At 39.2% G+C, this 72,089-nt stretch overlaps 6 protein-coding genes and 1 non-coding gene across 7 annotated transcripts; 3 read left to right on the forward strand and 4 right to left on the reverse strand.

The window, feature by feature from the left end:
* Positions 1-3,357: 3,357 nt before the first annotated feature.
* LOC124282009 (caveolin-1-like) lies at positions 3,358-5,073 on the forward strand. The gene is made up of 2 exons (XM_046718013.1): positions 3,358-3,634; positions 4,356-5,073. The coding sequence occupies exons 1-2, from the start codon at positions 3,584-3,586 to the stop codon at positions 4,680-4,682; spliced, it is 378 nt and encodes a 125-aa protein (XP_046573969.1). The 5' UTR covers positions 3,358-3,583; the 3' UTR covers positions 4,683-5,073.
* A 5,686-nt stretch (positions 5,074-10,759) lies between these two features.
* Trnad-guc lies at positions 10,760-10,831 on the forward strand. Its single transcript has one exon. It is a non-coding gene; the product is annotated as a tRNA-Asp (tRNA).
* Positions 10,832-13,971: 3,140 nt separating this feature from the next.
* On the forward strand, positions 13,972-16,016 carry LOC124282010 (caveolin-1-like). The gene is made up of 2 exons (XM_046718014.1): positions 13,972-14,150; positions 15,368-16,016. Exons 1-2 carry the CDS (start codon positions 14,103-14,105, stop codon positions 15,692-15,694), a joined length of 375 nt encoding a protein of 124 aa, XP_046573970.1. The 5' UTR covers positions 13,972-14,102; the 3' UTR covers positions 15,695-16,016.
* A 7,737-nt stretch (positions 16,017-23,753) lies between these two features.
* On the reverse strand, positions 23,754-24,938 carry LOC124281952. The gene has a single exon (XM_046717957.1). The coding sequence runs from the start codon at positions 24,924-24,926 to the stop codon at positions 23,829-23,831; it is 1,098 nt and encodes a 365-aa protein (XP_046573913.1). The 5' UTR covers positions 24,927-24,938; the 3' UTR covers positions 23,754-23,828.
* Positions 24,939-33,172: 8,234 nt separating this feature from the next.
* LOC124281958 (caveolin-1-like) lies at positions 33,173-36,045 on the reverse strand. Its single transcript, XM_046717964.1, has 2 exons — positions 35,746-36,045; positions 33,173-33,938 (listed from the first exon to the last, which is right to left on the reverse strand). The coding sequence occupies exons 1-2, from the start codon at positions 35,800-35,802 to the stop codon at positions 33,612-33,614; spliced, it is 384 nt and encodes a 127-aa protein (XP_046573920.1). The 5' UTR covers positions 35,803-36,045; the 3' UTR covers positions 33,173-33,611.
* A 4,858-nt stretch (positions 36,046-40,903) lies between these two features.
* LOC124281957 (caveolin-3-like) lies at positions 40,904-44,654 on the reverse strand. Its single transcript, XM_046717963.1, has 2 exons — positions 44,470-44,654; positions 40,904-41,548 (listed from the first exon to the last, which is right to left on the reverse strand). The coding sequence occupies exons 1-2, from the start codon at positions 44,524-44,526 to the stop codon at positions 41,222-41,224; spliced, it is 384 nt and encodes a 127-aa protein (XP_046573919.1). The 5' UTR covers positions 44,527-44,654; the 3' UTR covers positions 40,904-41,221.
* Positions 44,655-49,371: 4,717 nt separating this feature from the next.
* LOC124281961 (caveolin-3-like) lies at positions 49,372-51,695 on the reverse strand. Its single transcript, XM_046717967.1, has 2 exons — positions 51,600-51,695; positions 49,372-50,054 (listed from the first exon to the last, which is right to left on the reverse strand). The coding sequence occupies exons 1-2, from the start codon at positions 51,654-51,656 to the stop codon at positions 49,728-49,730; spliced, it is 384 nt and encodes a 127-aa protein (XP_046573923.1). The 5' UTR covers positions 51,657-51,695; the 3' UTR covers positions 49,372-49,727.
* Positions 51,696-72,089: the final 20,394 nt, after the last annotated feature.

Raw genomic sequence — 72,089 nt, forward strand, 5'->3', positions numbered from 1 at the left:
TTAATGAACCTTTGAGCAAATTATCTATCTGTTTCTATTGTTCTACCGGTGTTAGACAAGTTTGTATACTTATTCCCTTCCTTTTCTCAACATTTCTCATAGATCTTGCTCAAGCTGCGGATGCCATCTTTGACTTATATCCTTTATACTGTATATGGCATAATAGCTGAAACAATACGACTTTCCCCAAGGTCTTTAGACGGACGTTGAAATGCTAGTCACTTGCAATTATTTCGTGATTATATATAGATTTCTCTCACAAATAGCTTCTATAGCGTTTCCTGAACAAACACATTTTGCAACCGAATCCCGTTTAAGAAAATATGGCATACCTCCAACTGATTCATTTGAAAGATTGAAATGAAACGTGTATCAATGCTGATTTGTGGTGAAGTGGAGAAAGTTGAAAGAAATAGAAATTAGAACTATAGAAAAAGTCAATTTGTAAGTTTCTTCTGAACGTTCTCAAAAAGATTACTTATGTTGCAGTCTTTCTTCAATGTGGTAGTCATCCGTTACGCGTTAGATATCATTCAATTTGTGTTAAATACTGGTTGAAATCAATAGTGGTGCCAGGCTGATCCCATTGCCATGGATTACTGATTTCGTAGATCGGATTCTGCGCGTTATTTGTCAGTTTTGATGACATTATTCAATTTTGATTAAGTAAAGTAAACAACGATATATTCATTCACTGAAATAACCTAAACCTCATAACTAATCATTTTGATAGATTCTGAAGATAATGACTACGTGTATTTGCTGCCGTGGGTATCCATACTGCATTTAATTAAAGAATGCCACTCTATCAGACTGAATAAATTATGAAGAAACTGTAAAATACCTGTGTCTGCGTTGTGTGTATGAAGCGCACGTAAACAACTAAGCGGCTGTCCAGGCGCATGCGACTGGTGCACACGTTTCCAGGTGCGGCATTAAACAACAAGCAAAACGAAGACAATTTCTAAGCATCCTCGAATAACATTAACATTTGATGTACAGATTGTATTCTTTCCCCCGAGTCAGATAGGTAAGTCGCTTTCTAGAACAACATATACACCATTTGAATTGATCCAATGTGAATAGGGAAGTAAATTCTTCACTTGCAATTAAAATATATGTTCTTAATAAGCATGATTTCTTATTGTCAGTTTTTGAAAAGACATCCGTAACCTAAGAAATTAACACATGGGCCTTAATGGATTACCTGCTGATTACAGACATATCCAAAGAAGCTCTACCAATGATGTTTCACAACACGCAACAATTCCAAAAGTTTATTTCCAGAAAGTTGTGTTGAATCAAATTTACAAAATCACATTGTTACTAATGATATCCTCAATTTGACTACTGATGAAATAACCCTGTCATACACATCACAAATATTACCGTCAAGTCCAACTATTTACTACCCACTTAAGTGTTATATTTACGACTCCTCATTGAGATGGAAAGGACATAAATGTTGTTGACAAGGCTTGGAGGAGGTAATGACATTCGCCTGTAGATAGCAAGACCCTCCTGTGCTGGTTCGAGATGTTTTCATTTCTAAATGAGAATAACATCTTCGAGGTTGCCGTCCAACACCCCGACTACATATCTCAGCATGTTATCCGCTTCAGATATAGGCCTTGGTTATACAAGCGTCGGCTCCTTCATAGAATCATTTACAGTTCCTTAAAAACAGATCTTCCTTTTACACCTTCAGAATGGACGCTAGTTTAGACCGGGACAACAACATCATGTCAAGGTAAGAGTCAGAATACAGTGATAGCAAATTGGAAGAATGGCAAAGTGCAGGTAAATTCACGTTATGCATAAAAATCTAGGGCATCTATTTTACGTTGAACTTCAAATGATTGCCTGTAACAATTTCAGTTTAACTTTAAGGCACCTGACGGTTAACGTTAATGGATGGATGGGTGAATGGAAGGATGGATTGGATGGATGGATGGATGGATGGATAGATGGATGTGTGGGTGGGTGGCTGGCTGGCTGGCTAAATGGATATAGATGGATGGGTGAGTGAATGGGTGGAATGGATTTGTTCTATATTTTCCCCTGACGCCAAACAACTTCAACTTGTCAAACGGGATAAGTGTTTTACGACGCACACAATCCACTGACGAGGAGACATTCAGCGACTATGCTAAATCACGGTCGCGTGTGTTCTATAGTAAACTGAAAGAGTGGGTATTGTTTTAATTATGAAATCTGGACATAAAGATGCGTACTGGCGCCTCAACAATGTTACAGCCAAGAAATCCAATGTCTGTCAATGTCCCCCTGAGCTCAGTGTTAAATGTAAAGCTTTAGTGAAGATTTTGACAGTGAAGATGCATTGCATTTTGCTTGCTGTTTTGATTAATTCCTTTGCATTCAGGTAACGTTACGGACTTCTGCGCTGAGCCTGGTTCTTACAGCTCCTTGTGTGTATGGAGCTTCTCCTACCTGTGTTTTCCTGTGTAACAGGCACCTACACAAGCTCCGGACACTGTTTTGTGGTTTATGCATTGCCATGGACTGGGGCTGTGAGTTCGCTTGGGTTAGATTTACCCACATTTGGTTTATATCCCTTTATTGCAACATATTGGAGCTTAACTGTAGCTGCCTACAGAAGATATACGGAGTGGGTGTGCATTGTGCAGTAGATCCTTGCTGTGATGCATTTGGCATTATATTATATGCATTTAGAAAGTGATGAAGACAGACATGTCTCACGACTTATTTCTGAAGACAATTTCTTAGAAATGGATGCAATTTGCTCATTCTTCTTTTGTGTGTGTGTCAGTGTGTGTGTGTGTGTGTGTGTGTGTGTGTGTGTGTGTGTGTGTGTGTGTGTGTGTGTCAGTGTGTGTCTCTGTGTGTATGTGCCTTCGTAGGTATGTGAGCAGGTATGTGTGATGCACCATTTTCTGTGTAAGTGTGTGATTGTGTGTGTTCCCTGTGAGTCTGTGTTACCTGAACAACATACAAGTTATGGTCATGGAGAGAGTGTGATTTTACGCCGCGTTTAGCCTCTTCCAGGTATATCAATGCCGGAGACACCTGAAATTGTATCCATGAAGGAAATCTAATCCGAGCCTTTGGCGCAAGTGACCGGTTCGGTCTTCAGGCGAGCTCGCCGCCCGCTGCCAATCAAGGTAAAGACAAAAAGTATTTATTTGGTGTTGAACTGGGTGGCAATGCCTTACACACAGAATGATGGGTTTATCGTGGTAAATGCGTTTCCTATTTGTCGTCCAGGTCACCTACGTGTTTCAATTTATTTCAACACAATGACATTTGACATGCGCACAAGGTATGTGCTGTCAATAAACCAGTAATATCTACCTTATCTCTTACTACACGAATGTGATTTAAGTGGCCGGTTGAGATACGGGCTTGTACTCAAAGGAACCACTTGATACGAATCTGAAACTAAGCCAAATAGATTTAGCATCTACGTAAGTTCAAGTTCCGACATGGTACAAGCACTGTTGTTCTATTGCTAAGCTACAGTAGGTACTCAATGTTACAACCCTGCATGGTGTGCAACTGACTCCTGCAGTAAAGGGCCACTAGCTCCCACCGGAACGACACGATGGTTGATCTACTGAATCGTGATCCTAACAACATCAACGACCATATTAAGGTAATTTCTTGAATCATTACTGGAACTGACACGGAAACATCATACACCTGAAACTCGAGAATCATGTCTGTGTAAATCTTTGATACATAAAAATACTTAAGAGCGCTATGTCTTTCATGTTAATGTCATTATGCCTGGATATTTATCCAAGTGTCTGAATTGACATTAATGTTTGTAAAGGGTTAATGTTTTCTTGAGACCTAATGGTACCATACTGTTAGAATATATGGATTATATACAAAGGCCAATTTCACAAGCCATTGAGAAATGTTAAGTTCATACACTTCTTGCGTTAGCTGTCCAATAAGTAATCTCAGCTACAACTGCTTATGCAGTACATTGAAATGTAGTTTTCACCTATACTGAAACGTGCATGCTTTAAATATGTGGTAGTACTTGTACTAGTCCGGGTTAATTATGTTGCCCTCAGAGATAACACACTGGAGTTACATGGATATCCTACTCAGACACATTACACTGACTCCAATCCTTGTATATTGTTAATGCCGATCGGGATGAGAAAAACAATTGACATCTTTACAATGATACAGCTTGGCAATCAAACCACCGACCCTCCGTTTTGAGAATCTCAGTACAACGGGGAAAGTTCTTTGGATATACAACTTCTATATTTTAAGTTTTATATCCATAGAACTCTCCAAGTTGTTCATCACACCAACCTCTAAATGCCAGTACATGTATTGTTTTCCGTTTTAATCAGGTTTCCTTCGAGGATGTCCTTGCTGAGCCAGAGGGAGCTCGAAGCATCGACTGTGTGTGGAGCGCATCCTACACATGCTTCAGTTGCTGTAAAGGATGTCTCTACAAAATCATGACACTGTTGTGTGGCATCTGTATCGCTCTGTACTGGGGCTGTGAGTTTGCGTTGATCGCCTTCACTCACATTTGGTACATCACACCCTGCTTCAAGGTAATGGAGCTCAACTGTGGCTGTCTGAAGAAGCTGTACGGCATGTGTGTGCACTGCGTTCTGGATCCCTGGTGCGAGTCCTGTGGGATGCTGTTCATGGCTTTCGGGAAGAAATGAAACGGTTTCCATGGTAACTGTGGATATGGCACAGAGAGTTTTGAGCCCAAATTGTTCAAATTTAATTCCACATTAGGTGCCGCCACATTGCTCTGCCCCCTTCGTACGAGTCATGCGGACTTTTCTTTCCGGAAATAGAACCAGAAACATCTAGCCCGGCCGTGTTGCTGTACATATTGCTGATAAAGCTGATACATATTTGATTGGACATAATTGAGAACAATTGTGACAGATCTCAAGGATTTTCGTATTTTGAGATCTTTTCACATTATAGACTAACCGTAGGTGTCATATACATATATTTATACTTTTAAATCTTAGTTATTAATCTTTTACTTACGTACATTTACATTATTTGTAATTTGTTGAATAAAGATTACGTTACAATGCATACAGTCATTTAAGTGTTTGTTAAAGCCTTCGGCCATAAAGCTGAAGCCCTGGGCTCGATTACCCGCAATAAACTAAGTACAAAAGAAAGTACATACCTTATGCTGTGGGACTACTTTCTCAGGAACGACGTGTTTTGGTTGTGTCTTTCAAGTCACAAACATTGTGCACGTGTTCCCCAAACCCCAGTTGTGTACTTTCTTCGGTACATGAGTTGATATGTGAAACCAGTTCATGTGTCCCACGCCATATTGCTGAAATATTGAATGTTAATATTTACATGGGAAAAAGTTTTGCAACACCCATGATTCATTGATGGTGTGGAATGTACTCACGTGAATGTAAACTTGACCTTGTGACGATCAGGCACGGGTCACATTCCGATGACCATCCTCGGAACACAACGCCAGTCAGTTATCATGGACCAGAATGCAAGGCCACGTGCCTTTGGTGATCTCTTACGTCAAGGGGAGGTAGTAATTCTACCTTGGCCCACCAGGAGTCCAGATTTCAACACCATGGAACATGTTTTACACATTATTGGTTGCATTAAATAAAAAATCTTGATGTGTTAGAACAAGCCTTCCATCAAGAATAGAACGCCATACCTTAACTTCAAATCCAATGCCTGATATAGTCAATGAGGAGAGTCAGGACTGTTATTGCAGTTGGCGGAGGCTACATCAGATGTTGACTATGTGTTAGGTTATTGATTCTTGTGTGATTTCTTTAGGAATGTATGCCAGAATCTTGAGAATATCTGCTCTTTTAACGTTATACTACCACAGTTATCAGCACTACAAAATGAGTCAATTTTGTGCCTTGCTTCTCTGAATAAGCTGCAGTTTTCGTTCTTTTTGCGTTTAGATTTGCCATTTAATTGTCCCTTGAGGGTCAACTAAGCCTAATAGTGAGTAAAATTTAGGTTTTTGTTTAAGTGTGAAACAATCATTCAAATGTAAAACGTGCAGTTACACTTGTTACAATTGCAAGTGAGATTTCCGTGTAGTCGGATACACTATCAGATATGCTACGACTGGAAATCCAGATTCGTTTGAAGTGTGACTCTTTAAGCCCACCCTAACAATATCTACTGTAGGTGGGATTAGTTTAAATGCACCCATGACTACCGACATCAGATAACAGTACATTCCAGTGCGGGTACCGACGCAGTTGGGGAGGTATATATCACACACAGTTACAGTTATATATGCATTGTGTGGTGCATTAAGGTGTACACTTGTCAAATCACGCTAATAACGGGTCTTTATCCCAGTGACCGTATTTAAAAGTAACCATAGGATTTTATTAGGTGCTTACCTCAAAACAGCTAGTTCAGTTAACGGCGGTTTGAATAGCACATCACATATATAACGGGCTGACTTTATGTGAGATGAACAGCCCTAAGTGAAGAAGGTCTTTTTTGTACTTTGGTGTAACTCCCCAACATAGGATGGTTTGACAAACGCAGGATCATTTAAATCCTGTAAGAGAAAATCCTTAATTATAGACACAATATCGGAGATAAACTCTTCTTCGTTTTGTTTAATTTGTTAAAGGTTTTACTGTTTGAATATCTTATTCTTTTATGTTGAAAAGGGGGTGGGGGTGGGGGTGGGGTTAGAGTAGGGTAATTATTGCTTTTCTATATTTCTTTTACTTTCTATTTTATTTATATACAACATTAATAATAGACGTTGAAAAGGGGGTGGGGGTGGGGGTGGGGTTAGAGTAGGGTAATTATTGCTTTTCTATATTTCTTTTACTTTCTATTTATTTATATACAACATTAATAATAGACGTTTTAATTTCTTTCTTTTTTTAATTTTTTCTTTTTGTCTTTGGGGTGAATTTACATTCTTGTTCTTTTTATTTAGGGAAAAAAATCTTTGGAGTTTCTTGTTTGTAGGTGAATGATGATCCACATATGTGTTTAGACACACTATTAACACAAGTTATAAATCATGTACATCCTGACATATCCCACAATTAAGGCTAGGGACAACTATCAACATCACAACAAGTGGGTCTCAGTTACACCCAATATGTACACATACTTCCGTGGAGGTACTTCTCACGGCTTGTCAGTTCATAATCTGTTCGGCAATTTCAAAGTTGTGTTTTTATGACACTGGGCCTTAGCGTCTTGTAGCGAGTGTTTGTTGTGGCGATTACATGAGACACAGTTGGACATTAGAGGTCGGTTATCAGTTCAAGCGTCAATAAATAGCAGTAATGAATATAAGGGACCCACTTGAATGTTTCGCGGCCGGTTTCAATGCGGTGTTAAAATACAGATATACGGGAGACTGAGTAAACTAGTAAACTTTACGTAATACTAGTGATGGACACTACACACTGGACTCGAACAACATAACATTACTGTCGTAGTTTTACTACAAGTAATTTTACTTCGTTTTGGGCAAGTTTGGGAATTTCCAATTGTAAATGTTGATAAATTTTGTAAAGTTAAGCAACGCCTCATCGATATATATATTCAGAAATGGAGATCTGACTTAGAGTCAAATGGTAAATTATTTATTTACAACCATTTTGAGAAAAATTTGGTTTTGAATTGTATTTGGATCTAGTTTAAACTCCCAGTGACAGGAAATTAATCACGCAAATTAATCACATCTACTCATCGCCTTATGATAGAAATTGGTAGATACAGTAATATTTCAAGGGAAGACCGTATTTGTGATTATTGCGATAGACAGGGTAAAATCTTTGTTGAAGATGAATATCATTTTGTCTTTTTTTTGTCCTAAATATTTACAGTTTAGAAAGTTATCTATTAAATGCTTCTATTGGGTTAGACCAAGTGTGTATTAGTTTTTGTCACTGATTAGATATTCCAATAAATCTGCCTTGCGAAACATAGCTAAATACATTAAACTCTCTAATGATGTAAGAACTCACGATCAAATACAATACATTGTCCAGCCTCGATAAATTCACTGTAAATATATCCTATGTCCTTTACAGGCCTGTACACCATGTGTTTTGGGGACCAGGAACACATTTGTTCAAGTCCAAAATTGAATTCTTTTCCTCTTCTTTCTTCTTTATATCTGTAGACGAAATGTGAATGTGTAAACGTGTGTAGACAGAGTATAGAGTACCAGGGTTTGGCATGTTTTGAAAAAAAAAATTAAATGTTATTTTTTTCTTAGGACTTCTCAGGACAATTTTGGTAGTCTGTCGAAAAAGACCATTTACACACAAATAAATATCCATCATAATGTTCTTTCGTCGTATTATCAACCAATAACAATAAACCTTGCGCAGTCAACCCACTACCCCTCCTGTGATGGACTGTTCCAAGAGCTGTTTATGACAAACCTTTCTGAAGGTGCAACTTTAACATACACACCTTATGCAGTCTGTTGCATTGTATGAAAGGGGTAACTGTTTGTTATAATCTATATATATAAGTTACCGACTACAGGAGATGTCATTTACATTTCAAATCATTCGCGATAGAAATTCTATCTAGATTTTGGCAGTTGTAATTTGTTTTCCTGTGTTTTTTTATACCCGACAAGATACAGTTTCCTTTTTCTTGCCGCCACTAACAATATATTAAGTTCATTTAGAATTAAATAGCTGACAGGACATAAACTAAATTTCACTATTGGAATTTTATATTGATATTATACAGTACGTTGTAGCATATGATAGTTAGACATAGATTTTAAAATGTTTTTATACAAATTTTCTGATGAATAAAAATACAGCACGAATATTCGAATGATGATGTACAGGAAGTTGAAGTGCATTACACAATTACGTAATTTTCATTCTAAATTGTCGTTGATGCCTACATGTAAATTACCTGGTTCACATGTTTACGCATAATAATTACAGGCGGTGTAAGTTTGATAAAATTCAATAAAAGATATTCTCTGATAAGGATATAAGGAATCGGTTGGTGTCATGTCATTAACTTAATTGTCCTGTGAAATGATCTTGACATATTCATCATAAATTCGAAGATAGGATAACTAAATTAAAAAGACGCTAGAATAAATCATTCTTTATAACTGAATCCGTTTGTGTTTGGATATCAAGTGATTGGTCGAATATAAAGTTAACCGTTTGGAATAGTGCATGTTATTGAACTCAACCCAAATCTATGTTTATCTCAGAGCAGTTTTCAGGCAGTACATATATACAAGCATCGTGACTGTTACTCATCTGTGGGACCGCCTCCGTGGTGTAGTGGTTAGAGCGTCCGCCCGGAGAGCGGAAGGTTGCTGGTTCCATCCCCGACAGCGTCATACCAAAAGACGTTAAAATATGGTACTTGTTGGTCCCTGCCTGGCGCTCGGCATTAATGGGTACAACAAGGACTGGTCGGCTCGGAGTCAGTATAATGTGTCTGAGAGGGGTATTCATGCTTCACTGCGGCATGGTATCTCAGTGGGCTAGCACTATAAAACCAGCTTCAGTCTGGGCTAGTACAAGCAGCCGCACATATACACACGCATGCACGTCGTCATATGAGCGAAATATTCTCAAGCACGACGTTAAACCCAATTTCACCCAGTCTAAGTAAACTTAGGCTCAGTATTATTCGTTACACTGCTATACTGAGTTTAACAAAACCTTGTGAAAGGTCGCGTCAGGTAATCTTTCAAATTGACCAATCAGAACACAGATTACCAAATCGCGAAAGTGGACATTCGCACATACTCTTTGAACTTTTACCTCGAAAAAGTTTGTACCCGAACGATTCCGATTGCTATTTTCCATACGATCGGTTCCTAGTGATGCACGCCACAGTAGTGAGTAAACATTCGCTAAAATAGCGCTTTGTCAGTATTAAAGCATGTCAACTTGCGGAAATATTAGCTAATTATAACCATGTCAACAGGAACCCCAAAGCGTATATACTGCAGGTCAACTATCAGTGTTTTATGCGGATTTTCATTTATTGGGAGATCAGTGTTGGTGAACGGGGACGAGAAAATCCATTTTGTAAGTCCCGGGAACCCTAAATAGTAGCCGTTGTCTGATTGGTTAAATCCGTTCGGCCGTCTCGCCTTTGACTGGACGGTCATAGGTCGCTCAAAGGTTACCTGACGCGACCTTCCACAAGGTTTTGTTAGACTCAGTATTGTAGTGTAACGAATAATACTGAGTCTAAGTTTACTTAGACTGAATTTCACCTCACCTCACCAACTCATCTGTGATGTATCGTGTAGCATATTGGTCCATGTATAGTACAGTGAAAGCAACGCTGTGCAGGAGTACAAACCTACGACTTCGCAGGTAATAAATATACTCGATCGGTGACTTCAATTTCGTAGTAACTTGTATGGGACAGGTGATAAACATCACCCCTCGTGATCTAAACTAAGGCTTAGTCCCTGATTATAATTTGGATAGTAATAAATAAACCATTTTAAATTGAAAAGGAGTCTTAGTGAGTTGGGAGATTCAGGATCAGAACCTGGGGAAATCTGGACTTGCTTCATTTAGGGCTTCAGCAATTGCAGGGAGGGCTAGGCTGTAGGGAAAATAATGTGCTTCAGGGACTGTGAGACAGACTACTCGTGATCGTTCATGCTCCAGATAAACAGCTTAGCAGGTGCTGACTACCACGGCAGTTGATTGGCTGCGCAGACGGCCGCGCACACTGTTTACAGCAGGTGTACTCATTGTTAGCATAATCTCAGCGATCCTCGGTAGTATAGTGGTCAGTATCCCCGCCTGTCACGCGGGAGACCCGGGTTCAATTCCCGGCCGGGGAGATCACTTTTGCAAGATTTTTTATTTTAAAGAACTACTTTTTCTGTTCTCCTCTTTACATTGTTATTCGTCTGTATTTATAATGGTGTTCTTGATACTGATTACTCTAGATTTATGCTAGGAAGTTTAATACTCGGAAAAGTGTGCAAAGGCGGATCCACGAAATGCAAAACATTAACTTCAATGTGGTCTTAAGTCAATTTCAAACGGGGGCTCGAATCCCCTGCTGCAGTGTCTCACCTGTGACGTCATTCAATTATGTGTCAGGAATGTACAGTTGTTTGTCAGTAATACATTATCAAGACCAACATTTCATCTAGTTCACACTTGCAATAGACAGAACTATTCCCATGAAGTTATATATGTGTAGTAAGTATTTCGATCATATGAAATATTGTTTATAATTCTATTGTACCGCCCCAGGGGACCCCGTTACCTGTAGGGGTCTGTAATTGCAAGTAATACATTATTTTCAGTAAAATCAAACACTATCATTTGAATAATCACAAGAGTACATTTGTGGTTAGAATTTTTAAAATTTAATGCGTTTCATTATTATCATTCTGTATTATTTATTCATTTTTAACGTATTTTTATGAGTAACATTCGAGAACAAAAGGAAAAAATCGGAAAGAATAGCCAGATCAACAGCTCTCAGATGACAGAAGGGAAAAGTATAAATAGCTGGGGGACACAGATTCACATTCTCCTTGTAATCATATACATGTATGTAGAATCATTCGAGTAATGAAATAAAATGGAGTTTGAAGAAAGTTATCTGTTATTAAACTATGTCTTTTATCGGAAATTCATTCTTTAGCTGGTATTACACCGCGAATGCCTTATATCGAAATTCAATGAACATGATCTAAATGGCGAGGTGTACGTATTTTACACAAGTTGCACATGTAATTGTACACCGGTAGCTGTTCCATAATTCTTGCACGGGAATCCCACGCTGAACTTTTCTGCTGTCTGTTCCTAGACATTAGACATCCTGGGATACAATGGGATACAAACTGGGATTTCAGTCATATGCTTCTATTGTATGCAATGCAAAAAAAACCCAAAATTTCGTTTCTATTTTATCAAACTGAGTAAATATAATTTGGAATATTACGTAGAGTGTAATGTCCGAGTAACTCTCCATTCCTTAAAAATAATGGAGCCGAGGATATTTTTAAGGAATGGAGAGCTACGAGGATATTACCCTACTTAAATTACATTCAAAGTATCGGGAATATTTCAGTTATCAAAATTAAATGACAAAATGAAGTGTTTAATTTGAAGCGGGTACACCTCGCTCCATTCCTGAAAAGTAATGGAGTGAGCAGACAATGAAATGACGTCACAAATGTAATTTAATCTTGCTTCAACAATGTTCGAGAGCTGAAACATAATTTGTAATATACTTTAACATGTTTATCAATTTGAAGAAATAGACAGGAAGGACATATCGACATTAATCTTACTGGTTGTAACGATCACTAACAATCCAGTGTAACAGTTGGGTTTTCTGGGGCAATGTGCTGTGCCGTTCATTGTTAGCGCTATGAGCATACCTGGTGTCGAGTTTGGCACTATATAAATGGACGCGTTATTATTTAGTGGTTAACAAAGGACACGATTGTAACTTCCGTTGTAGACAGAGAAGTGTTCTATGTTGAAGACGCTTTTACATTGGTAAAGTCACGTATGCTGTAACTATATATTCAATTAACCGAAACTAGGTGACGCGAGTATGTGGCTGACATTATCATTACCCCCGGTAGTTTTTTAACTTGAATGTTGCAACATCGGTGGAAATTCACGATACAAACTGTTCAGGTGACCAATGCCGCGTGTTATCTGTCCTAAAACGAACTGTCAGGGGGTGTTCCAGTGTATTTAAATGATCATTTATTTCACTTTATCACCACTCCCCCGTGTGGAGGATGAATGTGTCTTGATAAGTCTGATCTACGTCTGATCGATGCTTCGCGGATTTAAGGTTAATACCAGTTCAGTATTGAATACTGGCAACCAGCTATATCTGTTATGTATTTGCCATGTTGTGAATTAAAGGGGCAAGGCTTTTACATTTTGGGATACGATTTTGATTTCATACAAAGAAATATTTTTCAGAATACAGATATTCACAGATCGCGATCGGGCGTAAAGTAAAGTAAAGTCCACTAAAATACCAGTTTAATCTTAAACATATTGTGACGATTATTTGTACCCGCGTCATAAAAAATCACGCAACTCGTATATTATTTGTCATTATTACAGGATATTTATATAGCGCACATATCCACGCAGCTAGTACGTACTCAAGACGTTGGTATTTGTACCCTCGATCATTGGACGTCAATCTCAACGGCACATCGTATCATCAATCTCAACTTCCTAAGGATCATACAGAGACTAGGCGCACCGAGGTATTGCGGCTTTCGCATCCTTACGAGGTACCCATTCACAGCTGAGTGGACTGGGACACATAGTCGCAGTACCAAGTTTACTGTATTCATATGGCCACCATCTGGTCATAAACCAACGGTTTCGTGGGTTCTTTTAAGTGCACAGGCTTGTGCACTGCACACACCATTTAAATTAAGATAGAGCACTGCCTTAAATGATTCTGAAAGATATAGCGAAGACTTAGTGGGTGAGTTTGGTTCAGCAGTATTTCAGCTATATCACAGACTATCAACATGAGGGTGGAGGAAAGCCCTAGGTGATGACTATTAGGCGTTTACCACTTTCATGATGATCACGTCGAACGGGATTCGAACCCATCTTCACAGTTTTCTGGCGAATTGGCGCGGCTCACATGAATAAGAAGCAGTTCCTTTTAGCGCTATTGTTTTATTGCTCCTGTCCAGTAATCAACATGCACTCCATTCTCAGCTCCCTTAGGATCATACATGCTTAGACGACTGGACCCCCTATGCCTTAATGGATATGGGAGCACGTTATAACTTATCATGGTGTTAAAAGCGGCGTAAAACAGTACTCACACACTCACTGGAGATCACACTCGCATAAGTGACCTTCCGCCTTTAAGACTTCCAGTTCATGGTAGTATTGCATGGTTGATATGAAACGCTTTCTGTGTACATGCCTACCAATATTGATAAAACTGTCGTAATAAATCGTTGATATCGTTTAGACTTATCATCCGACTTGTCGGAACTCGTTTAGGCGGAAAGGGTATGCTATATAAGTAAAAGAAATGTCTATAGATGAGGGTTAATGCATTTATGACGGGAAGTGGAAGTGAAACCTGCTGTCATGGATCTACTGAACAGAGACCCCAATAACATCAACGACCACATAAAGGTAACAGTAATTTGTAACCTAATGTAATCTATTATATATCAGAAATAGTATTAGAAATAATATTAACGACAATTCAGCTAAATCTTATATATTAGCCTTTTGTAGGGCTTTTTATCAGGTCTCAAGTGATCTAGGCATCTTGTTTACAAAATGTGTACCATTATGAGTTGGATTATTTTCAACATCATCGCCTTTACAACTACATCAGAGGCTATTGATTTAAGTGAGTGAGTGAGTTCAGTTTTACGCTGCACTGAGCAATATTCCAGCTGTGGCGGCGATCTGTAAATAATCGAGTCTGGGCCAGACGTTCCAGTGATCAATAGCATAAGCATCGATCTACGCAGTTGGGATACGATGACACGTGTCAACCAAGTCATTGAGCCTGACCATCCGATCCCGATATCTCCTTGGTTACTCCCGTTAGTCGCCTCTTACGACAAACATGGGTTACTGAAGATCAATATTCTAACCCGGATCTTCACGGGTGCTATTGATATAAAGATTCAAATCAAGGCTCGATTTCAGAGAAGTAAACCTACTTGCACCAGGTGCAACCTACGATAAAGACCTAGTTGCACCAGCCAAATTCCAGTTGGAACATAGTGTGTTTAAATCGCCAGAAGTTTCGGTGCACATAATATTTCCGTGATGTAGTACCCATGAAACCATAGCAACACAGAGACACAGCTGATATCTGTTTTCAAGAGCTGTCATAGCCGAGACGTGTCTATGAATAGCAATGTTTCGGTGCCATAGCTATTCAAAGTTTAGAAGAAAAATGAGCTGACATATTTATGCTTATAATGTTAGATTCATCATTGATTTATTTCTCAAAAATTGACTTGCACCTTGTGCAAGTTAGACTCATAACTAGGTTGCACTTTGTAATACTGGGTTGCACCAATGCAAGTAACAAAGCACTAAATCGAGCCCTGCAAATGCATGGTCTAAATGATGTCGGGGAAATCTAACAAAGCTGTTTTTATTAGTAGTATTATTATAGCGTATTTTCACAAGTTCTCTTTATCCATTACAATCAATATACAAAGCCCCTGAGCAATGTTGGTATTAGAGTGTAACAATCCACTTTGAATTAAACTCGCTATTTCTATATTTCATGTGATATGTCGCTGGAAGAAGGAGACAGTACTTTGATTAAAATAATTATAGAAATGTTTTGGCCTTTGGATTAATACATGAAATGTTTCATCCAGGTCGAGTTTGAAGATATCTTGGCCGAGCCAGAGGGAGCTCGAAGCATCGACTGTGTGTGGAGCGCATCCTACAAATGCTTCAATTGCTGTAAAGGATGTCTCTACAAAGTCCTGACACTGTTGTGTGGCATCTGTATCGCACTGCAATGGGGCTGTGAGTTTGCCTCGATAGCCTTCAGCCACATCTGGTGCGTCACACCCTGCTTCAAGGTAATGGAGCTCAACTGTGGCTGTCTGAAGAAGCTGTACGGAATGTGTGTGCACTGCTGCCTGGATCCCTGGTGCGAGTCCTGTGGGATGTTGTTTATGGCTTTCGTGAAGAAATGAAACGGTTTCCATGGTAACGATAGATACGGGACAGATAGTGTTGGACCCAAGTTGTCCCAAATCAATCCCAAATAAGATGCGGCTACAGTGCTACCTTGTAGAACCAACACACTGGGCTCTTCCGCTTTTCACTTGTCTCGGACTAGCGGTCTAGCCATTGAGCGGGAACTCGTTAAACGGACATTTGAGATAAGATTTATTCTTCCAATGTTTCCTTTCTTTGAGAATCTTTTAAAATTTTAATCAACTGTTTATATATACTGTTGTATTTATTTATAATGAGGATTAGGAGTGTGAAGTTTGTATAAAGTGTCTAATAATACGTGTTTATTGTGTTTAGTAAACAGGAAGATATCATGATATAATTCAGATGAACACGATTCAGCGTTAGATCGCTGAATTGACGCTGCTGCTATGTGACAAGTACATATCCGGCGTTTGGGAAAACTTACTGCGCGAGCTGAAAGTCAGTGAGTGAGTTTTTACACGGCTTTAACAGTAATAACGCTATTCACGATGGGAAGACACCAGAAATGGGCTCCACACATTGTACCCATGTAGGAAATCGAAAACGCTCAGCCACCGCGACTTCCCCTTAATCGCCAGCACACGAAGTCAGCCGCCTAACCCGCTCAGCCATCGCGACTTCCACCAGAGACCATATAATAGATTATTATATGGTCTCTGCTTCCACTCAGGTCAGGCGGCCGACTTTGTGTGCTGGCGATTAGGTGCCTGACTCTGAGGGTGTGGATTCAACCCAAGAAAAGTACTAGAATCTGTACTTTACTAAGAAAGTGTAATCACAAATATAACATATGTTACATTTGACCACTTTCTAAATGGCATTGTGTAGTCATAGTCCTACTAAATGTCACAAAGCTCAGGTTTGTGAGGTGAATGAGGAGGTGAAGGATTTCCTCCAGAATGTGAAGACGGCGGTGCGACTACTTTTGATACGATCTAGGTTGTCTGTGCCTTGCAACTGTATAAAAACATAACGAGCGCGTGTTGAGACATCTACTGTAGCAACGTAAGCCAATGTGAGCGTATGGATACAACGCCCGTCAAATGATAAGTAAGGTTAGTCAACCTGAGATTTGTTAAGTATTTGTTCAGTATGTCAGCTATATGACGACAACCTGTCAATAATCCAGTGATCGATATTTTGAGTACCGATCCTAGCCATAAACCATGGAATCCATTTGGTTATGGCCAGCTTAGGCTGCCGGGGACCTCTTCCAACCCGGATTCCTGCGTGAAGGAGGTTGATAAGGACGACACGTGCACACAAATCTGTTGTTCGCCTAATGTTTTGTTGTGTGTTGGTTGTCAACAACAGTCTGTATATTGCAACACTGACTGTACTTTTTTTTCTTTTGAGTTTGGACATGAACCCAAGTTCTTTATAGATAGCCTCGGATATATGCTTAGATCTTTTGGAGTATGCTCAGTGAGAGATCTAATGACTGAAATAAAGGAGTTGTGTATTTTTTCTTAATTTTCTGTACACTCTATGATACATGTAACATTTTGCAAAATAATAAATACACTTTCAAGTTGGAATTTCTCATAGAATTACCGCCCCCATTATCTAGCGGATGGAGTGTCTGTCCGGTGGGTCTTAAGTCATTGGATCGTTCAATCTCCGGCCGCACAATACCAAAACACGTTGACAGCGACGCCAAAGCCCATTTAATTTCACCTTACCTCATCCTGACCTCAGCTAGCCTGTTAGAGTTGCCAAACCGACTAACGGCTGAATTTCATCTGCATTACTGGATGGTCTGAGTGCGGCATTTAACAAAAACAAAACAAGAAACAATTTTAATATACCCAAACAACAAGCCGTGTTTATGGCAAATTTAATGACTTTTCCACCAAGTAGAACCGCGCTATCAACCACACAGACAGAGGTGGGGGACAGTGAGGCTAACACTTGGGTAGATGATCATGAAGGGCTTGGCTGCCTGGTCAGTGTTCGTCTCCCCAGCTTGCCGATCTGTTGGTCTGACTGTACGTATCTGAATGTCTGCCGGCTATGTCTTGCGTGACTATACTGTCTGTCTTTATAGAAGGATACTGACTGCTATTCAGATTTGTTGACATTTCACTGTGTACACCATTAGGGTCGTACATGTTGTGATAATTCGTTAATGTTTAATTATGTTGCAAGTGACCGAACGCCATTCAAGTCATCTGGACATATCTAATTAGCTTGACTTTTCATAGAGTGAGCAGATCTGACACATGGACACAAATGGGGAAGTAAACGTCGCGATAATTCATTAATATACTGAGGAAACAAATAAGGGAACACGTGAAAGTGCTCCTTTATTTTTTCCAGGTTTCTTCACCAGCTTTGTATCGCACTGTGGGTGGGAATCTGAGAACAAATAGAGGAACACTGCGATGAAGTGGTGTTGCCTTGTTTCGCTCAGTATATGTAATTTTCGAGCAAATGCCTGAACGTCATAATTATATGGGCATTTAACATATACACAAAGCTACTAATGGACATAGGGGTATTATGATCATTCCTTCTCAGCCGCCATGATACCAAACAGTGAAACATTTTAACAATTTCCACTTTCATAGTGGTGGCTACCGTCGCTATAAGTTTATTGCTGTCTTCATAAAAGGCCAGGTGGCCGGAGAGTTTCAGAGTTGAGGCAGTCAAGAAAAGAATCAACATAAAATAGATAACAAGTCAATATGTTTGGAGGAAATCAATTTTGATAACAGATAGGTATTTATTATTAAAACACGAGAGCATGTATTCTTGGTATTTGAAACGAACCAATGTGTCAGGACGTGAAATGTTCTGGTTCAGTTCGATTATTTATTAAAGATACCTTCAGCATTAGTAGAAACGTGCGGGTCTGAAATTCAGCGTCTTGAGTCGAACCTAGGTTTATCCAGTTCCGCACTCTGTGACTTGCTGTCCTGTTTAGTCTTGTCCAGGCAGTTGTGTATTGAGAGATAAATCAGGTCGCACATGCCATACGAGCGGGATCTGAAGCTGAATTAATATATGAGCTTTCGACCTTGGGTTAATCTCTGTGGGTGCGGGGCATGGTTGCGTCTGGGGAGAGTGAGGAGTAAAGGTCACCCCCTGTCCCAACGAACCCCTCATAGCCATTCGTGTTGCAGAGACAGGGCTTACAATGACAACCGTGACATGGAACGGCAATTCGTTTAGGTAACTGCCGGAGGGTCCGTTGGGGACCTATTTATCTATGGGGGATGGGCCCCACAGCACAGTCACTGTGAGGAGACTTTGAGGATAGCCTTTGCTTGTTGTTTTGCAGGAGTTGGTCAGGTTCGGAGAATTGGTCGCTCTTGTGTCATCATATGGTGACTGTCGTATTTAACAATGTCAGTTACTTGTTTGCATTGTCAAGCCTCAATTATGTACGTTAAGTAAAACAAATGACTGGATACAAAACAAATGCTTGATATATAATACAACTTTGATGTAAAAATAAATTACTAAATATTTTATGTGGGAATGATATTGTCATTGAAGGTTTAATGAGCCAGGATGTCTCCCACTGAACAAGTTAAATACCCTGGTGTTCATTTAATTAATTTTCAAATTCTGTAAGTATTTAAAGATATTTATGCATACAAATTTCGAAATAATTCATTTGAATATCTTTGCGTGTATGTGTGTGCAAATCGTAATGATTATGTGTGGTTCTTTCAAATATGATTGTCCTTGCGTCGTTCGATAATGTCTTTATTCTGAGACCCAAGCTGAACGCCCTGTTTCTGACGATACCTATTCAAATCCATGACATTGTCCAATGTATGAAAAAAAGAGTGAGACAAATTTATTAACAGCAAAAATATTATTATTTATTTCCCTAACGAAATTCTGGAATATTCCAAAAATACAAGATGATTGTTTCTATATGAGTTTGAATGTTGTAATATTACAAACTATGACATTACGCAAAAGCCCATCTCCTGACACAAACTTATTATTCTGTTTGGACACATGCCAAAGTCGCATGCCACTCTGTGCTTGAATCCCGTGCTGCACGTGCGCACATTGAGGACAATTAAAAGGGGTCGTAGAATTCAATCGTATCTGGATTTTTCGTAGCCTCGGTTTCCTATTTTCCTCACATTTCGTACTCTCATTTGACTATTTCGAAAAGTAAAGAGACTGTAAAATCACGCCCGTATTTTGTACACATGTCCATATTTCGATAACGAACAGAACCCTATTGCGCGACAGTCAATTTTAGACACTGGTACAGGTGTAATGCTTGCTGCGGCCGAGTTGTCTCATGAATGCGGGGCCGTGGGCATTATGTATGTACACAGAACACAAGCTTATTTTTTGGAGCGTGACAGCCACGGGCACATAGCAGCCATATCTCGCTCTACATGCCCCTGCACAAGTCCGTTCAACTGCACTATGTGCTGATAGAGTTATCTCCCTTACACTACTCCACACGGGCTTCATGTCGCTGCAGCCTGTAAACTCCAAGCTCTGGTATATGAAGACACTTTATAGTTCAGCAGCATACAATAGATTAGTACATATATCGGGAATTCATGAAATATTGACACCCTTTGAATTTCTTCCCTATAGCCATATTTTTTTCACTGAAGTTATGGTAAAGCACACGTGAGAGAAAGGAATCAACACTTCGAACGGGAGTTGTTGTCAGTTGTCAGAAAACCTGATCTCGAATCTGCCCTCTCAGAACACATCGTTAACAATTCCAACCACACTATCAACTGACAACACACCGAAATCCTGGCTTCCAACATCACCAATTGGCGCAAAAGAAAACTCTGTGAGTCAATCAACATAAGAAGATTAGTGCCTGAGACCAACAGAGATCAAAGGGGTTTACCTCCCCAGCGCCTGTAGTGCCTGAGACCAACAGAGATCAAAGGGGTTTACCTCCCCAGCGCCTGTAGTGCCTGAGACCAACAGAGATCAAAGGGGTTTACCTCCCCAGCGCCTGTAGTGCCTGAGACCAACAGAGATCAAAGGGGTTTACCTCCCCAGCGCCTGGTTCATCACCCGAAAACTATGGAGGCGACTCAATCTGCTTGAACCACTCTGCTATCTAAACACTCCCTTGCCCTTATTGTAAAAACATACCCTATTATTGTATTCTGCTCTTTTGATCTCACTGCATTGTTTGTACATACTTAATTATACCTCCTTTTTCCCTTGCGCTTGTATATACTTATTTACATATCTGGTTTCCTGTACGTCTATATACACTCATGTGCCAAAATTGTTTCATTTTTCAAGATGGCAGACATTTCGGTCGTGTCCGGTTATGGATAATAACGAACGTGTTGCTTACCTTATCGGTGTCCTGTTGCTTTAATATTTTGTTATGTGTCCCTTTGAGATTAGTACTTGTCGTAAACTCTTAGATCATCCCAAGCGGACTGGAGACACTCTCTCAAGTCTCCCAGTCCCGTGATAGTAGAAATGTTGGGGTTATTTTCTCATTATTTTTCAAAACAAGCCAAACATTTTCGATTGGGTTCAAATCTGGACTCTGTGCTGGCCAAGGTAGCTGAGGAATGTCATTCCTGCGTTTCCATGTTTCCGTCTTACGGGACCGATGCATCGGTGCATTATCATCTTGAAACAGCCATGGTTTGTCAAGGAAATGCTTTACAACAACAGGCCACAAACAGTTGTCAAGTGTATCAATATACTTAGCACTGTTCATGTTTCCATGACCAAACACCCAACACCGTAATATGTAATGCACCCCCACATCATCAACTTCATAGACCGCCCTATTCCCTGAGTGAAATACCCGAGACACTCGCCCCTCCATCTTTCTGATCGCTTTCGCCACACTTTAACTCTTCCATCAGGTTTAACAACAATAGTCATTTCATCGGTAAAGATGACCTTTTTCCAGTCCCTATCAACAGTCCAACGAATTTTTCCTCTACACCATGCCACATGTTTTTCCTGTTGACCTCACGTATTCCCAGCTTTTTGCAAACAGTCCGTCGAACAAATCCCAGTGAATGTAAATTTCTTTGAACAGTTCTTTTGGAAACAGGTTGTGGCACAGACTGATTAAAAATGTGAGTAATATCCTCCAAAGATTTCCGGCGATCAACTTTAACGATCCTCGAAAGTTGATTACTCCCCCGTGCTGTGATTTTTGCAGGTCTACCAGAATGACGTCTGTTTTCGGTATTTACCCGTTCTCGATGTCTCTTCAAACATTTGCAAATAGTAGAATACTCTTGAAACATCGGATGATCTATATCCATCATTTATCATATTGATAATGACCTGTTTTGTGTCATTACTCATCAGTTTTCCGTGTCCGGACATGGTTGTTTATGTCTCACAACGAAGCAGACGACAAATAAACTTTCGGAATTGCGTACACGAAAGTGGATGACGGGAAGTGATATCAATTATAAAAGACGGAAAAAAAGCTGACTCTACCAAGAGATGCGATGCGAAATAAAAACGTCTTCAAATTCATCGCTTTCCACTGATCGGTAAAAATTGAAACAATTTTGGCACATGGGTGTATGTACTGTACTGTTCACTATCACCATTATCCACCTGTACAAACGTCGCTTGTTCATTGGATATCATTATTTGCAAAAAGACTAATGGTAATAGTTTGATAAATAAATTTTGAAAAGGTATCCCGGCAATGTCTGTTTGTTTGCTTGTTTGTTTGTTTGTTGTTTAAACGCTGCACTCAGCAATATCCCAGCTCTTTGGCGGCGGTCTGTAAATAACCGAGTCTGGACCAGACTATCCAGTGATCAACAGTATGATCATCGATCTACGCAACTGGGATCAGCGAGCCTGAGTACTCGATCCCGTTAGTCGCCGCTTACGACATGCAGAGGTTGCTGAAGACCAGTTCTAACAGTGTGTGTCCCCGCAATGAGAGTCTAACGCTTAGTCTCTGAATATATATAATTTTGATTGTAACAAACAAACCCATTTATATTGAAAAGGAGCCCCAGGAAGTCCAGAGATTCAGACCCTGGTCAAATCTAGACTTGCTTCATTTAGGGCTTTAGCATTGCAGGGTGGGCTAGGCTTTAGGGAAAATGATATGGTTCAGGAACTGTGAGACAGACTACAAGAATGAATGCATTCTACATGAGTGCAATATAAGTTAAGTGAATCTGATTTGGATCCCATTTCTTTGTTCCATAGCTTGACATTTCATCATGCCATGTACTGTTTCCATGCCAACAGACCTATGGCCAGCTGGAATATTGCTGGGGTGTTGAGTTTAACAACAAACAAACAAACAATAGACCTATTAGTTTTGAAGTATACATATATTTGACACCGTAAATATAAAACAATTTTGCATGTCTTACAAAGTACAAGAAATAGCTGATGATGATTTTCACTCCAATATAATCTGGTTGAAAAACTAAAATACAGAAATAAGTACAAGTGTTCCTATATCAACTGCCAGGTGTCTTTGCATGCTTTGTATTTCACTGTTCTGAAAACCTGGCAATACACACAGGAACACTTATACTTTCTTGCATTCCCTCATTCGTTCCCATCAGTATCTACTGATTGTTTCCTTCCCAGGGTTAGTGGAGCAATGGCAGAGATCATTACAATACTATCTGTGAATGTTATATATTTCATCAAACACCGTGCAATATTGATTTCTTGGTTCAAATGTTCAGGTTTATGTCTTTTCAATTCTCGATGGCAACATGTGTTACCACAGTGGCTTGCCCTATAAATCAATGTACCTGATGTCACCATAAGGTGAATATCCCCAGAGTAGAAGAGCCAATGACTGATACCAGCCATCAAATCTCCGAGTTCTGGCGGTCGGTCGTATTGTCCCCATGACTAAACTTACCCTGAAAATAAATAATGACTTCAAGAAATAATGAGTCCAGTAGCCGTGGTTGCTAAATTAGAGTTGAATTGGTCGAGCAATCTGGCCGATTCGTGGACTGTTTGAATTACCGAATGATAGCCTTTGATAATCGATAACCCTTGATATGGACCTGATAACAACCTTTACTAGTATCTCTAACACCAGGACAAATAGGAGATGTAAATACTGTGACATCGGATCCATTCATGCACAAACTTCGTGTTGAATATTAATGCTTTATTTTAGGTATGTGGATCTTTTCTTTTCTTGAACACAGTTTCGCCTACCATCAAAATTTCAGTAAGGGGATCACGTGATGTGTTGCGAAATACAAACGGGTAGACGGCATGCAAAAACTGGCATGGCAAGTTAACATAGGTGTGAGTGTTCTGTCTAATGTAACTGTCAACAAGAAAGTTATCCGAATGGCAGTCATCCGTCATATTCCCGTAAAATTCTTTGAGAATGAATTCCAGATTACGTGGAACTGGTAGAAACAAATGTTCAAAGGGTTGCCGTTGCAAAGGGAAAACTTCACTTTTCTTATACAGAAACAAAGGCATTGCTGAGGGACTTACTGACCATATATGGGAGATGTCTTCGTTAAAGAAGGAAATATCCAAATATGGAAATTGATCGGGATGGTTAGCCTGATATTCCCTGAAATAAAACGTCCACCGATTGTTCTGAAAAACGTCAATGTTGAACTGTGGTAAGACAGTCAGAGAAGAATGTAATTTCAACCAATCCGATTCGCGTACACAAACATGAGCACTTCCTGTCCAAGGAACGAATCCCTGGTGCCGATACAAACCAAGCAAGGTGTCACCAAACAGAAAGTGACGTATACCGTTGCTATGACACACGTGCTCAAACACTTCTAGAGTCTGCATAAGTGATATCCGATCCTCGATGGTCATCACTGGTTGGTAAAAATTGAAATCTTTGAGGTATTTGAAGAAAATGTCTCTGCTTTGATTTTCAGTGAAGTACATGTTTCCTTTGACAAGAACAGGAGATTTACCTTCATGAAATACAAGGTCATGAATTCGCCAGGGTGTGGAAAATCTGGACACATTCGTCAAGGACAGGCGTTCAAATTCATCCTTGTATTCAGGGCTGGTTCTGGAGACTTGTTGAACGTTGAAATTAAGATGATCAAATCGTGCTCTGATTACATGGTAGACATCTTGATTTTTCAGTATTTTATTTACCCTGTCTTTCAGTTCATTGTGTGTAGATAACCATATTGTGATTATCACAACAAACACAATCAGAATGACCGTTTTCCTCCCAAATGTTTTTGTATCAACCTCTGCATGGACGTCCATTATTCCCATCGAGTAATTCGACAACGGGATCCATGCATCACTAAAATATAATGAATACAAATGAACATACATGACGAATATACACCTAACAATACGATATATGATACGCCTTCCACGTAATCGATTAATACTTAATTCAGTATTAATTAACAAAAGTAATATTTATTCCTTAGTTTTGTAATCACCTGTCTCATACTTACCCTGGATAGCGATGCGACCTGTCGCGGAATACGTTGTTATTAGCGTGTTCAACAACAAACGCTTGTTAGCCACGTCACGTGGTACATACACAGCGGTGCAAGTTAAGGATGGCGACACGTGTTTTGACTACATTATTGCCATATGTAGAAATGTGCGTACCATGACTCCACTTAATATTCAAAACACCAAAAAACATAAATCCATTTTATAGAGACACAGTCCGGAAACAGTCCGGAAACAGTCTCAAACATGAGAAACAACGCCCTACTAAACAACTGTAGGAATCATTTGTATTGTCGAGCATTTACACATACAATTTTAGATTGATAACCGTGAAAGTTGCAGTTCTCAAAGATCACTCTGAAGGAGATCGTCTACGATTTACAATATTGTTTCATTTATTCCACTCATGTCTGTTGCTATGGTGATATTTTCATAGGAACTCGTTTTATTATGTTCACGTATAAGCCTAACCTTTGGCTACCGATACATCAACAGAATGTGCCGATTATGATTCTATAACTTGACTCATGGGCACAGTAGCTGGACGTTGTTTGTTTGCTTACCGGTATAGGACAATCACTCTCCAGGACCACATCATATAAAGAGTGGAATCGTTCTAGAATCAGATCACTCCCCAGGACCACACCATATAAAGAGTGAATTCGTTCTAGAATCAGATCACTCCCCACGACCACATCATATGAAGAGTGAATTCGTTGTCGAATCAGACCACTCCCCAGGACCATATCATATATAGAATGCATTTGTTGTAGAATCAGATCACTCCCAAGGATCATAGCATATAGAGGGTGAATTCGTTCTAGAATCAGATCGCTCCCCAGGACCATATCATTTTAGAGTGAATTCGTTCTAGAATCAGATCACTCCCCGGGACAATGTCATTTTAGAGTGAGTCAGGGATGTAGAATGAAATCAAATCCCTAAGACCATATCACTTCAGATCACTCTGAAGGAGATCGTCTACGATTTACAATATTGTTTCATTTGCTCCACCCATGTCTGTTGCAATGGTGATATTTTTATAGGATCTCGTTTTATTATGTTCACGTATAAGCATAACCTTTTGCTACCGATACGTGAATACAATGTGCCGATTGTGATTCTATAACCTGACTCATAGAGTGAATTCGTTCTGGAATCAGATCACTCCCCAGGACCATATCATTTTAGAGTGAATCAGGGATCTCGAATGAAATCAAATCCCCAGAACCATACTTCAGATCACTCCCAAGGACTGTTTGCATTTAAAATGTGTAACTCTACATCACTCCGTAATGGTTTTAAATCAATTTGTGGTGTAGATCGATTCATTTATTTGTAAAACGTAGAAGGAAGACAGATCGAGCTAACCTGTTTGGTTTATGAGTGTAAAGGTAAAGGTACTGAAATACTTCACATCAGGGCATGCATTTCCTCAGCTTTTTATCATAATTCACAAATTCAGGGCGGGCGGGAGATGGGTAACACGGAGAAAATAACGTACACACTAAATGCCAGTACACACTATTAAAGGCGCTTTCTAAATTGTTATACGAGTTGGCGGCAAAGATGCGTAGGTATATGCAACTCCAATTATTACAAATCAATGAATGTATATAAAAAAGTATGGAACTTTAATGTTTCTTTATTGCTTATTGAGGCACCAGAAGAGCGTTCAATTTATTAAGTCTTCATTTAAATGAGTCGAAATCTTTTTTAATGAGTTTATTTGAGTTTCTCTTTCACGCTGCGCGAAAATACGCGAATAACATGCTGTCAAACATAAAATATATAGTTCAATAAACTACACTAAACGCCAAAAGAAACGTTACCCTCCTACCTTTATGAATTACTGAAAAACTATCAAAGATATGTTAGAAGGTATTAGTTTACATGAAAGCTTAACAACACAGCTTTATGCAAATCACGGAAACCAATTCTCAAATACATTCATATTTAGGTGAAATGCATCGTTTTCAGAAGAGTTAACTTGTCCTATATTCGTCCATGCCAAAATATACCAATAACAGTGATTTAGATGTCCACAAGAAAGGTTGAAATAAAATTCTGATTTGAGACAAAGATAAACCATTTAAAGTCTCCATTTTCCCACTATTAAAACAAAAAGCAACTGTTGTAGAGTGTGTAAAATTGTAAAATAATTATTCCTATGATTTCAGGCTTTTAAAAACATTTTCTGCTGATTTGCATTAGTGAAAACAAGTAAAACGTGTCTTTGATATTTTGAAAAAATGTTCAGGAACATCTAAAATTATCTTTATCAACATTTTTGCTTTGCAAAGTAACATTTTTCCATTTTCTGTTGACACATAGCAATATCAATCGCCAAAACGCAGCAATATTCAAGCAGTATTTGCATACATTTCACATGTAGAATGATTCTACAGGGTATGAAGAGAGACTAGAATGCGTGATATGATACACAAGTACGAGAAAAATGCCACGATTAACAGCTGAAGAGAGAGAAAGAGCCATTGGGATGGTGCAGATGGGGTCGACATACAATGCTGTTGCCAACGCCCTCGGATGCCACCTTTTCACGGTTATAAGACTTATTCAGGGTTTCAGACGGACTAGGGTCACCGTAGACAGACCAAGAAGTGGACGTCCACGCATCACAACGCATGCTGAAGATAGGAACCTCCGTCATTAAGAAAGGAGGGTAACGTTTCTTTTGGCGTTTTGTGTATATCCGATAATGTTTAACTTGGGGTTGTATCTTCACAACACAATATAACGGTCTCAGAAGCGATGCACACTATTTCAATATCATATATGGAGATTATTATTATAGGGTATTTATATAGCGCACATATCCACGAAACTAGTACATGCTCAAGGCGCCGAGGTGATGGTATCTTCTTCAGAGATGATTACAATAATGAGGCCGTGGTCCTAAGACGCTTTCAAAATGAAGGGATGATTATGTTTCATCAAGTTAATCAACTTTTTCGTTTTCATAAGAAAACATAATGATGAAAATTGTTACTTTTAATCCTGAATTAGGTATACAGTAATGATATTTACTTCAGGCACAGCAGAACTTAAACAGGACAGGAGTGATAATCATTGTGAATCAAATATAGTTAATGTCGGACATAATAAAATATTTGAAACGTTCCTTGAAAAGAATCCATAACTTTAAAACAAACTAATCACAGGAAAACAGGTTGAATAAGAAGCATATACTTACTAGGCGTTTCTAATGTGGACAAACGCAACAAGATGACACTGAATAACTTAAATTTCAAAATGAACAAATTGTGCCTGTTACTGTTCACTGGCATGCATACAACAGACGTGGAGAGGATGCAATTAACGCTTCAGTTGGGTACCTAGTTGTATTGTGGTCCGCTGACCCTATTGAATCAATCAAATTGTACTATATTTCACGTATAGTTCAAAGGACTTTAGCATTGATATGAGTCTTTATCAATATGATGATTCAGCCTTGTGCGCGTATATTTGATATTCGACTCAATAGGTTCTGCAATTTTTCAATAGTAACGACGCCAGATGTGACTCTAGACTGAACTGTCTTTGGTTCGATACATTGTGCGTGTGTGTCGTGGACGGAGATGGTATCGATTTTGTACCAGATGATGGCGATGATTAGGTAGCGGATGGGGTCTTATATTTCTGGTTATGGGTTATAGCTTTCATTTTTACTCTTTTACTATTTGTAGCATGCTTATTGCCAGTTTAGTTTGCTGAAAATTAGTCACGTAGTTGATACTTCTAAATGTGCGTAAATGACATTATAATCTGCTTGGAAGGCATCATCGAGTATCGAGTTATTGACTTGGTAACAATATTTCCATCAAGTAACTCTTCACTTAAATGTATCAAAGTTTAGTCAAACTAAATTATTTGAGTAATGTATTTTAACGACCATACTATGAAATAATTACATATGTGGAAATACAGAAAACGCCAAACGTAAATACACGACCAAGATGCTAACACAAGGTTACAACAACAAATATGGAGTTGAAAGTAAATGAAAAAATGTTTTTAGAATGTGGCATTAATACGCTTCCAAAATTGTCTGATTTGACATAAGAAAATATAAAAATTGTTTTATTTTCTATGTATCAATTTTTCCGTATAATAATGAATACATTTTAACTTTTTAATAAAGTTTTTAATCAATATGATGAAACTTACATCAAATCCATTCATGAGTAATACAGGAAACGGTCAACCGGAATCTCGTCATAGGATAAAGGAAGTTATATACGTTTGTTTTAACTTATCAATATGACCGTTATTGTATCCGTACCCTACTGTTGAGAATCTCTCCCTACACCTTGAATCAGCATCACAACACAAGTCCTCATTGTAGACCCGCGTCAAAGGTCGATATGGCTTGCGTGACTTAAACATTTCCTTATGTTTTACAACCTTACAAATTTTGCTAAGGATGCCCCGAACCGATGCTCCGGAAATTGTGTGGGGCTGCCTTTCAGGGAACTTCTTTGCCCTGCGATCTCTTTGAGTTGCACTTTGACCATTTGATCCTCAAGGGGCGGTGGGCTAGCTTAGTGGTTAAAGCGTTCGCTCGTCACACTGAAGACTCGGGTTCGATTCCCCACATGGGTACAATGTGTGAAGCCCATTGCTGGTGTCCCCCGCCGTGATATTGCTGGAATATTGCTAAAAGCGGCTTAAAACCAAACTCATTCACTCACTCATCCAATGTTGGATTCTTAGGACAAGTGGGATACTTTAACACAGGCCGCATTTCCATCAACACCGGCAGTAGCGACGAATACGTAATCGGGGTATGTCTGACATAGTAGGGAACGTCCGAGTCCGGTAGCCACGCGGTTTCCATCAAACCCCAGTGAGACCCTGTCCCAACGCACCCTCACTCACCTCCTCTACAGTAGTAGACCCTTGATGAGTGGATAGGCTCCAACATTTACAGACCACCGCTAGGCCACATAAACAATATTCTTTTTTCTCATCACTTTTATAAAAAAATTATGAGTCGGACGGGCGGAATTTATCTTTACAATTTAATTTATTTTATGTCCACTTCTGTGGAAATTTACAGCTTTTGTGAGATAGAAAATCAAAACTTACAGGTGTCAAAATTCAAGCACATTTTGGGAAGCAAAGTTGCATTTTCTCTTGTGTAAGAAAAATCTTATGGTTGGGTCGAATTTTTCTCTTGTGTAAGAAAAATCTTATGGTTGGGTCGAATTTTTGGGTCGGGCGGTAGTGAGAAACAAGAACATTTTTATATATGGCCTTATATTGCTGAGTGCGGGGTTAAACAAGCAAGCAAGCAAACAAACAAACATAAGAGTGAGGTGACACCCGGACGACTCTCTTACCTGGATACCACCATGACACTACCATGTGGTCTTGCGGCAGTACTGTTGCGTCTCCACTGTAGTGTTGCTGTATCCTCCTTGGTATAATAAACTGGAATGAGCCACAAAATCAGTGTGTTTCCCTTTTTCTTTACACGATCAATTCACCATATGTATGTCCTATGGGTTAATGCGAATCACACCTGTCGACTGTTGATATTCACAGATTGCTTGATACAGTTCTTTGAAAAATAGGATATAGAAAATACGACTCATAAGACGCATGCATTGAAATTTGTCGATGCAAGTAAAATAAATTATTACTGCAAAGTGCAACATGTCACATTTTTCATGGAATGCACGTGCATGGCGTACATAAACATGTGAATTATACCCTCTGCTTTATAATTATAAAGGTACTGGACGTGTATTGAATAAAATGTGCAAAACACCAACAGTACCAAAATGATCTGGAAATCATATTATTGTTTTTTGTCTCTATTGGCCGCGTTATGCTTTATGTGCGTGTGTGTGTGTGCGTGTGTCTCTCGCTCTCTCTTTCTCTCACTCGCTGTTCGTGCGTGTGTCTGTGTGTGTGTACGTGCGTGCGTGCGTGCGTGCTTACGTACGCACGACGATAGCAATGTATGGACATACATGATAGGCATTGTATTGTGTGTTGTTGCGGCTCATGATCACTCAGCTGAAGCACCGCGATTCGACGTGAAGAGTTCCCTCCCTTAGACGTCCCTATCGTTTCAATGTGATGTGGAAAATACAACAAACCGATCAGAATGCGCGTGTGGATTGAGGTGCTTTGATAAAATAATTCCGAGTACTACAATCTGTTCCGACAAGATTCGATAGTTTAAGAAATCTGAAAAATAAAACAATTATCGTCTCTTTTACTTTAAAATTGAAGTGAGGTGAAGTGAAATTGTGTTTAACGTCGTACTTAAGAGTATTTCGGTCATATTACGACGTGCATTCATGCGTATATGTACAAAAAGCTGTTTGTACTAGCCCAGTTGTAAGCTGGTTTTATAGTGCTAGCTCACTGAGATATCATGCTGCAGTTAAGCATGAATACCCCACTCAGACACATCATACTGACTCCGAGCCGACCAGTCCTTGTTGTACCCATTAATGCCGAGAGCCAGGAAGGGACCAACAAGTTCCATATTTTAACGTCTTGTGGTATGACGCGGCTGGGGATCGAACCGGTGACCATCCGCTCTAACTACTACCTTGAATTGAAGTTGTTAATTGGAATAAGCTATGCCTTTTGCCCTGATCCAGGCTTATCACATAGACCTTGTATCAAATATAGAATAGTGTTCCAGGGTTTATTTACATTTCAAGAATCAAGTTAAGTCGACGCCCTGGTGTATTAGCAAACCGTGCAGCGATATCCAGCCAAATGTGTCTAACCATGCGTAACATGCTGAACTGCTGATAATATTTTAAGAGTACTTGACTAACTGAAAACTGCTAAAACTAGAGGATTTGCATATGTTTTACTCTTAGTGTATCACATCATATGTATAAATCATATCTAAAAAGGCAGTGCATTGCACACACATCCATGAAGGATGAAGGGTTAGAATTGGTCAGTAACCCATGCTTGCGTAAAAGGCGACGAAATGGATCTGTACTCATGATGTCAGCCACTGGATTCGGTTATTAAGCACAAAGGAACATTTTGTGTTCTGCGTTTGCCTCTGTGTCAGTCAGTAGTGTATTCCTTGGTTCAATGTCATCAAACAGACAAACTAAGTGGTAATGTAAACAACGCAAAACTTCACATGATGACAACAATAATGTTAGTATCCTTACTTTTAGGTATTGACATTTCGAATGAGTGAGTGAGTGAGTTTAGTTATACGCAGTTTATAGCAATGTTCCAGCAACGTCACGGCGGGGGACACCAGAAATGGGCTTCACGCATTGTACCCATGTGGGGAATGGAACCAGGCAACCAGGTTGACGAGCGAACGCTTTAAATAAGGTAGGCTACCCCATCGCCCCACTGACATGTTGACAACTATTGGCGGTCATCATGACAAATCGTAGTTCTGGTAACATCAAATGACTAGCCCGTAGCCTACTATGTGTGTTTAGGTGACTGTTATGTGTCAGTCTCTCAGTATTAATCGCGGAGATTGTCAATGGAAGCACAATACTGAAATGCTGGCGGGAAATACAGTGCTCTGTATCTGGCTTGTACTGATGTCAACGTCACGGATGAACCTTTTCAGTTATCTACTTACCAAGAGCAGATACCTTTTTTTAAATTAAAAAGTCATCCATCCAGCACTACTTAGGATTGAGTCAATCAATTCGTGCACCTTCCCTTCCGTGGCTATTGCTGCTGCCACCTATTTGACTCAGTGTTGAAACCTTTTGCCACTGTCAGCCTTACGCTTCAATATAACGTATCAATCATTCATTGCTTTTAGGTGGTGGTTTTTCACTGGAACATCTTCCCTTGTCAACATTTCATTGCTTTCATATGCTATTGCTGAATAAGGTCAGCTGAAGGCCGGTTTTGATTCACTACATGTGTGCAAAGTGTGAAGCCCATTTCTTGTGTCCGAAACCTTACTGATGGAATAAGAGTTAAAGCGGCGTAAAACCACAGTCATGCACACTCTCACTCACGCAGTCACTGATATAACCTCCAAGTGTAGTGTAACCATAAACACGTTATTGTATAAAAGACTTTTATTGATCACAGAAATGCGGAAAATACAAATATGTACAACATAATACTTTGTTGTTCTAATGCAATCTGTCCAGATCTGTACACGGACACACGAACAGGAACACACGAGTTATGTCCCTTATTTTCTCGATAGGAGAAATTGTAGAAATATTTCCAGATGAGTTCCAAGTTCCAAGTTCCAGACGAGTTCCAAGACAAAATGGATACAATCCCTGGTTTAAAAGGTTAAGGAAAGAACCGAAAGATTACTTTTGACGAATGTATATCCATTTGCACTGCAAATCCGCACGACGCTGCTTAATGCCAGTAAATCGACGAGCAGGCACTATAAATGGTCCTGTGGGAGGGTAGATGAGAACACAACACATTCCCAAGATGAAGGAAAGTCCTGTAAGAATCTTGGGAGGAAAAATTGTCCCTGTATTATTGTTTGACTTGAATCCTACTGAAGAAGGCACCACAGGACTCACAGAACGGTGTCAGGCAGCAGTTGAGGCAGATTGTGTACACCTTCCTGAACATAATGCAGTCGATCTCGCAAGCTCTGATCTGGGGTGTGTACTGCCAGATGTGAGCACAGGCAAGCATGGCGTATTGCCAACCATAGCACAGACCGTAGATAGGACCACACAGGGTCATCAGCATGTAGCAGCATTTGAAGGCGCAGTTGAAGCATGTGTTGGTAAACTTCCAGCAACAGTCAAGACTGTGGGCACCTTCGGGCTCAGCCAAGATGTCCTCAAACTGGACCTGTAACAAGCCAAAATGGATCTGACTTTGTGTACAAAACTGACCTTAACTAAGTATCAGATATTCATTTCACTACTGGTCTTTGACGGTCTCATGAGTAAATAAGGAATTCTGCATTTCAATTGTTTATTACATGCAACTCTCATAAAGCTCGTTTCACAAATCTTAATCTATAATTCTATAAACGTTCGTATGACAAACCATAGCATATATACACCTCTAACCTTCATATGATGTATCGTGGCAGAGATACTCCATATATGACAGATACATATTTGTAGATATATTCTCGAGCCTTCGTACTACTTATCATAACAGATCCAGACCCGTCGTATGACATGCATTTGCAGATCTATTCCATAAACCTTCCTGGCCAAATCTATGTCTGTGTTTGTGTGGGTGTTGGCGGGGGTAGGATGGTCGGGGTAGGATGATGGGTAGTATGGAGAAGTGCATATTTTTAGACGTTCAGGTTATTGAGTTTGGGACTGTTGCGTGCGTGTAATCTCGTACAGCACTTCAAGACATACACATGCTTCATGAGAAGTGGAAGAGATGATGTAGGAAAAACTACATTCCATTTCAGCACATAGATTATCAGTTACACCAATTCCATCCCCAACCCGTATTGCTATCAATGGGAATGATTGAAGGCTGCGCGCAGTGAGTGTTTGCTCCTTAGATAAATAAGTCACCCTTACTCAGTGTTATGCACACACTTAGGGAATAAGAACACATTGCACGCTGCTTCTTAGAGATGATGCGAAAATCGATATACTGACTGACTGAGTTTGGTTTTACGCCGCTTTTAGCAATATTCCAGCAACATCACGGCGGGGGACACCAGAAATGGGCTTCACACATTGTACCCATGGGGATTCGAACCCGGGTCTTCGGCGTGACGAGCAAACGCTTTCACCACTAGGCTACCCCACCGCCCCAAAAATCGATATAAGCCTATATTATTCGATAAATGCCATTTTCCAAAACATGGCGTCCTGTAACATACATTTGTTCCTCTTTCTTCAGCCTGTTATACCACAAACTGAATATGAATGGCTTCGATTGTCTTAATAAGTTCCAGTAAATACAAAATAATGAACAACATAAATTAATCAATCTATAAATGAATGTAAACCAAATTAAAGAAACATAGATTTACACTGTCGGCATCACTGCATGAAACTCAAAATAACAGAATTATGTGTGACCTTACAGTGTTCTGCAGGAGTAATTGAAAGGTCGATTTCCTATAACGAATTAACGATATTTGGCCAAAGCCTTCGGTTGTTTAGTTTATGACCATGGGAACAATGCGTGTGAGTGTCGGTTGCTCGGTGATTGTTGTCATGCATCAGGAATCGCGTCGTCACTTGCAAACACATCATAACAGCAACACCACCAGATGGTCTTCGGGTGTGGGAACAGAGAATGATCGATGATTTTTCCCCATTTTCAAGAGATGAGAAAGATGCAGATTAAATTTTGTTTTGAATATTTATTAATTCAACAATGACACTTTCTTCACTTATTTTTCAACAGAATTTGATACATTCAAAAACCACAATGAACATTCATTGTAAATTTATATTCCCAATCGAAAACCTTTTCTCTGAAGTTTGATGCAAAGGAAACAATGTGTTCTTCCATGTGTTCTTTATATCTTTTTATCGTGGCGATTTTCTCATCATCTGAATTTGTATTCTGCCAGTAACCGATTATGTTAGGACTATCATTATTACCACCACTCCTCGATTATGAAGTCAAAGTTTTAATTTTCAACTGAAGATAATGTGTTTTTTCTTACCTTTAAATGGTCATTGATGTTATTTGGATCCCGGTTGTCCATATCAATCTCGGCCATTCTTGCACAAATACCAGGCTAAATTGGCGCAGCGAGTTTCGATGCTGGTCAAGATGCTCTTTCAGACAATGTGGCGGTTAGTCTCTCTGTCCTTTATTAAGTATATGTTTACATAGTAACAGGGTTGTTTTCCCGCTTGGATATGCTGTTTCAAAGCAGGAAACTCGTCATAGGGTTATAATTCCATCGATCGTTTGGATACCAACCGGTGCACGTGCGTACAAAACGAAACGGTTTTCTATTGGACGGATGGAACCATGTGATTTGTTTTAGGCGAAAACGTCAGATCCACAGAGTAAGACCAACATACACAAGTGACTTCATTGTGTCGCCTTCCTCTGCATTGCCATGTTTGTTAGTGTACCCTTGACGACCATGTAACGATTTCTTACTCTGGCACAAATCATTCACTGTCACCACTGTAGTGCTGTTTAAGTGAATAGGAGACACTGAATCTACGGTGGCTTTGAATACACGGTGTAGAGTCCAAGTTGTCAGTTTCGATACCAAAGCACATATGCCTTTAAGAAAAGGGCTGGCTGTGGTGCAGTTGAACGTGAAGAGAGAGGATGATTTCTATGACTGTTCCCCCGAGTGGGTATCAGACGTGAGGTCATCAAGTACATACGACGTGTCAGTTAAGCTGACGTTAATGTACTTGATGTGTGGATGAGCTCGCTGCGCCAGATGCATGTGTGCATGTCTTACTAAGCCAGACATAAGTAAACCAAGCCAGGTTTGTGTAGGAGATGCATAATGCTTTGCCCACCTCAAACAGCAGCAGTGTTTCCGATTCTCTACATATCGCTGTTGCTTTCACATCTAACCCGATTTTAGGTACCTAAATATGGTTGTATAGTATTTTCTGCAGGTATCTGGTCTGGAGTAAGCCAGTAACTGGGTAAATTACCGTGAGTAAAGAAATGACCAACGACCAACCATTTGGATAGGTACATTCAAAACCCGTTAACCCCGAAGGTAACGTTTCAATCTGAATTGTCCAATTAAACGGAATTGTCCAAATTGTCCAATATACTGCCTTATAATTACCTTACATATTGACCTTACCTTACAGAATGGTTTCCTACTTGGCGAGATCGGCTCTATCGAAGTTTTACTGTTGACGATAAACTAGACTAAAAGTACCTTTTACTACCAGATTTTCAATCGTTGTATCGGTCTTACATTTCTGCCTGTAAGGGATGGTATAAGTCCTGGTGAGGTACAGTGTAGGTAGCAATGGTACCGTGGTCCCGAATAAGATGGCCTGTCTTTCGTTGCTAGCCTTCTGTAACCTGCTGTTTATTTGTTACTCTTTCTCTCACTTCTTTTAAGCACATCCGTGATATACTGCAACTGATTGTATAGCTGCCCTTTGTCGACAGGATATTTCTAATTTGTACAAAGGTACTAGCGTACGTTAAAATACGTCTAAAACAAATCTTGAAATTTAACTCATTCACACAAACTTAACGTTCATGGATCATGAATTCTCATTGCTGTCCAATTTCCGATGTGTATAACAATATATATATCCACCAGCGTTATCACAGAGGAATATGTCCAGTGGTTGTTCAAATGTGTATCGATCATCATGCGGAACAATATTAATGGTCTATCTTGACATGGGTGGACAGTAACAAATGGTGAATCCACTGCTGACTACCACATTAACCGATATAACAATAATAATAATATGGATTTCTTATATTGCGCTAAACTCTAAACCAAAGTGTGCTCAAAGCGCCAACAATCTGAATATTATGACCTGGGATAACCCAAGCTGCCTGTGAGGCGCGAGAAAGTTAATAGTCACATAACTTATCCCACCTGGTACCCATTTTTTTCTGCTGGGTGGACATCTGATTTGCCGTGGTCTAAACCTAATATCTCATAATGACAAAACAAGTTATTATTTCATGAAGGTATTAGAACTGTACACCATGTTTATTGTCATTATTACATATAGATTCTGTTGTAAATACTGTTAGTTGATCACAGTCATGATGAGCGTGAGTCAGCCTGGTTCCCTGGGTCCGTTGCGCCTGCGCTACGCTCCGACACTGACCCAGGCAACCACTGCCGAATGGCGGCCTTCGCTGCAGAGAGACGCGCCATACATTTACTACAGGAAAATCCGAGAACGGGTGGTTAGAATTTTTCATAGCATTTTCATCGATACTATGGGAAAATAAACGTCACCAGAACAACGGCCATCGTTACTTTCAGTGTACAAACACGTTATTTAAGCAGTTTCGAGACACGAAAATCGTCGTTACATTGGCGATATGTAAACAATGACACACACCCTATTTTCATCACCGACATGTGCTTTGATATTTCGTGTCAGCTCGCTATTGCCACGAAATCGTACATATAAAACATGAATCTGAACGACCACATTGATTGAATAAAGTTAGCATCTTTATTTTAGCAAATTTGATGACTAAAATATCGCCGATTATGTCCCGTGTCTTCCATCGTTTCAGGGTTGGTTAGGTAGATATATTTTTCGATCGCCTTGTGAAATTACAAGGTAAAGTGTTTAGGATGGATGATGTTAATGACAGGGTTTGTCATTCTGATATTTAGCCTCTACAAAACAACATGAAACAGTTAACAAATATACCAATATCATTCAGAAATGTTTATGATTATATTAAACATGGTGAATCAAATGATCTATATACAAAAATACACACACATATAGAGCTCAAAACAATGAGTTAGGGTTTTTTTTAAATCAATATTGTAAACTTTTTTGGACTAAAGCACTAACTACTCTTGGTGAACAGAGTAAAAAGGCTGTTATGGCATTGCACAGATGTCAAAAGAAAGTTGAAAATAAACCATGTCAAGATTAATTATGATATTTAATGTTATGATTGTTCCTATAGTGTGTAATGGTGCAGAAGTATAGGGGACCTCATATTGTAAAAATATTGAAGACGTACAGCATAAAATGTGTAAACGGTTTTTCAAAACAGCAAACAATGCTATGGTTTGGGGAGAATGTGGCAGAACCCCTGTCCAACTTTTACACACCACAAGCCCTATAAGGTATTGGTGCAGGCTACTGTATTTGGATGAACGCAAACTGCCTTGCAAATGCCGTACCACATGGCCTCCTAATACTAAAAATATTCTGTTTAGACTCATTCATATTTAGAATATTCTGATTTGAATATGTGCGGTTGGCACAAGATGTGAAGATCACTTGACAACCTACAACAATCAGGGTGTAGCTCTATCAACAGTTTATCAGTGTATTTTAAATCACTGTTAAACGTTGAAATGAATTTTACACTCCCTATCCCTGTAACCTAAGACCACACAAATGCCCCATACACTGAATGACTGTAAATATTGTATATTAAGGGGAAGATCTTTTGTTGAAGATGAGCTTCATATGCATGTATTGATTGTATGTGAGCATTATTCAGCCATAGGGGCGGTGGGGTAGCCCAGTGGTTACAGCGTTCGCTCGTCACACCGAAGACCCGGGTTCGATTCCCCATATGGGTACAATGTGTGAAGCCCATTTCTAGTGTCCCCCGCCATGATATTGGTGGAATATTGATAAAAGCGGCGTAAAACCATACATACTCACTCACTACTCAGCCATAAGAATTATGTATGTGTCTTAAACAATTATATATATAAAGTCTGTAACACACTGTAACATTTTTTATCGGATCGATGATCATGCTGTTGATCTCTGGATTGCCTGGTCCAGACTGGAATAGAACCGAGTGCAGCCTTAAACAACAAACCAACCAACATCTTTTATCGAAATTCTTTCATCTGAAATCTTCGACAGACAGACAAGACAACTTTGATGTTGTGTATAACTCATGTGTATATTTATATTAAACAGCTAAGGGAATTGTAATAGAATGGCTTCATTGGCATGCGTGTTTCATGCAATCAAAGATAGTCTGTATTAAACTGTCTGTTTATTGGGATTTTAATACCAACAGGTTTCAAAACTGAATGTACCCCATTCCCCACCCCTCTCCAACCCCAGATATCGCTACAGTGTTTTTTTTTGTAACATGAAATGGACATATTATGAAATATTAATAGCTGTTTTTTACTAAACATGTCTTTAACAAACATGAGCCCCACCTGGAAGTGTTGTGTATCAGTGTGTTTTAGTCAATGCGCACGTTCCTTTTTATGAGTGGGCTCTTTCAAAACAAGCTAAAACACACACAGTTATGAATATTTCATAATGTGTCCGTTTTCCTATTATGTACAAAACTGTACCTATATATGGGGTGGGGAATGTTACATATAATGGTCCGATGTGTAATCGATTTCCCAGTAGAATCACGCAGATGTTGCCATACTATGACTATTGTTAAACTTTTTAAGATCAATGCCTATTGCATCACCGTGATCAGCCCAATGTTATATTGAAATGATTTATTCCAAATGAATACAAATAATAAATAGGCCATATTCTTCTATCATTATTTCATTTTTGAAAGCACATACATTGTTAAAAAAAACATTGTTGAATGAATCATGTATGTGTTTTAAATATATTAGAAATAATTATTATTAATTATATAATGTGGTAACAACCATTTTCTGGTTACTATTACTGGGCGTTCAGTTTATTTCCAACACACAAAACAGGAGAAATGGGGGCCAAATCATCGAATTACACGTGATCACATTTGCTAAAATAAAGATGCTAACTATATTCAATCAATGTGGTCGTTCAGATTCATGTTTTATATGTACGATTTCGTGGCAATAGCGAGCTGACACGAAATATCAAAGCACATGTCGGTGATGAAAATAGGGTGTGTGTCATTGTTTACATATCGCCAATGTAACGACGATTTTCGTGTCTCGAAACTGCTTAAATAACGTGTTTGTACACTGAAAGTAACGATGGCCGTTGTTCTGGTGACGTTTATTTTCCCATAGTATCGATGAAAATGCTATGAAAAAATTCTAACCACCCGTTCTCGGATTTTCCTATAGTAAATGTATGGCGCGTCTCCCTGCAGTGAAGGCCGCCATTCGGCAGTGGTTGCCTGGGTCAGTGTCGGAGCGTAGCGCAGGCGCAACGGACCCAGGGAACCAGGCTGAGCGTGAGTGTCAAGGCCTGTCGTGTATTTTTACACTGCGTTGTGTAGACGCAAAGATAACATACAAAAATCATGGAACTTGATTTTCAGCAGCATTCCACCAAAATGGAAAATTAAGTGTGACAGTAAGTAAACCATTTCGAAGAATTAATGTTTCAGCAAAGTCAGTGTATCCCGTGGCATTTTCCTCTTTTACCTAAATGTGTGAATATAGTAAGTGGTTCCTTTAAGTCTTTTACAAATTACATGGTAAAAGATGAACCTACAAAAGTATTCCAGCATTAGAGTGTTAGGACAGTTGCACACATTTCGTGTTATTGTTTGACTTGAATCCTGCTAAAGAAGGCACCACAAGACTCGCAACATGGCGTCAGGCAGCAGTTGAGGCAGAGACTGTACACTTTCCTCATCATGACGCAGTTGATCGCGCAGGCTCTGATCTGGGGGGTGTATTCCCAGATGTGAGCACAGGCAAGCATGGCGAACTGCCAACCATAGCACAAGCCGTAAATAGGTCCACACAGGGTCATCAGCATGTAGCAGCATTTGAAGGCACAGTTGAAGCATGTGTTGGTGCACTTCCAGCAACAGTCAATGCTGTGGGCACCTTCGGGTTCAGCCAAGACATCCTCAAACTGGACCTGTCAGATGTAAAGCAGTTTAGTTTGAAAATAGGCCGAGATTAGAACTGGAGAAAAGCTCGCGGTTTGTGTTCCATAATATTGCAATACATGCAACACTTCAACTAGTTCTAATACACACACAAAATCACATATCAAAGAGTTAAATGGTTATATCGCTATGCCCATGGCAGCAGCTGTGTGACTTGAAAATCTGACTCTTAAACTACATGCAGTATGAGTTTTACTTAATAGACATGTGAATAGTTCCAATCAGGTCAATCAAACAGGAAATGGTGCGAATACTATTTTTTATTTGAAAGGATAAACAGAGTTGTGTAAGTTAAAAATACTTATAAAGTAATCTGTGCCAAGTGAAAGTTAGCAATAGTCCAGCTATATGGCGGCGGTATGTAAATAATCGAGTCTGCACCAGAAAATCCAGGGACTAACAGTAAGATGCATCGATCTACGCAACTGGGATACCAAGTCGTCGAACCTGAACCCGATCCCGTTTGTCGCCTCTTACGACAAGCATGGGTTACTGAAGATTAATTCTAACCCGGATCTTCATGGGTTTTGAATTTGGCTGTATATCAGAACCAAAGCTATGGGGAGGCATTCTTTGACATTCAATTTGTGTAATGGATATGAATATAAAACGCCAGTTCAAAAGAATAATAAGTTTTGACTTCCTCAGAAACCCCAAAGAGCTGTTAAATCATATGAATGGACACTTGAAAGTCAGTGATGACACTAGCTCATAAACACATATACAAATGTAAATATTTCAATGTTTTGAATTAAGTGAGGCGTATACTGACCTAAAATATGTAATGACTTGGTCACGTCGTTGTTATCCTACAGATATGACAATATAAACATAGAATCCCTTGACAATCTGCACAGCAGTCCTGGAAGACGTAGCTAACTGATGCTTTTGTTAACAATCATGTTCTGCAATATACGTTTGTTGATTTGTTTGTTGTTTAACGCCACACACAGCAATATTCCACATATAAGGCGGCGGTCTGTAAATAATCGAGTCTGGAGCAGACAATCCAGTGATCAACAGTGTGAGCATCGGTCTACGCAATTGGGATACGATGACATGTGTCAACCAAGACAGCAAGCCAGACCACTCGTTCCAAATAGTACCCTCTCACGACAAGCATGGGTTCCTGAAGACCAATTCTACCCCGGGTATTCACGGGTTGTCTGTATTAACGTTTGCTGTGTACTAGGTTGACTTGCCAGAGAGGAGACACCCGATTAAAATGATAATCCCATGTCTTGAACTACTGAACGTGGAGATATTAGTACCAAAGTCTCTGAACGTGTAGTATTTATTGATTGTACACATTGTTTTCAAAACGATTGAGAATTCAGATGATTGACAAATACAGCCGGGCATATTGTTTGACCTTAATATTTGGTTCAGTGTTGATGTGATAATCCCCAAGGTAATTCGGCCAAGGAGTTTAACTTAAGTTTCATTTATGTGAATGATCTAATATTATCATCATTAACAATCAAATAGCGAGTTCCCTTCCACTGATTTACCCACCTGAGCTTGAATATAGCAACCTCCTCATGTTTAGAGTTAAGCATAAAGATTCAGAGGGACAAAAAAACTCTTAACGTGGCTGTATGACAAAAAGGGATTATTCAAACTTTCCAGTTGTCAACTCATCCCTCATATCGATCAATATTCCACCAACTCCAGCCTTTGGTGTTTACATTTCACTACTTATGAGGTACAGTCGAGCATGCTCTATCTACCAGGATTTCAAAGAGCGTCATACGATTCATGTTGATCGATCAAGTTCACAAACCTCAAGGCTTCAGTGGAGCTTTCAAAATGGTTTAATGTGGAGGAGATTACAAACGTTGATGCCAAACCCTATTTTGACATTACGATTTTTTTTCAGGTGAACAATTGATCAGCCTTAGCATAATTTTATGAAGAGTGCCCCCAGCGGAGCAGGAAAGGTTCAACTTCAACACCTGGGTATCATCACCACTCATAGTGATTCATGTTCTGTCATCCTAAACATTTTGATGTCAATCACTGAATTGTCAGGTCGATATTCTATTTTTACAGACCACAATCGCAACGCTGTAATGACGCTGAGTGTTAGGTTACACATAGAAACAAACAAACACGCAAACAAACAAACACACGCTCATAATATAGCGTGCATTTAACCGAGATTTGTTATGGATGTGGCTTTTATAGATTTAAACGAACCGATGACACAACTTTCATTGTTCCAATGACTACTAGGGCTTGTGACATACTTAGTGTTTGGTAGTCATGTAAACAACAAAATTGTTGTGCATGTCGGAACCATCAAGTGTGAAGAGTTAATAGCACCCATCAATAGTCAGCCGGAACACAAAAACGGCGAACCATGCACGCTTTGATTGCTGTCAAAATTACGACTTGATCGTATTGATACCATGCCATCTTCACAGGCTTCCTACTTGTATGTACGATTAGAATCTCAAAAGGAATCATTTGTGTCATTTATTGGTATCAGTTGTAAGTGAGCTAAAGCTATTCCTTTATTTATCCGAGGTTATCATATCTACTTGTCCATTACAAGATCTTCACAACCCGTGAAGATCCGGGTTAGAATTTTTCTTCATTAACCCTTGCTTGTCGTAAGAGGCGACTAACGGTTAACATATGTTATTGTATCACAAATGCGTAGATCGATGCTCACGCTGTTGATCACTTGATTGTCTGGTCCAGACTCGATTGTTTACAGAATGCCGCCATATAGCTGGAATATTACTGAGCGCGGCGTAAAACTAAACTCACTCAATACAAGATCTTCACATTTTCATGTGTGATGGCTAGTCTTCACGGTTGTTGGTGTTTTGTTCTTTCCATATTCATTTGTTATTAAAATGCAATAAAATGTAGTATAACTCACCTTCAAATGGTCGTTGATGTTGTTGGGATCTCGGTTTTGCAGATCAATCTCACCCATTTTGGCAGCTGAAATCTTAACGTAAAGATCGATACTCCGGAGCTTCTTGTCCCGACACTGTCAACCAGCCTTTGCACATCAGAAGCCGCAGTGGTTGTATCACATGATGGGTATGTTTACGTTTACGGAGTTATCTAATCGTACACTTCCCTAGAAACAGGACAGTTTTTATTGATTGATCGTTGATACCTCTTTGCTATTTGTCAGATGCAGTCACGTGACACGCTTGCCTGGGGACATTATTTGTAAACGTACATGTATAGGTATGTTATATATATATATAGGGAGGGGCGGGAGATAGAGATCTGTCGTTGTAGTCAATGTTAATTGGCTTCACTTATTGTCTGCAACGTGACGATTCACTTCACTTGCCTTTCACAAAAATTATAATTGCTTTCAGTTTCTCGTCCACTGAGTTTTGATGTTAAGCTTCAAATTAAACCTACTATGTATGCATGACTTAACCACGTTGATGGATTGGATACGACGGGTGCCATGCACACTGGAAGGTATGCTGTTTGTAGACATGGCCCAGAACACTTTTATATGTTGATATATTATTATAATCAGCTATTTGTACAACAGTTAAGCACAGGAATTGTGACATAGAGTGGCAGAGCCGTCAATGGTGTTTATTACAGAGTTTTAATAATTCAGTGACAGAAGAGCGCTTGTAGAATGGATTTCGTTATGGATGGATAATTAATTTGACTATTATTACTGACTCACCTGTTAACAAAGGTATACATCAGCTTAATACTAGTTTGTATAAGGTTGCTTCACTGTTGCAATGCGGAATGGTTATCGATCTGTTGTATTGGGTATATAATGGGATTGAAAATTAGTCTCAGTTGAATTAGATTTTAGTTGTCGCTGCCACTTGACAAAGATCTGAGGACATCCGAGTACAGGTCACGCCATAACGACTTTTCATTCGGCCTATCAGACCGTCGCGAAAGTGGAGTACGATTGTGTGTTCTGAGCAGATCAGCACTTAGCATTCCGAACATTTACGGGGTTATACGACTGATTCCGAATGTTAACTATCGTTTCAGCAGGATAAATAAACGGGAGAGATACTTTCCACAGCCTGCGGGATGTACTGTTATACAACATTTCATTTATTAGATATTACAGAATTGTATTTTCTCCTTTTTTCAAATTTTAAATCTGGAAATATGTCGAAACAATTTTAGAGAGAATAGATTCTAAAGCGACATTTCACTGTAAATAACTCGTGGTGATCAAGTGACTGGATAATAAGAGGGTTTTATGACGTCTCAGACCGACCATTCAATACTTTGCGTGTGGACGTGAGAGGGGGTGCGCGTGTTTGTGAGTGTGCATGTCTGAGTGCCTTCATTTGGAGGATGAGAGATGATTGGGGATAAGCTCTCCCGGGATCATTAACGATAAACGCTTATTTCTCAAACCAGCTATTTCAGTAATAGCTTCGATTAACCCAAGAAGCCTGTGAGACGCCAAAAGGTTAATAGTTGTATGACTTATTCCACTCATTTTGGGATATCCATTCATTTTGAAGCAAAAATCACTTGCCTAAGGTGAGACCACGTGTGCTTCGTTGGGGGCAGGACTGAAGTCCTTGAAACTTTCAGAGGTAAAGCTGCCAAATACGGTTACCCAAAGACTCTCCGTGGCAAACGCTGCTTAACTTCAACGGATATGGGTCTGTGCACTACCACACACAACAATTAGAGCAAGACCACATTAGAACATCAACGAGGTCCTACCTTTTGGGGGGTAGGAGTGCCATTGTGTGGGGAGGCATTTGTGGTGACGAAAGGACGCCATTAGTCATCATTGATGGTAACTTGAATACCGTACGCTACAGAGACGAGGTCCTACGCCCTGTCGTGCTTCCATTCCTTCGTCAATAGCCACAGGGTATCATGTTCCAACACGACAATGCCAGGCTCCATGCTGCTAACGTCGTGCAAAACTCCATTAGCGTCAACAACGCCAATGTGTTGCCCTGGCAAGCTCGCTCTCAAGACCTTAATCCCATAGAAAACCTTTGGGATGTCATGGACAGAAAATTCGACGGCAAGAACAACCTCCCCACACCCGGGATGAATTCACTGCGGCCCTCCGTGAAGAATGGCAACGCATCCCACGTGAAGTCATCAGGCGACTGACGAATTCAGTGCGTAGGAGAGTGTTTGCCTGTATTCAAACCAATGGAGGTCAGACACGGTACTAGGGCGACACATAACACCTCCTATGGTTATTTGTGCCAAGCTGACCATTTGGACATGTATTGAATATAGCATTATCAGAATAAAAACATAGTCTCTGATACTGAAAAAGAATGTTCCACGGCAACGTAGCTGGGGGCATTATACATTTTTCAGCAATTGTTTAATATAAATTTAACAGGATATTGTGTTTATAGTTTAAGCAAAAAGGTTTTAGATTTACCATTTCAAGTTGTTTTGTGTTCATTAGTTGCAGGTGCTTGGATTCAAAGCAGTTCGTCTGTTTAGGGTGGACAGAGTATGTTATTCCTGCCTCAACAGTCTAGCTTTCAATGCAATAGCCCCCAGCTTCCAATTTGATTCACATTATATAACTACAGCCTTCCTTCATAGCATTTGCACATTATCTAGTCACACTGCTAACAACTCTGCACTGGACGAGCCACTCAGCCCAGCTCAGGTTAGACATTTACTTTATATTAACCTAAATAGAATCTCAACCTATCAATTAAATATGTTATAAATAATATGAAGTAATGTAAATATTAATATTTTACATCAAGTAGTCAATATACCTAAATGTATGAATGTGTGAGAGCATGAACAAGAAGTCGGCTTTCTACATTATTAATGTCGCCATAGTAAAATATTGTACTTATTATTTGTTTTAGAAATGTAATAATCCAGAAAACTAGTGTGGGTATATATACACATCCCGGTGTCACCCACAGGGTATGTACACATTATTTTCTATCATGTATGTAATTATCTATATGTGATTAAAATATCACCTCTATGATCATTTAAGTTGATCATTTGCATGTTAAATTACAACCATTATGTAGTTTTATATATTAGCAGTAATAATGATAACTTATTATGAACTAGTTATGTGTAGCTGTACATTTTGCATGTTTAGGTTAATGTATACCATTCTTTCGTATTTTACAGAGTGATTGACCGATCAATTGAATAATTGATCAATATATATATATATGATGTTGGAATAAACGTCACCTCACAAACACACCCACAGCTCGTCATTATTATTCACTCACCCCTGCAACATAAACTGAGAAACAGCTGTCTGCATGTCTCCAAGTCTCATGTCTGCGTGTGTTGGCCTCTGCAGTTTGGGGCCTTTCCCTAAACCTGGCCGAAATATTTCAGAGTTGTTTCCTGACTTCATTCTATGATTGCGGGACATCTGACTGCATTCGGTGACCTTTTGACAGGCCAGACAGACCATACACATACGTGACGTCTCACAGTCTGAGTAGTAGATACTCTAGTTGGAGGACCGATAGCTTGATAAGTAAGTACATATAGCCAATGTAGGTAAATGTTATTGTGCCTATTTTGCATATTGTGCATTTATGTCACTGTATAAAATACCCTGGTTTTTAGCTGGAACTCGTGTCCGAAGGATCGCTGACTGGAATTGTGATGTGAATGCGGTGTTTAAGGGGTGTTATTTAAGAATGTCAGAATATAATAAAGTGGTCATCACGCTTATGTGTTTGGAAAGTAAATATCCAATATCAGACAAATGCAAGTCTCTCTCTGTATATACTACCCATCAAAAGTTTAGACTTACTAGTGTAAATGTAGCCACTTACTTCAGTCAACTGTTCTAAACTAGAATTTACAAAATATGCCATACTGTTTAAAGGTACTGCTTACACATGAACTGATGTATTGTAAAACAAATTCGTAATGTTGAAAAGATTTTTGTCATGAGTTCAATAAATGATGAAACTCATTGAAGATTGGAGAATTCTTAACAAAACTTTACACCAAAACGCAGCTGTTCACATGCACGATATTTGCACATGTTTTTCAGCAATTTGATGCATGATCCTCGTGCAATTCATCTGTATAAGGTTTTCAGTTGGTTCCCCCAAGATAGTGGAGAAATTCATCTTCTATGTAACCACATATATATACATAACATATAGTGAGATCTTCAAGTGAGTCCAAACCTTTGATGGGAAGTATATATGTAATGTTTATTCCTTCAGTAGGATATTTACCTTCCCAAATCACGCAAACGTGATAATCTCTCTGAGGAATACGCTTCCGGATATGTGAGTGAGTGACGGAGAAACTGGCGAAGTGACTGTGAGTTAGTGAGTTAGTGTATCTTAGACCATCTTTCTTGGAATGGTGTGCATAGATTTCTTGACATGGGCTCTGACATTGATCTACTGACATGGGCTCCATATGCTAACACTCATTATCAAGATGAATGGGAAAATCGAATACTTTAGCAACAGCAAACACTAATTTGATGCTGATAAATGTGTGATCACAATCGGGGAAATCGGGATTCAAACCCACGGACCATGGGTTCTGATACGCATAAAGCGGACTGCAGCGCCTCGCATCACTGGGATACCAAAAACAGAACAAAGAGGATCCACGTTGATCCCATTTACATCCTGTCCTATCCTATGTGGTTATATTTTTATTGTCTGTTACATTGTGTGACTTAACCCAGAAAACGCTACCATTCCTGATATTGTGTGTTGTTAAAAGCACAAGGAGTTTCAGTCACTGACCTGTATCAAACATGACGATGGTTTCCAAGCTCTAAAAATTGTAACAAGTTAAAACAAACAAATTGTCATACAACAGACACTTTTATTATGACAGAAGTTCAAAGAATAGCAATGTGTACAATTCACGAAATCGTTACCCTGGTAACGAAAGTATGTCGAAATCAAGTTCCTTGTACACAGAGATCCGAAGGAACAAGGTTAACCTCGGCATCCGAAAGTCCTTAAGAGTCCTAAGTCCGATACGAAAGTACGGAACATGCAGCCAGACAAGAAAGGTTAACTGACCCCATCGAGTTACAGCACCACACGTCGCGAAATGCTTCATGGGACACGTCATTACCATGCAAATGTTAGTTGTCAGTGTAAAAACATGTGAAGTTCAGGTCAGGAAGTTTCTCTCAGTACTGTCCCGATCAATTTTCCATTACTTCTTTACTTGGATCCTACTGAAGATGGCACCACAGGACTCGCAACATGGCGTCAGGCAGCAGTTGAGGCAGATGGTGTACACTTTCCTCATCATGATGCAGTTGATCTCGCAGGCTCTGATCTGGGGGGTGTATTCCCAGATGTGAGCACAGGCAAGCATGGCGTAACTCCAACCGTAGTAGAGACCGTACAGAGGTCCACACAGGGTCAACAGCATGTAGCAGCATTTGAAGGCGCAGTTGAAGCAGGTGTTGGTAAACTTCCAACAGCAGTCAATGCTGTGGGCACCTTCGGGCTCAGCCAAGACATCCTCAAACTGGACCTGTGGAAAACAAGAACGTCAGCTGGATTACATTGGATGAGCATCTCAATTTCAATCATGTTTCAGTAAATGGCTAAAACTCATTGACAGGATATATGAACGATATAGTGCTTTAATGGGCGGTACTTCCATTATAGCCAAGAAATATTAATATCCCTAATCAGGTACAAAACGTACTTAAATGTTTTGTCGATGAAAATGAAAACACAAAGTGTTGACACTAGGCCCGAGATGATGTTTGAGTGGCCTGGAAGTTACATGTTAAATCTGTAAACTCTATAAAGGTTGCTTATATTATCATTCATTGCGTATATTTTTACATATCGTTTGTTTGTTTGCTTTTTGTTTAGCAATATACCAGCTTTATGCCGTGGTCTGTAAATAATCGAATCTGGACCAGATAATTCAGTGATCAACAGCATGAGCATTGATTTAAACAACTGTAATACGATGACCTGTCAATGACCCTACTTTGTTATTATTAATTCAGCATAATAATAAGCATCTAAGGCGCACCAATCCCATGTGTGAGGTGCGGTTGAAACCTATGATCGTGTTCGATCTGATTATTTTTCTAGGTTTGTTATCACCATATCGATCCTTTGCTCATAGGAATAAATCTTGTGTTACGTCCAGGGTGCCATTCACTAACCGATCTTAGCCCTACGCCAATCATAAAACCCCTAAATCGCAACCTTAGCGTGACGTTACGATCGGCATACCGTTCCACTAACCGATCTTACCCAAGTCAACCGTTAAGTTAAGATCCAAAGTCTATGCTGCTCATGACCAACTTAGGATCGCTTAAATCATTCGTAGAGAAAGCAAAATGGTGGCTTTCATTATTCTATGTGAAGAAGAAGAGCGAGCATTACACTGTGAGCATGTTTTTCGAGACCGCTCACAGATTCTTGATACATTATCAGATGATGTGCTTGTGGCGAGGTACAGAAAGAAGCAGACAAAAGGGAGTGATAGTGGACCCCTTTGTCAACCAGAATTGATATTTCCTCAGGAGAAAAAGTGCTCTTTCTCGCGCGAGGTTTCTTCTCCACGTTTACGCTTTGTTCCAAAACTACTTCCATCGTCTGCGAGACTAATCAAAGGGACATAACTCGTGCCTCACATTTTTATTCCGCGCATGAAAGAGCCTCGATCTGAACTAGGATCGGATCGAAAGATGGGGACCTAAGATCGGTTAGTGGAACGGGCGTAACTTTCAGCTAAAACGATTGTAAAATTGATTGATCTTAGTTAAGATCGATTATTGGAACGGCACACAGGAATCATCATGCTGATGTAACCCACTTACACACACATTAATACATTCGTTGAAAGAGTAAAGAAGAAACAGTAAAGAAGAATTTAGATCACATTAATGTTGCCAGAATGAATTATCTAAATTCTGAAAACTTTAATATGTTCAGCTCCACCAGATCATACTTCAAAGTTAACCTTTCTATTTTGGGGGGCTCTACTCTCAAATGACACATATACAAAGTGAAAACCAATGTTTTCCAAACTTTACGCTCACAACTAGTTTACCTTCAAATGGTCGTTGATATTGTTTGGATCACGGTTTTCCAGATCAATTTCAGCCATTTTGACTGCAGTTGGATTTTGGGCAGGAGGTCTTTTTGCCAATGCTGTTAGAAGCAGAGTGTCGCAAAGCTTGTCATGGTGTCCATTATGTTAATGTTTACATAGTTACAGGGCCATACACTTCCCAAACTCTGCGATTGGTGTAAAGAAGACACGTGGTTCAAGACCATGAAACCGTCATGAGGAATGTTTTTCGAGCAATGAAACCTTTATGAATGTGCCCATAGTAACGACGTTGCATATGTTGTAGCCGCGGATTCACAATAAGCATTCACTTTGCTATGCGAATTGTCAATTGGGCTTTGAATAAATCTAAAAGATTCCTTTGTGCTTTTCTGAATGATGCCTACAATTTCTGCCAGTAAAACTTTGTAAGACACATTCTTATCATTCAGCCCAGGTAAAGCTGTATAGCATAAGGCAAGACAAGAACTGGCCTTCATGCTGCGAGGGTAACACTAAAGTAACAAACAAATCTATTAGAAGACACTTTGCTTTCGCTGCAGTTGAGCCTGTCCACGCACTTTGAATTTCTTGACATATATTATATATGAGTTGGTCTTAAAAACTGAGTGCTAAATTAAAATACTCTGATATTTGGGTCACTTTATTTGAAAGGAGACCCTAAGAGAACAGAAGCGACATTTCACTGTAAACGACTCCAGATCATGTGACTTGATAGTGATATTATTTTATTTTATGACACCACAGATCGGCCATTTAGAATACGCGTGCGTGCGTGTGTGCGTGTGTCTGAGTTTCGTTTGTGCGCACTGGGGGAAGGGGGGCGAGAGATGTGTGTTTGTGTGTATCTGTGTGTATACGTGAAGGGGCGTGTGTGCGCGCGTCTGTGTGTGTCTGTGTAAGTCTGTGTTCATTTGGAGGATGGGACGGGGTAGGGGATGGGCAGCTGGGATTATTCAAGATAAACGCTTTTTGTCTCCCACAAACTATTTCAGTAGAACATCAAACTGCGTAATCAAAATAATTTTTCAAACACTGTCGGAAGGAAAGCTCTGGTCCATTTCATATTTTTGTATTGCTATCTTCATTATATAATTTTTATTTTAAAAAATGGTTTGATGATACGTGATGCACATATACCTTTAATGCTAAATATCACTAAGTAATGAAAAAGTTTAATCAAATCTCAGTTCATTGCTCCTGCACTACAATATATTCCATTTTGCATACGTGTTGGAACATGAGACGTTTTTACAAGCTAACGGTATCTTCACATGTTTCAGTAGAAGTCAGTACAGATGACAATTTAAACATTAAGTGCATATTTTTGGAATATCACCTGACATATATATAGCACTAGGGGTGGTTATCAAAAGTATGTTGCAATATAAAATTACACTTGCAAGACAGTTCCAGTTCAATTCATCCATTTTTGGGGAGTGGAAAGTGGTGTTATAGAAAGCGATTAACAAACAAACAAATGTATAAAAGACTGTTTATTGATACATAGTTAAATGGTGATGCTTTGTACTCAAGTGCATATAGTATATTTTGATCAAATTCCTGTATAAAATGGAGAAATGCGAACACATGTTCTTTGCTTCTTGTGCAGGATTCATATTCAACTTAATAACATTGTACCTGATATCAAAACATATGTGTACTTGGTATTTTATCCAAAACATCACCAGAAAAGGAAAGGCTGTCAGGTTCATCCACATTATTCTAACAATAATGATTTTATTGTAAAAACGTAATTATCAAAAGAGATTAAGGTTGTCTCTGAGTTACTGGTTGACTTGTAGGTGTCCTCCCATTACGCAGACAGCCAGTTCGCAGACACCTTAAAACAACAACATTTACGGTTCAGTGAACAGATTATCTCCTACCTGTTACCTACACATTATAATGGAATAGTCCAAATAAAACACAGGAACAAACTGAAGCTATATTATTTATTTTGAAAGATGGACGAAAAGACAGTAATTTGAATTTTTATTGCTGCAATATAAAAACAGGTTATTTATTTTCATAAACATTTCGGTTTAAGCTTCTAGTCTGTGGGGAGTCGGCATCATCATATTGAAAACATTAGCTCAGCTATTAGAAATTGCGACAATGTTGTATCGTATAAATCAAATATAGATAAATGTGAACCTAAATATTATTCATTTGGAATAAAGAAGTTATTTTGCACACAATATTAAGATATATGACGAGTGCACTTAGTTACGATTTATTTAGAATAAATATTTAAAATATGATGCATCATGTCAATGTGGCCATTGATGTAAGAATGTTTTTCATTACCTCCTTGAATGTCCATTGTATACTACTCAAAGACATAAAGTGTTACAATCTTTAGAAAGAATTGTTGAAATTAGAACACTGATTGGTATCAATCGTATCTTACATGGCAATGCAGATGTCTCGTTTACTGCAAATGGGAATGTTTTCAAATATGTACATATCTATATCTCTCCAACAAAACGTTTTCTCAGTTAACTTCTGTTGTACATATGCTATTATTGGGAGGGGACTTTTCTATCAATAAACACAATCAAACCTCTCAGTGACATACCTGTTTTTATATTCGATAGTAATTGATAGTAAAATCAATTTTGAGAAGAGAAATCATTTAATCACAACAAAGTTCTATTTACCCACAATCAAACTTGTCAGTAACGAATCTGTTTCAGGCTCACCCTGCTCTACTCACTAGACAGTGGACTGTTCCATTATACCCGTAGGTGTTACCCTAATTAACCTTCTGGTTCAGTGTCTGTCAATTGGGTGTCTGTCAAATGGGTGTCTGTCAAATGGGAGATAACCGATTTGTATCCTGCTGGAAAAGACTCCCCGGGACCCGCAGAGGGGTGTCAGTCTGCAGCTGAGGCAAGTATTGGACATCTTTCTATTTTTTAGAGGATGCTGAAGGAGCAGTTGACGCATTAGCTGGTGCACTGCCAGCAGCAGTCGATGCTGTGGTCACCGGCGGGTTCCTAATTTGAAACAAAATAACTTCTTTGAGTGGTATTTTAGAAGTTCGGGAGTACAAAAATGACAAAATGTATAGGTAAGAGGAAAGATTATAAATAAAAGAAATTGTTTTCCATAACGTTTCTTATCATTCTAATAAAATCAAGCATAAAACATTTCACGATTCTCAAATTAATATTACTGCCCAAAATATTACAATTTATTACATTATTTACATTGTATATTAACAAAACTACAATTCATATTTTCACAAGTCAATCAAAAAGAAGTTTAATGTTTGAAACGCTTTATTGTGATAAATACCCATAGACAATCAATTGTGCTACGTTAACAAAACTCTTTGTCACTGAAAGAGACACAAACAAGAAATTACGACCGGTCACTTGAGCCCATGGCCTACCAAGCCCAGTGAAAGAGAACAAGCAAATGTGTTACATACATTATCAGCAATTTATCCTGTTTATAGTTTTACCTATCCTGGTTCTGTCACAAGAAGGACAAGTCCTGCAAAATTGAAGCCACACTACCTACAGTTAGTAGGACTGGGACGGTTCCAAATTGTCTACCCGGGTACCCCACCTTCTATTACCCTACCTTACCCTGATACCCGTTATGTTAATTCCTGACATCAAATTTGTAAAAAATGGCAATATAGTCTTCAGCTCGGAGGCTAAAATTTCGAGTTTTTTCAATATCTTAACCATGTATTATATTCAAAACAGGTGACTGTAAATAATGTCTGAATCTTCTGAATACAACCTTTTAATCATAAAAGAATAACATATGACATTGTTTAATCTATTAGTCACATGATCAAAACAGGTTCGGGTATTGAGACAGGTAGATCTACCCGGGTCCAACTCATTACCCACCCGTCTCAGCCCTAACAGTTAGATGATTGACAAACGGTTGAATGTGGCCTTTCCTCTGTGAATACCCGTAGTTGTAACTGAACGCATTCACTATCATTTTGGCAGTTGACAAAGTCGCAAGACACCAGTAACCATTGTTGTTGCACATTTATAATCTAGTACTTCGTTTAATACACATTGCATAGATTGTTGATATTGCATAACTTCAAGTAATGAAACGGTGGCTACATCATTTCGAACAAAACATGCACAATGCAAGGCGAGTCTATCTGACAAATATCCAGCTATTTGATACGAATATAACAGATTCATTTTATGAAAATAATATGAAGTCAAATGTACGGATTGATAATTTACTCTATTTCTGTTATTTCTCAGATTTCACTATCATTTGTTGGTGTTGTTATTGTAACAAAGGTTAGAGAGAATTTGTATTGCTTGATTGCATGATGTAGAGTAACAGTAATTCAGACAGATGTAATATGAACAGGTAACGTTAAGTCTGTCGAGTTTTTTGAATGTAATGCTTGATGCCTTACACACGTATTTCTTTCTGTCCAAAGTGTGTGGGGACACCTGCCGTCCAGAGATTAGCGTCGCTACATTTCTCTTTGCAAATTTTGTGTCCATTTTCCTTTTTGTCAGGATCTGCTAATCCAGTGTTCCTGTCACAGACTTATTTGATTATTATTACTCTTGGCCCTTGCGTTGTGACCAGCCTGCTTCTTCGAGATGACATTTACATATGTTATGAAGCAATCGTCTGTCATCCCATCTGATTATTACAATAGTGGTATCGAAACCCAACCGTTCTTCACCGCAAATCACACACATTCCACCTCCATAATTATAATGTATGACAATGGGACATATTGTCCTTGTCTTTGGTGCAATCTTTATAATAACTTGACTCTGTACAATACCTTGAATCATCCGGAATGAACTCAATGCTATGGGCACCCTCAGGCTCGGCTATGACATCTTCGAACCTTTCCTGTTGGGTAGTGAAAGTAGGAAATGTTATCGTGCACACGTTGGATGTGCATCTGGCATGTGATTGTCACTAGTGTTCCAGTAGTATTACAGTACTAACAGTATATCCAAAGGTACAATGCATTGTTTGTAGCAGAGAAGTATGAATTTCAAATCTGAAACGTGCTTAAAAATGAAAATGTCATGTTTTACCGGTAAAAACGAAAGGACAATGTTGACGTTTATGCAATTCAAACCTAGTACCTCATTTGGGCACACATCACACGCTGGGATTATCCAGTCAGCTCAAACACCTTGTTGATTGCCATTGTAGTTGCAGTTATATGTAAGTGCACCTGTGCTATGTGACTATGTGCTATGTAACTATTAAATAAAGAATGATCAACAAAGTAATGACTTGTACTTTTGGAAGCCAAAGGGCCTCTAACTGTCCTATCTGGTTATAACGCCACTCTGGATATCATGCCATATTGTCTCCTGGAAAAACGGTGGCATAATAACCAGGGTACACTGTATGTCTCATAAATAATTTCATAACTTGAAGAAGAGAAGGGAAACGGTAACTACATTTTTTCATAAACTACAATCCAAATCGTGTCACACATTCATCTGCGTTATAGAAATACAATGTCTTGAAGGAGATATATTGAATATAAATTTCTTAATGTATGGTAAATGGACAAACAAAGTATACTTATTTACACTCGAGAAAAATTCGTGTGATTTTATTGTTATCTGAAAAACACCAAACAACTCGTTTATAGAAAATCATATTTTGGGGATACAATTCCGATACAGTGTGTCATGTATCCGTCGCTGGAGGTCAAATGTACGGATGTATTCTTTTTTTAAATGCACTAAAATTAATGTACTGATATAAATATGATTACCTCCAAATGATCATTGATGTTGTTAGGATCTCGACTGGCCATATCACGATTGGACATTGTTCAATTTCTTGACACTGAATCGTTTCACTCCCCTGGTGTCCCAACCGCAAAGCAGCGCAAGCATGAAGTGCTGCGTTACAGCATGTTTTTGTAAACTTAGTCCAAGTTTATCCACGCAAGCACATTGCCACGTCATGGATGCCCGTCTTCTATTGGTTTAAATTAATCACGTGGTGTCGACAGTATCAAAAGCTTTACTGTACAGCATGTAAACCCCGTTCCAGACCTTGGTGTCTTTACAATTACACAAACTGCAAGGACGCTGGTATTCACTGTCTCGCTTATGTATGTATTCTGGTCTATATCTTTTCTAAAGATTTTAAAATGATATCTTAAGGTTGCCAATAAATGTATATCTCGAACACAGGAATCCAATAGCAATGGTCGCTATATCATAACCTTCGTCAACAGTTTCATTGTTTGTTGACACAGGTAAACTCAGTTTCATGGGATAAATATTGAATAACGTTCCTTAACATAGCTGTTATTTGAACAGCAGATTTCATACACTCAGTGTAATGTTATTTCCCTGTTGTTACCGTTATTGAGTATAGATATGGTGCATCTGCTAATATTGTCTAGAATTCTAATTATCCATGTGAGTTTGTCAAAGTGCATACCATGTGTTCGATTGATTATTGAGTTCTATTAAGCATAATATAAAGTTATCATAAGGCCAAGAGAGCATTCGGTCTGAGTTGGCTGATTATTCACATCAGGTAGCGGATCTTCAAAGCTTGTTACAGTCAATATATTGTTGCCGGGCGTGGTGTGCGATTTCCAGCCACTGGGGTTCTAGTCAAAACAATACACTTCTTGATGACGATGACTTATTTCAGTGTCAGAGATGGAAGGGAAGCTGAAATTCATGCAGAATCCTATACAATGTATGTAAAATATTTTTAAGCCAAAAGAAAAATGTTTAGGTCTATATTGGTATCACATGGCTGCAGCACATGGCTGTGTACCATATGCTCAATCAATGTTGCAAAACATGTGTAAGCTTGTAAATATTTCGAGAATTGATTAACTGATGCTGTAATTAATTCTGTTTACTGTTAAGACTGTGATACCCTTTTTAATAAGAATAATTGTTTCCAGAACAAACAGGATACAAAAAGAATACTGAACTATTTCTCACTTGAAATGACAGATACCACAATTAATGGAGAGGCTGAAAATTAAATTGTGCATTTAATAATAAAATCATAACACTTTGCACATTTATTGACTGATGCACAGTGAACATTTTCAGATATGGTGACACTCAAATTAATTTCATTTTGCGCATGCGCAGAAGGTTTTATTTGTTGTTAACGACGCCATCAGCAATATTCCTGCCGTCTGTAAATAATCGACTCTAGACCAGACAATCAAGTGATCGACAGCATCGATCATCGATCTACGTAGCGCGACTGTGTTTGTGTATGTCTGTGTACGTCTGTGCGTTATTTGTGCGTTTAAGTCCCTGTGTATTCATTTGGAGGATGGGAAGGGGTTGGGGGTTGGCAGCTAGGATTAATCTGGATAAATGTTTTTTTCTGGCACCAACTATTTCAGTAGAACATCTGTGTAGTCATAATATTTTTAGGCACCTTTGGAGGGAAAGCTCTGGCCCATTTCATTAATTGTTGCATTATTATCTTCCTTTTTATTCGAAAAATGTGATACATGGTGCACATATCCTTTTAATGCTAAATCTTACCAGGATTTTTAAACGTAGTATTTTTGTTATTTTAATTTTGGCTAACATTTCTTACACTCGTCAACAGCTGAAGGGATGGTGTAAATCCAACTAGGGCCCATGCAGGTAGCAAAGGTACTGTAAGTCCCCATGGTCCCTAGTATGGTGATCTACCTTCAGTTGTTGGCGATCTATAGCCTGTTTTTATATTGTATTGTCCAAATAGTGCTATCAGTTTTAACTTTCCACACTAGTTTTAGTTGTAATTGTGATATTCTAGTTGTTTTACTGTCCTTCGTCGATAGGTTTGTATGATATACATATCTTCCATTTCAATGTCACACATGTTCTCGTCACGATATGGCTGAAATATTGCCGATGTGACGTTAAATAATAACTCACTCACTTTAATGCTAAATACCACTAAGTAATGAATAAGTTTAATGAAATCTCAGTTGATTGCTCCTGCACTAAACATATATTCCATTTTGTATACATCCTTGAACATGAGACGTTTTACAAGCTATTGATATCTGAAAATATTGATATTTTCGATATTTATTAAGGAACTGTCTGAATCTATGAGTAAAATTATGATCATGGAATATTTATATCGGAAGACATGTACAATATTTTATCTTTACTCTTTGCAGATGATCTCGTATCAGTGGCTGATACACCTCTCAAGTTGCAAAAATCAGTAGATAATCTTCATAGTTATTGTCGTAAATGGGGCATGGAGATTAATACTGACAAAACTAAAGTGATTGTTTTTCGAAACGGGGGTCGGCTATCTAGATTTGATAAATGGACATATAAAGGTACAGACATTGAAGTAGTTAATGCCTGCAAGTATCTGGGTATTATGATGACACCTAAACTTGTTTGGACAAGAACTTGTACTATTTTAGCAGAACAAGCGAACAAAGCAATATTCATATAAAAAGTCTTATTCGTAAATATGATATAAATATTTGTGATTCATTTAAGATATTCGATAAGAAGATTGTACCAATTTTGATGTATGGGAGCGAAATACGGGGATATAGGGAAATGAATCAACTAGAAATCGTTAATCGATCATTTTTTTAAATTTGTCTTGAATGTAAGCAAATCCTTCCCGAATGTTGTTATGTACGGAGAATGTGGGAGATATCCCTTGTATGTCAACACCTATACGAATTGTATCAGATATTGGTTGACATTGATTGCCATGCCATCACATAGATACCAGTACCAATCTTATCTTATGTTGAAACAAACGCGTCATAGAAAATATGGAAATTGGGCATCAAATGTTATGCAACTATTATTCACTTATGGTCATGTTTGGATACAGCAGGGAAGTAGGTAATATTGATTTATTTTTAAAGCTATTTAAGAAAAGATTAATTGATTGTGCCAAGCAAGACTGGCATGCACAACTTACAAACAAAACCTCGTTACAGTTTTATTCTATTATTAAGACATCACTTTCTACAGAATTGTACATCTTTGATCTTAATAATATTAAATATCGTAAAGCACTGATTATCTTCAGAAGCTGTTACAACAGGCTAGGAATACAATGTATTAGAAAAGGTTTTTGTGATTATGAAAGCTCAGATTCTAAATGTGCATTATGTAATGTAACGGAAGATTAAATGCATATTTTATATACATGTCCAATGTATCAAACTCTTCGTGATGATGTACCTCTTCTTTTCAAGCACAATAGAAATATCAATGGGTTAATATCTTTAATGAATTCCAATGATCATAAATTCATGTTAGCAAAATATCTTTACAATGTGTTTCGTATTCGAGGAGAACTCCTTTGATACGCATGTGTATATATTCATGTATATTTAATGTACTGTATTATGGGTCAACTGGCCTTGAAACAATAAACAAATTGATTGATTGATTGATTGATATCTGAAACGGTATCTTCACATGTTTCAGTAAAAGTCAGAACAGAACTTTAGTGCATATTTTGGAATATCACCGAACATATGCATATTTCTTTGGGTGGTTATTAAAGATATTGTAACATAAAATTAAACTTGTCTTCTTTATACAGCCTTGTATCTAACCATGCATGACTTGTAAGACATTTGTAAGTTCATCCATTTGTGGGGAGTGGAGAGTGGTGTTTTAGAAAACGATTAACAAACAAACAAATGCATAAAAAACTGTTTATTGATGCACAGTTAAATGCTGATGGTTTGTACTCAAGGTGCACATAGTATATTTAGATCAAATTCCTGCATAAAGATGGAGACACGTGAACACATATTGTTACATCCTATTGCTTCTTCCGCAGGATTCATGACAGAAACACTACTATAAAACGGTTTGAATTACCAAAACCTTGTCCCAAATGGAAATGCAACTTAACATTATACCTGATATCAAAACATATGTGCACTTGATATTTTATGAAATACATCACCAGGAAAGGAAAGGGTGTCAGATTCATCCAAATTAGTCTAACAATGATGAAAACATATCAGAGTTTTCCCTGTTTACTGGTTGACTTGTATCCTGCTGACAAAGGCCCCACGGGACTCGCAGAAGGGTGTCATGATCAGTCTGCAGCTGAGGTATAAATAGTGGACATCTTTCTACTTTCTAGAAGCCGCTGAAGGAGCAGTTGATGCATTTGCTGGTACAGTCCCAGCGGCCTGGGGGTTCCGGGCAGACCTAACCAAAATAACTTATTTGAGTGGCATTTCACAAGTTCAGGAGTACAAAAATGAGAAATTGTAGAGATAAGATGAAAGATTCGAAGTAAAAGAAATTGTTTTCCCAAACATTTTTTGTCATTCTAATAAAATCAAGCATAAAACATTTCACGATTCTAAAAATAACATTATTGCCTAAAATATTACCGTTTATTTACATCGTATGTCAACAAAACTACAAAATATTACCGTTTATTTACATCGTATGTCAACAAAACTACAAAATATTACCGTTTATTTTCATTGTATGTCAACAAAACTACAATTCATATTTTCCCATGTCCATCGGAAAGAAGTTTAAATATTTGAAACGCTCATTTGTGATAAATACCAATTGACAATCAATTGTGCAACGTTAACAAAACTCTTTGTCACTTGAGCCCATTGCCTACCAATCCCAGAGAAAGGGATACAAACAAAGGTGTATTCTAATTGAACTTAGTTCAACTTGATTGGTCAGTGCTATAAATTTCCAACTGCCTACCAATGCCAGTGAATGGGATACAAGCAAAGTGTAATATACATTATCAGCAGTTTATACCGATCCAAGCTCTGTCACAAGAAGGACAAGTCCTGCCCAATTGAAGCCACACTACCTACAAATTAGATGATTGACAAACAGCTGAATGTGGCCTTTCCTGTATGAATTCCCGTAGTCGTAACTGAAAAACATATTCACTATCATTTGGGCAGTTGGCAAAGTCGCATGACGATCCAAACCCACGAAAATAAGCGTAATGAAAACACTCACCGTTATGTAACCGGTGTTGGTTGCACGTGTATAATCCAGTATTTCGTTTAACGCATATTGTATAGAGTATATATATTGCATGAATATTATCATAACTTCAGGTAGAGAAACGTTAACTGTACAATACACACACAATGCAAGTAGAGACTCAGATCTAGCTATTTGATAGGAATATAAGGTCTTTACAGATTGATTTACAAAAATTAACTATTTTGCTGAGGTCAAAATTTAATGTACGGATTGTTAATTTAGTTTATTTTTTTTTTAGTATTACTCATAGTTTTCTATCATTTGTTTATGCTGCAACAAAAGTAAAATCTATGTTAGAAAATTGGTATTTGCTTAATCGCTTAAACAGGTAACGTTAGGTCTGTCACGTTCTTCGGGATGTACTATTTTATGCCTTACGCACGTATTTCTTTCTGTCCAAAGTGTGTGGGGACATCCGCCGTCAGAGATTAGCGTCGCTACATTTCTCTTTGCAAATATGTGTCCCCTTTTCTTTTTGTCAGGATCTGCTAATCCAGTGTTCATGTCACAGACTTATTTGATTATTATTACTCTTGTCCCTTACGTTGTGACCAACCTTTTTCTTCGAGGAGACATTTACATATGTTATGAAGCAATCATCTGTCACCTGATTACTAGAATAGTGGTATCGAAACCAAACCTTTCTTCACCGCTATACACACACTTTCCACCTCCATAATTATAATGTATGACAATGGTACAGTTAGGATACATATTGTCCTTGTCTTTGGTGCCATCTTTACAATACTTTCACTCTGTACGATACCTTGAGTCATCCTGATTGGTTACTTGCCAGATGTGCTCAATGCTATAAGCACCACCAGGCTCAGCAAAGACATCTTCGAACTCTACATGTTGGGTTGTGAAAGTAGGACATGTTATCTTGCATACGTTGGATGTGCATCCGACATGTGAAGTTCATTGTGTTCCAGTAAATGATACTACATTACTGAGAGGATCTCCAAAGGTACAATGCATTGTTCGTAGCAAAGAAGTATGAATTTCCCTTGTCAGATGCAAAACGTGCTTAAAAATGTTTTATGGCCAAAAATGAAAGGACAATATGATGAGACGAAATCCTAAATAGAACAAAAATGTAATTAACACTACATCATAATTAAATCCTGACAAGTGTTAACGTTTAAGCAATTCAAATCTGGTATCTCGTTCCTCACTGGGCTCAGGTCACTCAGATTAACTATATTCAGTAACTACTTTTTTTCATAAACTACAATGCAAATCGAGTAACACATTCATCTGCGTTATAGAAATACAATAATTATGCCTTAAATGAGATATATTGAATATAAACTCCTTAGTATAGGTTACATGGACAAACAAAGTATACTCATTTACACGAAAATCAATGTATTTATATTAATAAGATTACCTTCACATGATCATTAATGTTGATAGGTTCTCGATTTCCCATGTCAACACTGGCCATTGTTTACAATAAGAATTTCTTGACACTGATTTGCTTCACTTCCCTGGTGTCCCAACCGCAAAGCAACGTAAGCTTGAAGTGATGTGCTACAACATGTATATGTTAACTTAAGTCCAAGTTTTTCCTACGCAAGCACATTGCCACGTCATGGATGCCCGTCTTCTACTGGTTTTCAGTAGTCACGTGGTATCAAAAGCTTTATTTATCTATGTCGCCGACAGCCTTTTATTTACCTTTTATTTCACCAGAAGGCTGCTTCTCCGCTGTCTATATGTAGAGAGGTGTACGTGCCACCCGTATTTGGCTACCCGCCAAATCACGTGCGTTCCATGCCTGTGACGTGTGACACCATCCGACCATGTCGAACGTACGCAACATATTTCTAATGTTGTAATCATCTTGTTTCACAGGCTAGTTATATCTTAAGCAACGTTCCCGTCTCATCATTTATTGTCCTTGGGACAATTCAAGACCCGAACCCGTGACAACTGGCGTCCGAACAGGGACGGGGTTCATCACAACAACGTCGTCAACCAGTGCCAACGAACCATGAACATCCCCACTATATCATCACGACACCATCAAGGTACAGCTCACCTCGACGTCATCTTTAAGGATTGTCATGTATGTGAGATTTTCGTTCAGTGATTTCGTGTGTATATATCAACTTTTCGTAATTGACTGTGACAAGACACTTTACATCTTATATATTCTACGCCTTATCTGTGATGTCCATATATACATGTGACACTCTAAACAAGATGTCATATCTGTGATCATGATTGAGACATTGGGAGACGTTCAGCTTCAACAGTGCATCTATATGTGACATTCCATTTATATCCATGAAGTTGCTATATTCATAATATTGACATTTGTTTACATGCCATAATATTGTTGTATGAATGCTGTGCAATGTTTACATAATTTAGCTAAATCATATTAGTTAGATTAGTTTATTTAGTTAGATTAGTTTGAGTACTTAGATTAATTCAGACACGTTTATTTACATTCATAAATAAACAAGCTATCTATATTGACAATCTATATATCTATAACGACCATGCATACTTAAGCTTTACATTAGTGTGTTGACTTAGTGCAATTGTTGTTTGTTTACATTTTTATTGGCTTGTGTGTACACGTCAGTCATTTTCACTTGCACTAATTATACAGACATGTACTCGCGTTGTTTATTCTCGTGTTAACATTTCCACGTCCGCGTCCGCGTTTGTTAATCTTTGGGTCTTTTCATTTCCCTATCCCATACTGCTTCCTTCACCCTGTGTTATAGGCGATTGCCTCTCTTTCGTATTGTTGTGTTTGTTTCTTTATCATGGTGGTGTTTGCTCTTTGCCTTTGGTAAGTTTGTTGCTTTTGCTTGCTCAAGTCTGCATGTACATATATTGTGTATGTTTGCATGTATTGTGTATGTTTGCATATATTGTGTATGTTTGCATATATTGTGTCTTTTCCTTGAGTGTGAATTACACACTTGTGCAAGTTTTATACTCTCTGCATGCCCCTGGCATTTATTACCGCAGTAACTCTAGAGTTGCGCTTGCGTTTAGCTCTTGCATCACACCTTGGTATACCACACACAGTATCATACACTCTGCAATATCAGAGCATATCTTATCACAGATACATTCATGCTTCCCACCATGTTTGCTATTCCTTGTTTACTGTCTGTGCGCAGAGGATACTTTACCTAAGGTAATAGTATCAGCATAGTTTATATGTTACTACCGTAGTTACTCCACTGGGTCTACTCGTGGTTGTATAAACTGGTAAACACTTCACACTTTTCTTTGCTGGTTGTTTGTGTTTACATTTCACTCGTTATATTACAGATCGACGGCAACATGGCTCACGGTGGTGAAGATTGGGAGATCAAGTCCGAGGTTATGTGAGGAGAGGACGAAGCCAGGATGTTGACCTATCTTCAGAAGACTGGGAAATACACCATCCAATCCATGACCACTTCTTCTACGCCACACTCAAGACACATCCCCACACCTAGTATTCCACCTTATGTACCTACACCAGGTTCGTTTCCTTTCCCTCCTCCATCCTATCCACCTACACCATGGCCCACACTTCAGCAGCCACCACGGATTTCAGCCTTCTCAGGTGAACAGCCAGTGCAGAAAGGGGAGACAGAAATGGAAGTTGAGGTTCGTTGCTTCATGAGAGATGACACCATTACATCTTCTGTTCTTATGCATGCTGTGATGAAGTCACTCAGAGGAGGCCTCTCGTCTGGAGGGCCCCTACGGAGCCACCATGACAGCTTCTTCAACAGTGTCATCCGGCAACTCAGAAGGATTCGGAGACAGTAGCTTCATGGGGATTCAGGCTTGAGGACATCCTGCAGAATGTGCGCGACAGAGGGTCCTACTTGGATACACTAGCCAGACAGGCCATACTACGGGATTGGTTCTGGACAGGGTTGAGGAATCCGGCATTGAAGGATGCAACACGTCATGCTTTACTCGTCAGTGGATTTCCGTACACTGCTACAGACCATTTGACTGACAGGGCAGGACATCAACAACAGCCAACCTGCCAAGCCAAGACCCAGTCGTAGCCAGCATCAGCCTCTGACATTAGGATTCTCGCAACTCTCTCAAACTGCTCGAATAGGCTTGAGAAGTTGGAAGGGGCATCCAAGAAACTGTCAACGGACAGTTATCTTCTCAAGCAGATTTTAGACAGACTGAATGCATTGGAAACCCAGGAGACCCAGCCTAAACATTACTCCCTTCAGCCACAATGGACTCGAGGTAGAGGAAGAAGAGGATGTGGTCGAGGTCTTGGATCCTCAAAGAATAAGGAAGTTGAGGAGTCTTTAAACTAAGCCAGCATACTGCTGTGGGGCATGCCAAGGCTGAGGGAACTACTAGCTCAGACACACAGATTTACTGTGTGTCTCAGGAATACCACGCGTCAAGCCACTACTACAGCTCAAGTAATGGGCGCAGGCGACAACATCCTTCCATACTCAGGATATTTGGAGGCCAAGATCTACATCCCATTCATTGACAAGGAGTTGGACATTGTTCTACTCGTCACTGGAGACACAGAGTACAACAGGCGAGTACAACTAGTGATCGCCACCAATGACATAGACCTTGTGGATAGATTCATTGAACCAGTAGAAAACACCATACCAGCCTCTTGGGTTACTTCGTCTCGTTCACAAGCCAATGGAATCATCGGAAAAGTTGAGATCTACCAACAAGACGCCGATCCACATCCAACCAGATGTTGACCATAGATGCACTTGTGCGCCATCAGCCTGGAAGAGCCACAGCTATCACTGAGCACAATGACTTGGTCTCCGACCTTCGGACAGGACTCTCAGTTTTACTCCAGGGTTCCTGTTCGCATCTAACATGTCAGCCAGGACCAAGACAAGAATCTGTCAGCTTCATGAGGTTCGAGTGCTCAGTGACGTACCTGTCGATGCTCTGCCAACCAAGACCAACACCAGCCAGGAGACCCATACCTCATCAGTGGATATTGACCTCTCGGACAGTTGACTCACCGATGGACAGAACAACGCAGCCTTGACTATGCTTTCAAGATGGAACTGCATCATGTCAAAGAGCCTTATTGCTTTGGGACACACCACAGCTGTGCAACATGAGATCAACCTCATTGATGATACTCCCTTCAAGGAACCTCACTGGAACATTCCTCCTGGAAGTCAGGGAACACCTTCGTGAGATTCGAGCCATTCGTGAGTCTCATAGTCCTTTCTCATCTAAAAGAAATAAAGACAAGTCTCTGTGTCTATGCCTGGATTTTCACCGGATTAATCAGAGAACGGTTAAGGACGCCTATCCCTTGGATCGATGAAACCTTAGATTGTGTGTCAGGAGCATCCATCTTTTCTTAGTTGAATTTACGCTCTGGATACTGGCAAGTGGAGTTAAAGGAAGACAAGCACAAGACTGCTTTTTCAGCTGGTCCACTCTGATTTATGAGTGCAATCGACTTACCTACGCACCTGTCACCTTCCAGCGTCTAATATAAAAATGTATGGGAAATCTCAACCTCAAGGAATGTCTCATTTACCTCTATGACATCATTATCTTCTCAACTACATTTGAGGAACACTTGGAACGTCTTGAAGCAGTATTCCAACGACTGAAAGACAACGGACTCGAGCAAAGGCCTTCCACGTGTGAGTTATTCAGGGATCGTGTGACATATCTTGGGCACGTTGTATCTTGCAGTGGGATAGAGACGGACCCAGAGAAGGTCTCAGCACTCAAGAATTGGCCCATACCATGATGTTCGAAGATTTCTTGGTTTCACCGAGTATTACCGCCGTTTTGTGAAGGATTTCTCTCGGATTGCAAGACCCCTCAATGATCTCTTAACAGACCAACCAAAGAAGAAGAGACGAAGCTCTAAGCCAGATCCCAACTGGAAGTGTAATAATGAGCAACAAGAAGCTTTTGATGCCCTGATCCAGCTCATCACCGCCAATCTTAGCATATGCTGATTACTCTCACCCATTCGAGGTCCACACCGATGCCAGCACTGATGGACTGGGAGCAGAAACAGATGCAGGATGACAAGATGAGAGTAATCACGTATTCAAGTAGAGGACTCAGGAAGAGCGCGAGGAACATGCTGGACTTTTTAGCACTCAAACGGGCCGTCACAGATACGTTTTACGAGTACCTGTATGGAAACAATTCCGAGATCAAGACGTTACCTACGTTTTGACATCAGCCACGCTTGATGCAACAGGACACAGGTGGCTCACTGCTCTCGCAACACACGACTTCATCATCGCCTATCATGCAGGCAACACCAACATGGACACCAATGGATTGTCAAGAAAGCCAGATTACTCGGACAGCAAGGAGTCTCATATCGAACCCCCATCCATCAAGGCCATCTTCCAAGTTCATCTCACCTCCTGCATTGCATTGCCGAAAGCATGTTTTGTAATGAGAAAGTTGTGTGCCTGATGAACATGTTGGGTGCCTTGGATGAAGAGATGAAGAGAAGAAGAGTGACTGGAAAACATATGTACCTGATCTCGTCCATTCCTACAATGGAGTAGAGTACAGGATTCACTCCCTTCTACCTCATGTTTGGAAGACATGCCAAGTAGACGCCTTTCTTAGATTCGACCTTGGACAAGGACAAGCTACTTGTACTCAGTAAGCTAACAACCTCAAGAAGCGGCTTCAGTTTGCATACAGCATAGCGTCCAATGAATTTAGGGAGACAGGACAACGCCACAAACAACATTACAACAACTAAGTAAGAGAATCCTTTCTACAACTAAATGATCGTGTTCTGGTGCAACTTGTCGGACTTACAGGGATGAACAAGAGTGCCAATAAGTGGGGAAAGGACATCTTTGTGGTTGTCAAACAACCCAACAAGGACATTCCCGTCTACACTTTGAAGCAAGAGAGTGGTCAGTGGCCAGTGAAGACTCTCCACCGCAACATGCTCTGGCCCCTGGAATCTGTTTCGCTCCAACAAGGCACGCCCAGGACGCCAATCTGGAAGAAGCAGGAAATCTGAGTTTCAAGCTTCAGACAGATCCGAAGAAGACAGTCAGGATGAAGAGGAGACCATACTGCTGCCCAGACATAGGAGTCAGGCCAAAGCCACGGATTTGATTCCAAGTGAAACTAATTCTTCAATTCAGCTCTCAGGATCTTCTGCCAGCCAGGCAGAGACCACAGAGCCAGCAGTTGACACAGTTATCTCCCCTGCCAGCACTTCTGTTCGGGAAGGGTCGACTGCAACGCCGCCCTCAAGTACTCCTGTGGAACCAGAAGGTTCTCCTGTCTTCAGCGTCCAACCTGCAACCCCTGCCCAGATTGACGCTCTAGAGTCGTTGAAGCATCAATGATCATTGACACCTTACAAGCTTTCATTGCAGTACCAGGTTTCCTTTTTTTATTATTTGGTGTTCCTTTCAAAGGCAGAAGTGTTGAAAGTTTAACTAATTGAGTTGGGGATATTTTCAACAATATCTCTGTTTGGCTATTTTCCTAGTCCCAATGACTCTCATCATTTGCCATTGCTTTTGGCAGACAGCTTTCTGTTTCCATTTTATTTCACCAGAAGGTTGCTTCGCCACTGTCTATATGAAGAGAGTTGTACGTGCCACTCGTATTTGCTTACCCAACAAATCACATACGTTCCATGATGGTGACGTGTGACACTTTCATATCACCATCCGACCATGTCGAACGTACACAACATATTTCTAATATTGTAATCTCCTTGTTTCACAGGTAATAAACTGGTTATATCTTAAGCGGCGTTCCCCGTCTCATCTTTTATTGTCCTTAGGACAACTCAAGACCTGAACCCGTGACATCTACAACATATAAACTCCTTTCCAGGCCTTAGAGTCTTCACAATAAACTGTAAAGACGGTGGTACTGACTGCTTCGTTTATCCATGTATTCTGGTCTATACCTTTTCGAAAGACTTACATTTCGTCCATCTCAGGCTACATTCACGCTCGACTACAAATACACTGCTCCACTCATAAAAGGAATACGTAATTTTATGATAGAATAACTCTAATGTTAAGATGGAATCTTGTGTCAAGTAAACATGCACACGTCAGCACAAAAATATTTTGAATATAGTTTTAATAACACTGTCAGACTGGTATCGTAGGGTTGTAAGGTTGTCCATAAACCTGTATCACGTGAACAGGAATCCAATAACAGCAGTCGTTATGTTATAACCTTCGTCCGCAGTTCATTGTATGCTGATATTGCAAAGGTGGAACCAGTTTCAGATGGTAAATATTGAATAATGTTCCTTAACATATCTATTATTGGAACAGCTGATTTCATACACTCAGTGTAAGGTTACATCCCTGTGGTTATCGTGACTGAATATATATATATATATATATATATATATATATATATATATATATATATATATATATATATATATATATATATGGGCCCAGGGAGATTGTAGCAGTTACAGTATGGCGTCATTACATACACTTAACGCCAAAAGAAACGTTACCCTCCTTCCTTAATGACGGAGGTACCTATCTACAGCTGGCGTTGTGATGCGTGTCTGTCTGAAGCCCTGAATAAGTCATATAACCGTGATACGATGGCATCCGAGAGAGTTGGCAACAGCATTGTGTGTCGACCCAATCTGCATCATTACAATGGCTCTTTCTCTCTCTTCAGCTGTTTATCGTGGCATATTTCTCGCATTTGTGTATCATAGCATGCATTCTAGGCTCTCTTTATACCTTATAGAATCATTCTACATGTGAAATGGATGCAAATACTGCTTAAATATTGCTGCGTTTTGGCGATTGATGTTGCTATGTGTAAACAGAAAATGGAAAAATGTTACTTTGTTAACAAAGATAATTTTAAATGTTCCTGAACACTTTTCACAATATCAAAGATTCGTTTTACTTTTCACTAATGCAAATCGTCAGAAAATGTTTTAAAAGATTGAAATCATAGGAATGATTATTTTACAATGTTACACACTCTACAACAGTTGTTTCTTGTTTTAATAGTTGAAATATGGTGAGTTTAAATGGTTTATATTTGTCTCAAACCAGAATTGTATTTCAACCTTTCTTTTGAACATCTAAATCACTGTTTTTGGTTTATTTCGGCATGGACGAAAATAGGACAATTTAACTCTTCTGAAAAAGATGAATGCATTTGAGAATTTTGTTCCGTGATTTGCTTTAAGCTTTCTTGTAAACTAATACCTTCCAACATATCTTTGATATTCATAAATGTAGGAGGGTAACGTTTCTTTTGGCGTTTAGTGTATATACTGTGACGTCACAATAGGGACAACATTCTAGGGAGACAAGGTCAAAGCTTGTAATGGCTTAACATTGCCTTGAACATATCTATGAAGTAGTGTTTTAAAATCCGCTTTACTTTGTCCGAATTTCAAATTTGATAAAAGGGAATTATTGTAAATTTAATTTCGTTTCCGTTCGCATAGACATCGCGTGTG

This window comes from Haliotis rubra, unplaced genomic scaffold (genome assembly GCF_003918875.1).
Source record: "Haliotis rubra isolate DU_JTF1 unplaced genomic scaffold, ASM391887v1 Scf291, whole genome shotgun sequence".
NCBI lineage: Eukaryota > Metazoa > Mollusca > Gastropoda > Lepetellida > Haliotidae > Haliotis > Haliotis rubra.

Coding starts and splice junctions, on each gene's coding strand:
- LOC124281961 (XM_046717967.1), bottom strand. CDS start 51,656: ATGGCTGAAATTGATCTGGAAAACCGTGATCCAAACAATATCAACGAC. Junction 50,055..51,599: donor ATATCAACGACCATTTGAAG/GTAAACTAGTTG, acceptor TGTTTTCCACAG/GTCCAGTTTGAGGATGTCTT.
- LOC124281957 (XM_046717963.1), bottom strand. CDS start 44,526: ATGGGTGAGATTGATCTGCAAAACCGAGATCCCAACAACATCAACGAC. Junction 41,549..44,469: donor ACATCAACGACCATTTGAAG/GTGAGTTATACT, acceptor TACATCTGACAG/GTCCAGTTTGAGGATGTCTT.
- LOC124282010 (XM_046718014.1), top strand. CDS start 14,103: ATGGATCTACTGAACAGAGACCCCAATAACATCAACGACCACATAAAG. Junction 14,151..15,367: donor ACATCAACGACCACATAAAG/GTAACAGTAATT, acceptor TGTTTCATCCAG/GTCGAGTTTGAAGATATCTT.
- LOC124282009 (XM_046718013.1), top strand. CDS start 3,584: ATGGTTGATCTACTGAATCGTGATCCTAACAACATCAACGACCATATT. Junction 3,635..4,355: donor ACATCAACGACCATATTAAG/GTAATTTCTTGA, acceptor CGTTTTAATCAG/GTTTCCTTCGAGGATGTCCT.
- LOC124281958 (XM_046717964.1), bottom strand. CDS start 35,802: ATGGCCGAGATTGATATGGACAACCGGGATCCAAATAACATCAATGAC. Junction 33,939..35,745: donor ACATCAATGACCATTTAAAG/GTAAGAAAAAAC, acceptor GGCTTGTTACAG/GTCCAGTTTGAGGACATCTT.
- LOC124281952 (XM_046717957.1), bottom strand. CDS start 24,926: ATGGGAATAATGGACGTCCATGCAGAGGTTGATACAAAAACATTTGGG.